This window comes from Silurus aristotelis, assembly GCF_946808225.1.
Source record: "Silurus aristotelis genome assembly, chromosome: 23".
NCBI lineage: Eukaryota > Metazoa > Chordata > Actinopteri > Siluriformes > Siluridae > Silurus > Silurus aristotelis.
In genome coordinates, this window is record NC_139596.1 from 6,213,892 (window position 1) to 6,285,049 (window position 71,158).

General features: G+C 38.9%; 5 protein-coding genes and 1 long non-coding RNA gene across 12 annotated transcripts in view; 2 read left to right on the plus strand and 4 right to left on the minus strand.

Annotated features, from left to right (window-relative positions):
- npdc1b (neural proliferation, differentiation and control, 1b) overlaps positions 1-15,340 on the plus strand; it is a 28,172-nt gene extending 12,832 nt beyond the window's left edge. For 2 of the 4 annotated variants that reach the window (XM_083527034.1, XM_083527035.1), the window contains exons 3-10: positions 2,429-2,575; positions 6,875-6,967; positions 7,267-7,527; positions 9,108-9,174; positions 9,335-9,419; positions 9,510-9,586; positions 12,100-12,199; positions 12,478-15,340. In XM_083527034.1, coding sequence (XP_083383160.1) covers positions 2,429-2,575; positions 6,875-6,967; positions 7,267-7,527; positions 9,108-9,174; positions 9,335-9,419; positions 9,510-9,586; positions 12,100-12,199; positions 12,478-12,561 — 914 coding nt within the window. In that variant the 3' untranslated portion in view covers positions 12,562-15,340. The remainder of the gene's footprint in view (positions 1-2,428; positions 2,576-6,874; positions 6,968-7,266; positions 7,528-9,107; positions 9,175-9,334; positions 9,420-9,509; positions 9,587-12,099; positions 12,200-12,477) is intronic. The other 2 variants (XM_083527036.1, XM_083527037.1) reach the window with 1 other exon arrangement.
- Positions 15,341-17,923: 2,583 nt separating this feature from the next.
- LOC310718264 (serine protease inhibitor A3L-like) lies at positions 17,924-19,976 on the minus strand. The gene is made up of 4 exons (XM_083527020.1): positions 19,325-19,976; positions 18,977-19,244; positions 18,555-18,699; positions 17,924-18,230 (listed from the first exon to the last, which is right to left on the minus strand). The coding sequence occupies exons 1-4, from the start codon at positions 19,938-19,940 to the stop codon at positions 18,021-18,023; spliced, it is 1,239 nt and encodes a 412-aa protein (XP_083383146.1). The 5' UTR covers positions 19,941-19,976; the 3' UTR covers positions 17,924-18,020.
- Positions 19,977-25,758: 5,782 nt separating this feature from the next.
- Positions 25,759-30,263, minus strand: LOC310718265 (serine protease inhibitor A3L-like). Its single transcript, XM_083527021.1, has 5 exons — positions 30,119-30,263; positions 29,039-29,669; positions 28,642-28,906; positions 26,848-26,992; positions 25,759-26,457 (listed from the first exon to the last, which is right to left on the minus strand). Exons 2-5 carry the CDS (start codon positions 29,652-29,654, stop codon positions 26,254-26,256), a joined length of 1,230 nt encoding a protein of 409 aa, XP_083383147.1. The 5' UTR covers positions 29,655-29,669; positions 30,119-30,263; the 3' UTR covers positions 25,759-26,253.
- Positions 30,264-32,165: 1,902 nt separating this feature from the next.
- trafd1 (TRAF-type zinc finger domain containing 1) lies at positions 32,166-44,955 on the minus strand. Of its 3 annotated transcripts, none has more exons than XM_083526980.1 (12): positions 44,689-44,955; positions 44,039-44,084; positions 42,326-42,371; positions 42,097-42,232; positions 39,977-40,030; positions 39,395-39,809; positions 38,756-39,093; positions 37,657-37,899; positions 37,411-37,546; positions 36,742-36,970; positions 33,261-33,321; positions 32,166-32,954 (listed from the first exon to the last, which is right to left on the minus strand). In XM_083526980.1, exons 3-12 carry the CDS (start codon positions 42,358-42,360, stop codon positions 32,910-32,912), a joined length of 1,692 nt encoding a protein of 563 aa, XP_083383106.1. In that variant the 5' UTR covers positions 42,361-42,371; positions 44,039-44,084; positions 44,689-44,955; the 3' UTR covers positions 32,166-32,909. The 3 variants fall into 3 exon arrangements, with proteins under 3 accessions (XP_083383106.1, XP_083383108.1, XP_083383107.1); XM_083526982.1 differs by having other exon boundaries at positions 42,326-42,366; positions 44,689-44,930; XM_083526981.1 differs by lacking the exon at positions 44,689-44,955 and having other exon boundaries at positions 44,039-44,459.
- Positions 44,956-46,190: 1,235 nt separating this feature from the next.
- traf2a (Tnf receptor-associated factor 2a) lies at positions 46,191-58,936 on the plus strand. 2 transcript variants are annotated; one of them, XM_083526973.1, is made up of 11 exons: positions 46,191-46,330; positions 48,331-48,547; positions 48,959-49,037; positions 51,098-51,196; positions 51,991-52,152; positions 52,260-52,334; positions 52,456-52,530; positions 53,589-54,101; positions 54,182-54,359; positions 54,472-54,620; positions 55,545-58,936. In XM_083526973.1, the coding sequence occupies exons 2-11, from the start codon at positions 48,360-48,362 to the stop codon at positions 55,761-55,763; spliced, it is 1,737 nt and encodes a 578-aa protein (XP_083383099.1). In that variant the 5' UTR covers positions 46,191-46,330; positions 48,331-48,359; the 3' UTR covers positions 55,764-58,936. The 2 variants fall into 2 exon arrangements, with proteins under 2 accessions (XP_083383099.1, XP_083383100.1); XM_083526974.1 differs by having other exon boundaries at positions 46,205-46,330; positions 48,287-48,547.
- LOC310718332 lies at positions 56,390-59,916 on the minus strand. The gene is made up of 2 exons (XR_014531109.1): positions 59,529-59,916; positions 56,390-59,359 (listed from the first exon to the last, which is right to left on the minus strand). It is a non-coding gene; the product is annotated as an uncharacterized lncRNA (long non-coding RNA).
- Positions 59,917-71,158: the final 11,242 nt, after the last annotated feature.

Sequence of the window (71,158 nt, forward strand, 5' to 3'; positions counted from 1 at the left end):
TTATTACTTACAGAGTACATACATTAATACTACATTCAAGTACATTTTATTTATTTTTATTTTTTTATACAGATAATTCATTTGAATGTAGCATGCCGTTTCATTGGAAATTGGGTGTTTGTTGTTCTGTAAATGGCTCTAATATTTTTTTATATTATTGTAATGTATTGTGTGCAGGTGCCACAAAGATAAACTGCCTGGCCCTGAATAGGCCTTTACAATAATGTTTATATTGCATTAATATTTTATTATAAGCAAAAGTAATGACATTATTCACGCCATTATAATCAGAACTGATTGTTTTGGGTAAAAACCTACTAAAATAAACAAAATACAGCCATATGTTGTGTTTTTTGTTTAGACGGAGGCTCAGAAATTTGGTCTTTTCTTCTCTGTTTAATACCAGTCTGTCCCAAAAACATCTGCACCCTCACTACCCTGGTGACTCACACCTGATGATGTCACGCTCTCTCAGTTGCCATGGTAGTCGTTATGGCAACTGCAGCCAAGGCAATGGAGGTGAAAGCCATTCACAGGTGCAAGTCAAGGGTTAATATCGATAGCTCGGCTAATGCTAATTATGCGCCTCGCTCTGCTTACGAGCAGCAGTTTTTACTGCATGTTCAACTTTCACACACTCCTCCACACACCGTGCAGCATCTTGGTAAGATGTTTTGCTCAGGGATGAAGTGTAAGAAAAACACTCCGCTCGTGGCTCGGAGATCACACGCCAGCTGGTTGCAGGCAGATCTCTCCCTCCCACTTTCCCAGCGTGCAGACTCTAGTCCTGTGTTTCTGTTTTTGAGACATGATATTTCATCAGAGGGTGTTTATTCGCACTGGCCTGCTGTGTTATCTGCACTCCCACCTGTTCACACACGGTACATGGTGGCGAGGTGACATCACCGTGACCGCTGTCACAGATCGCTGCTTTGATCGCAAGATTACTCAGTGCGCCTTCAGTGTCCTTCAGAAAGATGTTTCTTGGTGGAAAATGTTACTACTGTTTACTGGCTAGTCCGAGGGAGATTGACAGTCATGTTTCGCTTCTTCCATTTTCTAATGATTGCTCCAACAGTGGACCTTTTTTCACCAAGCTGCTTGGCAATTTCCTCGTAGCCCTTTTCAGCCTTGTGGAGGTGTACAATTTTGTCTCTAGTGTCTTTGGACAGCTCTTTGGTCTTGGCCATGTTAGTAGTTGGATTCTTACTGATTGTATGGGGTGGACAGGTGTCTTTATGCAGCTAACGACCTCAAACAGGTGCATCTAATTTAGGATAATAAATGTAGTGGAGGTGGACATTTTAAAGGCAGACTAACAGGTCTTTGAGGGTCATTTGCAGCTGTATCATACAAATAAATAGTTTAAAGATTTTTTTTTTTAGATTAAGTCTCTCACAGTGGACATGCACCTACAATGACAATTTCAGACCCCTCCATAATTTCTAAGTGGGAGAACTTGTAAAATAGCAGGGTGTTCAAATACTTATTTTCCTCACTGTATATTCATTAAATACAACAGTGTAACTTAAATAAATAGAAAAATAATTTATATTGGCTTTGCACCTTCTTTAATTCTTCTTCAACTGCTTAATCCTGGTTCGGATTCTGCGACTATATACACTCTGGATAGAACACCAGTCTCTCAGGGCTTTATAGACACACATACATAAAGCTGAAATTACCTAAATGTAAATTAGAGCCATCGTTCCAACAACTGTCAGGTTTTTTGGGAGGTAGAAGGAAAATGGAAAACCCAAAAGAAACTTATGCTGCTCATGTAGTAAACACGAGCTCAGGATCAAACTTTAGCTTTAAACATAGTAAAACCTGGCCTGCATTATGAACAAAATCAAACAAACAATTTAAAGAGCATATGTTCTAAACAGTTAGTGGAAACAACTTTAATTATTGATGCGCTACACAGCGCACAGCTGGCTTGTGTTCGGGTTTCCGTCTGTTCCTGAATTGTGTTGAATTTACAATGAGAACTTTCCTTAACGTAACAGCTGCTCTGCATTATACGTGCTTGTTCTGATGTAAATGTCTGTTTGTGTGTGCGCTCGTGTGCTGCATCATGCATTGGTTCCCTTGGTACTTTCTGTATTTATTGATCATAGTGACTTGGTCATTTACAGGCATAGCAGTGTACAGTCATTGTTTATTTGCCCCCTGATTTACAAGAATGATGTACGTTCGAGGAAGCTGCGAACACTGTTGCGTCACAGAGCAAATGTAGTAAACTTACAGCTACTCAATAATGCTAATTGATTTTCCTTGTCTCCTTTTATTGCGTAATAAATAGACCATATAATCTTCGCCCACTTAAAGTACTAAGCAGTTTGGTCCATTGTTTTTTTGCTACAATGACTGACAGCTAAAGCTGTACTTATATGGATCTGTTTGTGTTTGTGTCTGTGTGTCTCAGTAGTGGGCCAGTGTCCCCGCAGCCTGGACTGTGCACGTGAAGGACGTAATTTTTGCCAGCCTGGCTCGTCCCAGTGCGGCCCCTGTCTGGCTCCGCTCATCGAGAACAAGAAAGGGAAGTGTGTGGTCAGGAGACGGAATCACATCAGTGAGTAACTGTGGAAGCACTTTATGAATGTTTTTTACTCATACAGGAATAACTCCCTGGAAAAAGTGCACTACTACAACTACGACTGCAACTATTACTACAGCTAGACATGTCAAAGCCATATTTGTATCCAGAATGCTGATGGAGGGGGCGTGTCTAAAAAGAAGAGGCTAACAATGTACACATTTAGGGCTATTGACTATCTTAAAGGACCATCTGTCCAAAGGTTAATAAAAGCATAAATGTCATAATCCTGAAGTACATTCAGATGACATAAGTAATGAAAAAATCCTAAGCAACCACACAGCCAGATGTTTCAGTCATTCACTCGGAAGTTGCTTCTTTTCCAAAATACATTTAGCACATCAAATTTTCAAAATGAACTTTCATTCAATACTGAACATGTAGAACATCCACATAACTTACTTATGGTTTAGCAGCTATAAATCTTTTCTTTATTTCTACTTAATTATAATGCAGTTTGTTTGCAAATAATTGTTGGCGCTAGAGACTCTTTTCAAAAACTGCTCAATAAATGTTTCTAACAGAAACATCACCATTTTAATGATTACAATTCAGACTTTAAAAAAATACTTACTATACTATTTACTATAGTAAATCTTTTACTATAACATGTTGCCATGCAAATCGTTCAACAGTTGCTGTTGTTATTCACATGATAACACATCACCACATTTAGTCTTTTTTTGCTGGTATAATAATCTCCACTCTACTGGGAAGATGTTCCACTATATTTTGGAGTGTGATTTTGAAGATTTGTGCTCACTCAGCCAGAAGGGCATTAGTAAAGTCAGGGGCTGATGTAGGGTAAGAAGGATTGGGGTGCAGGCAGCGTTCCAATTCATCGAAAAAGTGTTCATTAGGGATGAGGTCAGAGCTCTATAGCAGCCTGCTCATGATCTTCCACTCCAACCTATATAGTCCATATGTTCATGCAGTTTACTTTGGTGTACAAGGGCATTGCCATGCTGGATCAGGTTGGATGTAGGAAAAGGAGGATTAGGGTGCATTCAGTGTTCCAATTGGTCCAAAAGGTATTCAATAGGATAATATTCAATAGCATGTAAACCATATCTTCACCTGTATACATTTCTGACTTTAATTGTGAAAGTCAGTTGTCCCAATATCCATATAGTGTAGCTGCTGTTACCAGTCAGAATCAAGAAGTCAACAGTCTCCTAATAATATGCATATAATAGGAATGTTGATATGTGTTTGTAATTTATCAATTCCAACTTTTACAGACTTTTTCCCTGTAATAAATATGCATGAGTTTGTCATCACCATCATCATCTTCTTGGTTACCATCATCTTCCTGATGAGCCACGACTCAGTCATGTCCAGTGGTCACTGTCATGCTTGTTACCACATGCTTTTAGCTCTGACTCATTTTTTCCTGTGGCTTAAAAGCTGTATTGAGAGAAGCAGCTGCGTAGACATCCGAGCCTCCACTTTAGGTAAAATTGGGATGTCTCACTAACACCGATTTAATGTCATGAACAGTCTGTGTGTTTGCATGTCTGAAGTACACGGTGGTATTAGGAGTAATTTAGCTGTGTATCCGGGATTTTGGAGAGAGTACAATGACGATCGTTTGAGTCAGACAGGAGATGATGGTTGTGGGGGATGGGGGGTGCGGGCAATGCGGTCAGTTATTTGCTCTCTGTATTTCGAGTAGAGAATCGGCATTGAATCCCACTTTAGTCAAGACCGCCCAGTCGTCATCAGCGTTCCAACATAGCAGCGTGTTCAACATTTTTCCTTGCTTTCTCAAGTCTTCCTCGCCCTTGCCTCGCCTCGCCTTGCATCGCTTCCTACTTCTCTCTCACCCACGCAGCATTCACGATGCAACAGGAGACGTGAGGGGGAGAGAGAGAGGAGGAATAAATCAAACACGGCTCGGTGCTGCAGTGCTGAGCGATTCGAAAGGAAATTACTTTCATCAAACACTGGCTGGTAGTAAACCCTAGCTCTCTTTCCTCATAGGTCTGTAAATAGAAAACAAACTACTAGAGGAAGTAAATAAATAAAACACAGCTCTCTACTATAATCAAGCTTCTTTATATCGGTTGGAAAAGAAGTTTGGGCTGTCCTTGTGAATTGTAGCAGGAATGATCGTGACCATATTGTGATCGATACGATGTAAGCAGGCAGAGCTAATAAACCCTGCTGCAGTAAAGATTCAGCAATCCGTCCATTTCCACCGATCAGCCCGTCTATTATTCTCTCCTTCTTGTGCTTTCAGTGAAAATACTCTCACTTTAAAATCGCGTTAGGATTAACGGCATGAAACATCCTCTTATCGTTCTGGCACATCAATCGCCCTGACAGCCGGAGTTCCACGCTTTTGCGAAAGACATTGTGAGTTTAATTACAATGCTCAGGTGTGCAACAGCGCATGTTTGTGAGAATGCTGAGGAAGAAATTCAACGTTTTCATGTCAAATGGCGCTCCAGTTTTCCATGCTAACTTCTCACTACACTTTCATTCTTGCTAACAGCCAAGAGAGAAGTTCTTGGGAATTTCGTGGGATTAATTCACCAGTTCAGTACTGCTCCCTTGTGATTGATCTATACAAAGCTTCCTCATTCCAAACCATTTTAAAAAAATACAGTCATTAAACATAATTGGGAAATAAGTTAATAAATGAGTCAATAAAGATTGTGAAAAGAATGAAGACAGAACCTTGAAATTGCAATTAAATAAAGTATTTTTTCGAATTGTTTGTAATTATGAACTATTATAATTAATTATTATAAGTATAATTATAATGATAATAAAAATTTAATTATCATGTAACCTGCTGATATTTTAAGTATGTCCTTTTATAACTTATATTTGTGTTTCATCACAGTTGAGCAAATCTACACACGAGCAAAACTAAAACATAGCATGCTCCTACACTGTGGCAGGCAAATCCTACAGTAAATCTATTAGCTAGCACACCGCAAGTAAAAGCTCTAATGTGCTGCCCGGTGTCTCCGGGTTTTGTTTGCCCAGGGACATAATTGGCTTGGCTTAGTAGTCACTAACATAATTGTAATGAAGTACGAAGAGCCAGTTAGCTAGTTTGTGCATTAAGACAAACAACAACAAACATACAAATACTATTACTACATACAGGACAGCTCAGTCAGCGAGTTTCCTGTCTGAGAAAACCAGTAGTGAGCAGGGTTTCTTTCAGGCTGTTTAACAAGAGAAGACAGAAATGCTGGTGGTTACTAGAATACAAATCCAAGAGGCAACTATGAATCAATGAAAAACAAACAAAAAAATAACCTGGATGTGCAACAATTTTTGTTAATGTTGATTTGTGCAGGCTTGTTAAAGTGCAACAATCCTGTACATTTAGCAGAGTTGAACTACATCCAAATATTGAGATCAACACTAATTTGCTTTGCCTTGATAGGACATGAAAATGTATCCATGAAACTTAAAGATTTTATTAGTCACAAACCCAGTTACATACAGAATACAACTCGCAGTGAAATGCAAACGTGATCGGCTGCTCGTAAAAACTGGGAACTATAAATATGAAATGGGAGAAAATGTATTAGATAATGATAAAGAAGTGGTAGTAGGTAATAGTCTGAATATATTTAAATGTACGTTCCAGTCAAAACTGCGACTGTCAGCCGTTTCAGTATGTGTATATTTATTCCCCCTGTCCATCAGTTGCCATGGTGATGGTTTTCATTTATGACTTTGATGAGGCTCCACCCTCAATACCCAACTCTTATCCCCCCCCACACACTGAGCATATATCAGCGACCCCCCCCCCCCACACACACACACACACACACAAACTCTCACTCATTCGCACAAACACGCCCACGCACAATTTGCAGCATTTTCATTTATCACCTTTTGATCTCAAAGCTCTTTACATTGTAAATCTAGTTATATTTTATTGTTTTAATAGAAGTAATGCACTTCAGCTCATATATATATATATATATATATACAATTTACCTCACATCAGTGCCCTCACGACTTATACACATGACCAGCTTTGTCCCCATTACATTTTTTAAATTGTAGTTTGTTAAAAATCTATGATAATATTTAAATCAGTATCCTGTGATTTCTAAACATATACATTTTTGTTCTAAATAACCAATATCGGCATACAATCCTGATACTTAGGATGTGTCAAAATAAAAGATAAATGTATATGTGTAGGTAGGATTGTAAAGTGGAAATTACATATAATATTGAAAAATATGGTGAATATTTATGCTTAAAAAAAAAAAAAAAACCTTTATTTCTGATGTACAGAAGAAGCGGATTTGCGTCCCGAGCTAGATGAAGAGATCGACTTCCTCTCTTCAATCATAACCAAACACAGAGAATCTGAGATGAAACATACATGTAAGACATTGCATTATTTTCAAACCGTTATTTATTGTCTTTTTATTATTTATTGGTGAAAATGCTTCAACAGTTTGCAAACTCCTCCAGTCGTACACTTTTTCACTCGTACACTGGCTTTATATGGCTGGTATTTGCATGTACAAGAACACACGTTCTCAGCATGTTCAGTACAAGTGTTCCCACCAGTGTAACAAAATATAACACTGACAGACACTGGAGTTTAAAAACTAGTTTGATTTGATTATATTTGTATCAGTTATTTTAATTTGCCATAACATTTTTGTATTGCCCTCTAGCACCGTCTCAGCCTGTCTCTCAAATCAAAGATGACTCCTCATGGCCAAGGGGTCACAACAGAGTGGAATCCTCTTCCAGCTACAATGCAGCGAGGCACCCTGTAACACACACTCTGACCACATTGTCTACTACCACCAGCTCCACTGCTACCACCTCCAGTGCCACCAGCTTCAGTCCCAACACTATCAATCCTCTGATATCTGCCATGCAGAGCGCCCCACTCATTGTGCCCTACCCATCTGAGGACCATTTTAATATCGGTATGCCTTATTTGTTAACTCTTTTCTGTGGTGGTGCGATGCTGTGAGTACACCCCTTACATTTCAACAACCATTTTAGCATATCTTTTCAAGCGACAATACTGTAGAAACGAAACTGATATATTATAGAGTAGTCAGTGTGCAGCTTGTATAGCAGTATAGATTTACTGTCCTCTAAAAATAACGAAATATACAGCCATTAACATCAAAAAGCTGGAAACAAAAGTAAATACACCCTAAGCTGTATGTTGCTTAACCATGCAAAACCACATGTCCTACTCATCATGTTCCTGTTTTTGTCTGCTTGACTGGACTATACAAATGTGTGTATCTTGTATTAAAGCAGTTAAAATCTGGAACTTTAAGTACAATTCTCTTATACTGACCGCCAGCATGGTGGTGGTAGCATTATGGTCTGGGGCTGCATAAGTGCTGCTGGTACTGGGGAGCTACGGTTCATTGAGGGAAACATGGATTGCAACATGTACTGTGACATTCTGAAGCAGAACATAGTGCTCTCCCTTCAGAAACTGGGCCGAACGGCAGATTTATAACATAATAACGACCCCAAACACGCCGCCAAGATGAAGATGATGGAGTGAACCCTATTGAGCACCTGTGGCGCATTGTCAAGTGGAAGGCGGAGAAGCTCCATGTGTCTAACATCCAGCAGCTCCATGATGTCATGAATTCCATATCCAGGAGGATTAAGGCAGTGCTACTGTAAATAACAGTGGTACTCACACACAAATTGACACTTGGGACACAGTTTTAACATGTTGACTTAGGGTGTAGTCACTTTTGTTGCTAGCAATTTGACAATAATGGCTGTATGTTGAGTTATTTTCAGAGGACAGTAAATCTGTACTGCTGTACAAGCTGCATATTGACTACTCTAAAATATATCCAAGTTCTTATATTATTGTCTGTTGAGAAGAAAAAAACTTTTGTGACATACTGTGCATTTATAATACATTTGCTTCAGCTGATATAATGCATGTTGCATGCTTTAGATAGATTTAACTATTCTTTCATGCGCATTTCATTTTTAAGTTCTTTCCAGATTTGTGGGGCTTCTAATAAGAATATTTGTATTTCTATATCTTTAATAGGCTCTTGGAAAACTGTAGTCTTCAAAATGTAGTATTACGTCTGTGTATTGAGTATGTGAAGTTAAAGTTGGCTGTCATTCACATACAGTATGAAACGTAAATTAGTAGGTGGGACCTAGTGGGTTACACTGATTGTATACTGTATTATAATTTAATGAATCACATACAGACCTTCATACATTATTTTGTACCGTCATATATATGCAATGATATTCTGTCATTAATCATTTGCTAATTGTTATATATGGATGTCTTTGCATATAATTAACCAGTTGGCTATTTCTGTCTATTCCCTCTCTCTCTCTCTCTTTCTCTCTCTCTCTCTCTCTCTCTCTCTCTCTCTCTCTCTCTCTCTCTCTCTCTCTCTCTCTCTTTCTCTCTCTCTCTCTCTCTCTCTCTCTCTCTCTTTCTCTCTTTCTCTTTCTCTCTTTCTCTTTCTCTTTCTCTTGTGCTTTTTGTTTCCCTCAGTTACAGCAGGAGTGTGTCTTATGGTGGCGTCAGTGGCTTTGGTCTTGTTTGGAGTGTGCTGGGTGAGGTAAGACCTCAGTCCTGACTCGCAGTTTTCAAGAACAAATTTGAAAACCAAGAAAACCATTGTTTGTTTTTGGAGCCAAGTGTCACTGATTAGATCAGTTGGAGCCCTAATTGAACAAGTCTAACTGAATGAGCTGCTCACGTTGTGTTTCCTGTGACAGGATGCAGAAAGGAACTCGTCTGGCACAGAAAGTGGACTACCCAGCCTTCGGGGTAATGAGCCCCCACTCTTACGACAGCGCAGCTGTGAGTTGAACAGAAATCACATACACACGCATATGCACGTTAGGCAAATTTTGAACGTTTGTTGTTTTCATACTGTCATTTCTGTTTTAGTCTGGAGATAAAAACCTGGCTCAGAGTGCTCAGATGTACCATTATCAGCACCAGAAACAGCAGATGTTGTCACTCAAGTGAGTAGATCTACATCACCAGCCCAGCTGCACTACCTCATATTTCATTTTATTCTGAATCATATTCATCTAATCATATCCATAATGGTATTTTTGGCTTCTTCTATTCTATTCTGTGCTTGACGAATCCTTCACTGTTCCCATATATGGATAAATACACGAGGAATAACAAGTTATTTCTATTGGTCATGCTGTTATATGAATAGAGGTGGTGTAATGTAAAGCAGGTGCCTGTTACACTGTTAGGGTTTATTATTTTCCTATAATAGCTGGTCCAAACATGGATCATTAATCATTAATGAACTACATACTGCTCTATTTAATGATTTATAGAACACAACATCCATAAAATGTTATTTTCTGTCCTCTTTACATTATAACAATGGTGAAACATTAGTCCTACCCCTAAGGCATCTCGTTTTCTCTCTTTTAAAATCAGAATCAGAATACTATAGAGAATTTAGCCTCACTTCCTTTGCTGGCTTTGTTGTCAGATTTGTTGGGATATTACATGGAAGTTAACTACATTAAGGAGGCAAAGTTTTTAGGACTGCAGACTCTCTGTTATTCCATATAGTAAACTCTTAAAGATTATAAGACTTAAATATACGACTGTCAACCGATTAAAATTTTAAATTGTGATTAATCGCAACTTAATAAATACCTTAAATGAAGTTTAATAATACTCTAAATGAACTTTTTAATACTCTAATCAACATAGGCATTAACAAATATGGAAATGTATGCAAATGTATGTTTATTATTAGTGAAACCAAACTTAACATGAAGGATTTGAAGGATGTTGGATTATTTTATTTATTTTTTTTTTTTATGAGTAAAGAATGGAATAAATGTGTGTTGCGTTGAAGGTTTTAATTTCTCCTCTTATATATTTATTTATATATATGTGTTTTTATAAAAATGCTCAAACTGAAATGTGCGCTGCATCAATTGCCCGTTAATAAAAATCTTGGCTTTAAAATGTTTTTGCGTTAACATGTTATTAATGCGTTACTTTTCACAGCCCTAATTAAATACGAATTAAATAATAATAATAATGAAATGTAATAATTTTTCAAAGATTTTAGATACTTCTAAAAGTGATGACAAACAAATAGGGTACAGACTGTACATTACTACTGCACCAATACTGGATACTAATCCAATCCTGATTGGATTATAGGAGTATAGTCTATGGTTCTGCCAGACAATCTTACATAGAAATAAACACTCGGCACCATCAAGGACAACGACCAAAAACATTGTGCTCTCGATGCAAGGCAAGAGAGTGTGGGATCAAGTTACAGAAAAAACACACAATTCTCTTACACACACCTGAAGACACACAGCTCTATATGCACACACTTTACTCAGTGAGCGTTAATGAAAGCGTTTTTATTTTTGCAGTGATTCATCTCAATATGCAACAACATGCTTACAATTAGGGCTGCACGATTTGGGAAAAATCTCATGTTATTGAGTTCGAAATTGCGATTGCAATGTAATAAATGGTATCATGAGTAAACATTATTTTTCTTTTAGGTACAGCGAAATGAAATGAAATAATAATATAAAAATCACAAAAATACGATATTTGAAACATTTTGCCCAAACGAACAGGGAATGCCCTGCTGCTGCACATTTCAATGATTGAACTGTTTTTCTGCTGAAGTTTAAGATACAGTATTATATTTTTACATACTTAAATACAGGAAATTTTGCAATCATTAATATTAAATGTATTGAAACTTTTTTTTATAGATGATTGCTAATGATTTGTATGATTTGTGGTGGGAGGGAAGAGCTATAGGGGGGTGACAGTAGGATTCCGCGTTACCGCGAGTGTGTGTGTGTGTGTCCCGGTGTGAGTACGAGGAAAATTAAAGCGGCGGAGCAAAAGTGAATTAAAAGTAAACCATCTGTTGAACCATAGAATGTCGTCTCTTTCTTCCAACCCAGAAACAGAAAACATTTGTTACAGATTTGTCATATTGCCAAGTGAGGTAACATCTTTAATTTAGCAAATCTTGTACAGTTCAGTGTCGGGCTGCTCGGCATCCACCTTCACCTTCAAACAGAGACTATCTGGTGGTTTTTTTTTGTTTTGCACGGAAAATCTGCAAAACTGTGAAAGTGTGTGTCCACACGTGCAGTTATTTATTTCATTGAATCGCAACGTTTTTACCGTCATATAATCGCACAAGCCGACATCGCAATACAATCAATCGGGCAGAACTACTAACAATATTAAATCCTTGCCTTTAAGTTGCCAAATGTACAGAGACAAGGCTCAAACTATCACAGGTTTTACTCTAACATTACGAAACAAAAAACTGTGGGGAAAAACAGGAAGCAAGCAGCTTCTTCAGCAGCCAAACACCCAAAATCTGAGAGTTGCACATTCACTGTTGACACTTTTAAATCTTAGCGCCTAAAAAAAGAATAATATATATAGGAAATATAGAATAACAGTTTGGTGTCCATCGTTAATCATTATTGTTCTTTGTATTCAGACAAAGAGATGAATCTAAGATCCCTGAATCTGCAGCTACCTCGGATGAGGAGAATGAAGATGGGGATTTTACTGTGTACGAATGCCCTGGACTCGCCCCGGTAAGCAGGAGTTCTGTGTGTGAGTGTGTGTGAGTAAAGATATCTCTCACTCAGGGTGTTCTGACACAGGGCACTTCCCTGCAGGTCAGAATCAAGGGTATTATGTACCACCTACATGAATACATCCAGTGTTAATCAGGGTTGATTTTGTGATGTTTGGTGTTTAAATCTCACCTCCCTCTCTCTCTCTCTCTCTCTCTCTCTCTCTCTCTCTCTCTCTCTCTCTCTCTCTCTCTCTCTCTCTCTCTCTCTCTCTCTCTCTCTCTCTCTCTCTCTAGACTGGTGAGATGGAGGTGAAAAACCCGCTGTTTGATGACTCCACTCTTCATCTTCATCTTGACCTCCAAAAAAGCTACAACTGAAAATGGACTGCACGATCACGTTGAAACCACATCCACAATCTTGCACCAATGTCAAATCCCATCTGCGATCCCACGCCAAGATGCCATGAGGAAATGGAAGGCAGCTAGGAAATGGAAGGAGGGAAAAAAATAAAGAGAATTGGATTCGGACTGTGTGGATCCGACGTCACGTAGTCAATGAGGGTGTTCCTAGTCGCTTTTCATTTTCAAACCTTCCTCTACATCCATTGTCCATTGATTGACTGTTAAGTTGTGTGTGTAGAAACTGGAAGCCAGTTAACATATCTGCCTAAACAAAAGATTTGCCTTTAAAACATACAGAAACAGCTACGGTCCTGTACACACGTGTACATTCTACACTACTGCATGGATTGAGCATTTCATCCAATACTCGCAAGCTACCTTTTTGGAGGAACGATACGCTGACAACGATTTGTGGTTGTTTTATTTATTTATTTAAATATTTTTTTTTTTCCTTTTATTTCCAATCATAATGATGCATCTCAAATTTAAAGAAATTTGCACACAATTGTCTGCTATACAAAGCCTTGATGAAACTCTCCACTTTCAGAAGTCACCATTGCCCTCACAGTATATGCACGCGACAGTATAAAACATGGGGTGCATGTCAGGTTCTGTTTTTTTACACTGCTTTCTCTCTTTCTCTCTCGCTCTTTTTTTTCTCGCTTTTACTTACATAGCAAAATCATTTGGTCCTAGTGTCCGATTTTTGCACGTTCATGATTTATCTGTGTTCTCCAACAACTATGTGGAGGTATTGGAACAAGCGCTGGGCTCATATCTTAATTTTCTCTAGTTTCTCATCAGTTATGCAAAAAAACATTTGGGCAGCTTAGTGAAGGAGTAAGTAGCATTGAAACGGCATGGTCCCTGATTCAATCCTGAGCTCTGGTTCAAATGTTTACCTTGTGATTTTCTCCCAACCGTCCCAACCCAGTTGGCGGTTTTGCTACAATAAATTACACGTATGTGTGAATGTGTATGTTTGATGCACTACAATTTCCTGATTTCCCATTCAGGATGTATTTGCACCAAATTTAGATCCACCACTACTCTAACCAGAATAAAGCATGTACTCTAGATAAATAAATGATAAGAAATATTCCAATTATGTGGATAATTTAAATAATCACCACTTAATTGTCATGGCTCTGGAATACTGAACAGATTGTTGGTTTCAAGTTGCTTTAAACAAAATGTGTCCTCCAAATGTAAATGTTAAACTACAAGTAAAAACAATAATGGGTTCCTGTGTGGTGGAACAGAAAAGCACTGAGGGATCATGAGTTCAAATTCGAATTGGGAGCAAACCTGGCTGTGATCTCTTTCTATCCGATCTGTCAATCACAGAAACACTAAGCAATCATAGGTATGTGGAAGATAACAGTTAAAGCTTCCCTACAAATGGCCTACACATCCCTTTGACACAACATGAAAATCGCAGTCTTGGAGGAAGCACAGAAAATACATTAGAAATGAACCTGATCAGGACTGGAGATTCTTCATGCATATGATCCCAGGGCTCAGGTCCAATATCAGGTCACTGCACAGCCTTCGGATCTGCCTGTTTGTTTGTATGATATTGTGAATACAGTGTGCGATAGGAACTGAACTTGTGGACTTAATGCTTAAAACATATCAAACATTACATTGGATCTCGAAAAGCTAGATCGTTGAATACAACCTGGCTGTTCACTCACACTACAAGTGATTTGATGTACCGAAAAAGCCACCCTATATGATTTCTAGAGCTCATGAGGTTCCTTTCTACCAAAGTAGAATGTAAGTGGTATTTTCTAAAACTCTATTTGTGGTTTTACTATTTTCATAATTGTGCACATACTGTATGAATACGCCTAAATGATATAATGTAGCCTTTGTATAGTCTGTATTGGTCTTACTATGCATGAGCCAAAGCTATGGAATGATAAAGGGGAGTCTGTATGCATTTTCAGCACTGCTTCATGACCCTGAGCAGACTCACGTGGTCTGCGGATATGTACCATTTGAGTTGTGGTCCAAACAAATTCGAGAAACCTGGCACAGCAACTGTGAAAATTGGCAATCGTGCATTGAATGCGAGCCGAACGCTGCTCGTCCTTACGGTCTGTGATTGTGCTCTGTTGTATATAACTGCAGCTGCGTATAGAGAAGACTTAAGGCCTGCCTGCTCAGTTTGCTGTATTTGTACAATCCCCCTGTCATCTCTGCAGTAGTTCTCGCGTCGCGCCTGGGGATTTGACGGTGTGCTCGGTTGAAGTATTCGTTCTTTGCTGCTGGTTCTCAGGAAAACTGCCAACAGTAGCAAGACCTTCATTAATCCGTTATCTCCTTCCTGTCTCTACTTGTAAAATAAGCCCCATGACGGTCTTGGAGTGGATTTCTCTCAAACTGGCTTCACGCTTCAGTATGCTGACTTTTGTTTTTAATCCTGCAGATGAAGGAAGGTGAAGTGATCTGCCCTTCATTTAAAGTACCCTTTTTAAACATGTCATCTTTAGGTCTCTGTAGAAGCCCTTTCACAATGTTCTCAGTGATTTTCCACTTTAAATAAAAAATACAGAATAGCCCCAGACATGGAAAAAAAAAACAGCCTGCCCTGCGTTACATAAATTCCTACCCATACACGTGTTCACTGTGTATGTCGGTCTTAAATATTACAACTCTTTTTTTTTCCACCTAATGAAATTGTTTATCATGCATGTAAAGATAGGATATTAAATAAAGAGAAATAAATAAATATTTATATTATATCAAACTCATATTGCCATATTGTTCATTTTTTCTGCTACATGTTGGTGCCTGGAACACATATTCACACAGATGTGTGCAATCATTATTCTGATGTGTTGAAAAAATAATGGTTCGCTTTTATTAAGTTGATAGAAATGATTCTTTTTAGTGTTCCACAACCACGTTTACTAGGAATACAAGATCGTGCATTTAGAAAAAAAAAAAGAGTCACTACTGAAGCTTTACATTGACCAATATACACTCGTGCAGCTTTACATAAATAATAAACTGATGTAATGATTGAAAAAAAAAAGTGTGAACATACTGCCATCTGCTGGTGAAAAAGAGCAGCCTCCCGCCTTCCTGCGTAGAGCCAGGAAATATTAAACCATTAAACCTCAATTTTGAGTAAGTGACATTTCAAACACATTACGGCAAAACCATTTGTTTAAAGATGAGGCACCAATTTATTGAATTCATACAAATTCAATCACTCTTTATCTCTTTCACTCTAAAGTCGCTATTTATTAATATTGATAACACCATCAACATCCACATGCACATTATCAACTTGTGCTGTTAATATCATGAACAGCAGCTACGCTAATTCCTCTCCACTGCTTCTCTTTCTCTCCCCATCCCGAGCCATCCTGAGGTTGCTCCAGCTCCAGTCACGTCCCACCTCATGAAGATTATAGACCTTTGAAGAAGTAGATGCCGAACTCGCAAACATCCCGAACCATCTAGGGACGTACCAGTGCCAACTGGATCCCACTATATGTGTGGAGTTTTGACACTGGACCTCCTGAAGTGGAACTCCTGGAGTATTTTTTTAACCATAAAGACTGTATAAGACTGTAGAAAGAACATCACTTATAATCTAATACTCCAGTAATCATGTTAGTTCTCACTCTCCAGTGTTCTGTATTGTTGAAAGATTTATGATCAAACTCTTGATGTCACACAAATGAGGATGGGTTTCCCTTTTGAGTCTGGTTCCTCTCAAGGTTTCTTCCTCATAACATCTAAGGGAGTTTTTCCTTATCACAGTCGCCACGGCTGCTCATCAGGGACAAATTCACACCATTCACCTTCACTGTTGATTTGTGTAAAGCTGCTTTGAGACAATGTCTGTTGTGAAAAGCGCTATACAAATAAACTTGACTTGACTTGACTTGATTTAAACACTGACCCTTCCTTTTGTCTAAAAGGAACTCATAAGGGTAATAAAATCTAAATGAAAATCTACCCCATAAATACTTTAACCATTTGTTTTATTTTTGCTAAATTTCTTTACAATGAATCTGCTGTTAAGGCCATTAAAAGCTTTTTTTTTCGTCGTGGAGCATTGTGCTTACTACCACAGGTGAGTGCAAGTGATGACATGATTTATGATTTATTTTCTGCACTGATCAACTCATTTAAACATTTAAATTTTTAGATTGAATGCATTTAAAAATTCTTCCATTGCCACTGGACATGTACCAACATTATTCAAGCTGGCAGTTATCAGACCCCTAATTAAACAGACTGACCTCAACCCCTTTCAGCTCTCCAACTATAGGAAAATATCAAACCTCCCCTTTATCTCTAAGATCCTAGAAAAAGTTAAAGCATAGCAATTATGCTCATATCTGCATAGGAACAACATTAATGAAATGTTTCAGTCAGGATTCAGGCTCATTATAGTACAGGCACAGCGCTGGTTATAGTGGTAAATGACCTGCTACTGGCTTTTGTGTCTCCTTACTTGTGTTGCTTGATCTTAGGGAGTTAAGAAAACGACTCTCTCCTGGCTAGTGTTCCCCAAAACAATAACAACATTTACATTATGGCATAACATTATGACCACCTGCCTAATATTGTCTGTGGCTACTCAGCCCTATGCACAACAAACTGTGTATTCTGGCACCTTGCTATCAGAATTAGTATTAACTTCTTCAGCAGTTTGAGCTCCAGTTGCTCATCTGTTGGATCGGACCACATGGACCAGCCATCACTCCCCACGCGCATCAGTGAGCCTCGGCTGCCCGTGACCCTGTAGACGGTTCACCACTGTTCCTTCCATGGGCCACCTTTGATAGACACTGACCACTGCAGACCAGGAACAGCCCACAAGAGCTGCAGTTTTGGAGATGCTCTGACAATCATCTAGACGTCACAATTTGTCAAACTCGCTCAAATTCATACGCTCGCCCATTTTTCCTGCTTCTAACGCATCAATTTTTAGGACTAAATGTTCACTTGCTGTCTAAAATATCTTACCCATGATGAAGAGTTAATCAGTGTTATAACGTTATGCTTGATCAGTGTATATACATTCAACAGCTAGTCTTTACCCCAATACGGATCAACAATTACGATAACGCCATTCTGCACTTCAGCCTTTCATTCGATTTTCTGTTTAATTAAACGTTTTCTTGAATCTTATAACATACCTGCAACATCTATGGTACATATTATGAAGTGTGTCAATGCACTTTACTATTTTATTGTTGTAACACAGCATGATTATGTAAATGCCTGGTTATCACATATTAAATTACTGTAATATCACATTACATTACTGCAATACATATTATTACTGTACATTACAATGCACAAAATCTTAGTTGCAATAGAGATTTTATTAAACCAATTGTCAACAAATGTTTGTGTTCATGTATATTTTTTTATGAAAACCTAAGGAAGAGATATTTATTTCTTTATTGATCGACCTCAGAAATTGTTGGATTTACAATTTTCCCCATAAAGAGGACATTGTTTGTTTTTTGGTCAACAATAAAGATCATAAATGGCCGATCAAATTTCAGTTCATTGGGAAATCTGGCAGAAAAGAGCATGATGCCAATTCCAGTCACTGCTGTTGCTTCGGTTCCGGTTTCATCCACATCTAGAGTGGCTTTATGTACAGCCTGATGAAAAAGGACAAATTGACAGTTAATTGCATATCTATCTATCTATCTATCTATCTATCTATCTATCTATCTATCTATCTATCTATCTATCTATCTATCTATCTATCTATCTATCTATCTATCTATCTATCTATCTATCTATCTATCTATCTATCTATCTCATATCATTATATAATCTCTCTGCATGTGGTGTAGTGAGTCTATTCTTTCTACATTTCATGCAATAGTTTTAAATTGTTAGTGACGCACCAAACTACCTACCATCATGTTGACTTTCTTGTAACGTGAAAATCCAACACAAGCACTATTTTTTTATCTTACCTCAGAAACTAGCAGCTTTTCATCCGAAATCCCAGAGAAGTCAGCTTTTGGTGTGAACATATCCCTAAATCCCATTTCAGGCAGAATCTTGTTCAGAGTATATTTAGTTTTGAGGGACAGTTTAGGGAGGTAGACGTTTATATCACTAAGGAAAGTGAAATGTAGTTAATAAATGAATTCTGTATTTTGCAAGGTTAGATAAATAATCATTTGTCTCATTAATTGGCTTCTTTAGATTGTTAAAATCAATAAACCAAGCTAGCATAGAAGCGTAGATGTTACGTATACAGACAAAATGTAAGGAAATGTTTGTAAAATCCATTATAGCTTTAATTTTAAATAGTTTTTCACAAAATGTATTTAATAAATTATAAGATGTTTGACTAAATGAGTACGGTAAAATGCTACAAAATCAGAATTACCTTTCAGTCATCCATTTTTGCCACTTGGCTATATGGTGTGGATGCACAGCCTCTTCCAATTGGGTAACATTTTCATCAGGCAAAGCCAGAATCATGGAGAATGTATCCTTGTAATCCAAACGAAGGACTCTGGCAGACAATTCATGATCACGGTAGCTGAAAAACGTATCTTTCACAAACATCATTTGAACTGGGACGGTCGTCTCTTTATCCACATGAAACTGTCTCTCTATAGTCCTTTTGGGGTTAAATGGGACAGACCATTTGCCTTAAAAAAAAAAAATGCTCTATGGTTATTGAAAACATAAGCAAAGCCCATGGAAAGTCCATAAACACAAATCAGCTTACCTTTAAAATATACATAGCTGAGCAGATACATGATAGTATTTGGATCCAGGTTTTCAATAAACTTGCTAATTTTGCCATGCGTCTTTCCACTGACGTATTCATTTATCTGATTAGAGGTCTCAGTGCTCTTCGTGAAGTCAACAGAGAAGCCATCAGACAGATAGAAACGCTTCAGTTTCTCTAGAAATTCTGGATTAGGTTTGAAGTTTTCATGGACATAGACAGCAGTGCCCACACTCAGATCTACTTCTTTCCTTTGATTGAGGTTTTGAAGAAGATCTAGGAAAGCTTGGTGCATTTCCTCATCAGTGAGGACCGAGCTGTTGAATCCTAGGCCACTGAGAAGCTGTTGATGAGTCTCACCTCCTGCTCCTAATGACAGTGCCGCTAGTGCTATGGACACGCTCAGGGGAGAGAAGAAAACGTTCTGGGACTGAGCACCAGACACAACACTTTTGTAGAGTTGGAAAGCAAAGTCATTGTTCATATTGTTCAGGGCTTGTATTTTGTTTTCATTGTCATCAGAGTCCGCATGTACTTCTGGATTTCCGTGTGCACTGGTATAAATTAGCGCCAAGGAAACGCAACACCACAAAAAGGAGACACTGCGTTCCATGACGCTTCGAAGAAAATGAAAAAAATTAAAAATATTAATAAAACATAGGAAATTAAATATTAGGATACATTAGAAATAAAGCAATTGAGCTTCCTAGTGTTTTTAGGGAGGATTTTCTATGGCAGGAGTCTTCAAATTCACAGACAACTTCATTCATGTTGTTCATATAAATGACAGGTAGAATTTTATTTCCGAATAGCCAGAGAATACTGTAGTCTGTTTTGAGTGAAATGTGCTTAACCTGGTTACGATTTGGATTACCATATGATTGTTTTATTGATCTTAATCATTTTAACACCCAATTTTATAATTTCTTTAAAACACAGAACATTCCTAACCATAGTGTTTATTTGACAGATGGCATTTGTTAAAAGTGTAATCAATAATGAAAGTATAGCTAATATTTTTTAAATGGCAAATTCAAGTCACATTATACGTGATCTTTTGGTTTATATGCAACAGACTACGTACATGGAAAAAAACACAATCACAATCGGACAGTGAATGATTGGAATAACGTTCTGAGTCCAGAACTTTGTCTTTAAAAGAAGAATTTATGAAAAAAGGAAAACAGGAGGGAAGTTAGACATGACGTCTGCCCTACATCCACAGTTAAACAAGGAGGTGGAAGCTTAATTTAAGGATTTGTTTTAGAGCAGGTAATGTTGGAGGATTATTTTGGGTAAAAGCAATACTGAACCAACACGGCCACCATTCCTACTTTAACCCTGTGCGATTCTGTCTGGACTGTGGAACCAACGTCACCATACAAGACAATAACCTGAAGCATGCGCCCACGCTCTGTAGGCGTTATTTAGAGAGCAAACAGTCAGCTGCAGTGTTATCTATCATGAAATGGCCTTCCCAGACACTGGATTTAAATCCTATTGAACTGCCCTGGGTTTAACTGGATTGCAAGATCAGAAATAAATATCCCACTAGTGTAATTAATATCCACTTCACAAACTAGCAAAGAACCGCTTTGGCCAATTTTACAAGAGTCATTGAAGCAAAATGCTTTAAAATTAACTGTCCTTATGCCAAAAGTGTGTAAAGCTATAATTCATCCTAAGGGAGGACTTCTCTTTAAAAAATAAAGTTAAGCATCTGTGCATTTATATATTTGTTCAACATAAACCTTCATACTGTTAAATTACCTAGATCGTAACATAGAAACAAAAGGAACAGGCATTTGTCTCTCAAAACAATAAATGACTAGATGTTTCCAGACTTCTGACAAGCACTGTACATACACTACCAGTCAAAGGTTTAGACACACCTTCTTATTCAATGGTGCTTCTTTATTTTTATAGTTTTCAACATTGTATATTAATAATAAAAGACATTAAAAGAAATTATGACAGAACCAATGTGGAATTGTGTAGTCAAGAAAAACTTGAATAAACCCCAGAATGTTTTATATTCTTCAAAGGAGCCATCTTTGGCTTTGATGACAGCGTTGCACACGCTTCACATTCTCCCTATCAGCCTCATGAGATAGTCACCTAAAATGCTTTTCTATGAGTCTTTAGGAGTTCCCAGAGGTGTTAAGTACTTGTTGGCTGCTTTTCATTCACTCCCTAGCTCACTCTCCAGTTCAACTCTTTTAGATCAGGTGAATGTGGAGGAGAGGCAGTAGAAGGAGGTGTGTTTGAGTTTATTGGAAAACAAATGATGGCACCACTAAGTATTAAACAGATGTTGCAGCCAAATTGTGTGGTAGCAATGCTGGTTAAGTGTGCCATCAATTATCTGTTTCTTTGCCCAAACAAGTCTATTTTTTAATGTTGTCTTTTCTAAAAATAATGGTCTCTTTGCTGAAATTCGACCAGGAATGCATGACCCATGCAGTTTCCTTTGAACAGTGGGTGGTGAAATATGTCTTCATGAGAGTTTCATCATAGTATTTGATGGTTTTGGTGACTGCACTTGGGGATACATTTAAACATCCTTGAGTTTTGTTGTCTTTATCAGTCTTATGGGAATAGACGTTTATTTCTTAATGAACTGATGAACTGTCCTTTCTCTTTACTTAATATGGATTTGTACAGTAGTTCTAGTCACACTAATAGGGCTATTGACTTTGTACCCACACTTTCTATGCACAAGACAACTGATAGTCTAAAGTAAATTAAGATGGAAAGAAAAGTCAAAACTCTTGGCAAAAACAAGGCACAATTGTGAACTTCTGTCAGAAGTCTGGAAACATCTACGCACTTTCATAGTTTAGATGTCTTCAGTATTAATGTACAATGTTGAAAATAATACAAAGAAAGAAAGTACCACAGAAGGAGAAGGTGTGTCCAAATTAATATAAATTCAAACTTATGCAATACATTTTGTACACACACATGGGAAATTGGGCAGATTTGAATAAAGTCTCATGCTCTCATTTTCATGCTGTTTATATAACAATTTATATAAAAAAGAATGAACCTCACCCAGCTGTGACCGCCTTCTGCAAAGTTGCTTGGCTTTGTCAAAGATGTGGTGCGTTAGTTTCCATTAAATGTACTCATACACCAACCTTTACCCTGTTTTTTTTTTTTTTTTCACATTTATCCTAATCATTAACTGCTTCTAAACAGACACAAGGCACATCACATGGCCACATATTGATTTATTTGAAGGTTGTGTTCACAAAAGTGCTTCCAATTTTAAATTCGGGGTATCATTGCACCATTCAGCTTACCTTGTTTTTTTAACAGGCTGTGAAGGCAAATTTTAAAATCTAGTTTTTATTTTCAACACAGAGTATATGTTTTGGAGACAAGGTGAGGGAGGAGAGATTGAGATGGTTTGGACATGTGCAGAGGAGGGACATGGGGTATATCGGTAGAAGAATGCTGAGGATGGAGCCACCAGGAAGGAGGAAAAGAGGAAGACCAAGGAAGAGGTTTATGGATGTGGTGAGGGAAGACATGCAGGTAGTTGGGTTGAAAGGGGCAGATGTAGAGGACAGGCGGGTATGGAGACGGATGATCCGCTGTGGCGACCCCTAATGGGAGCAGCCGAAAGAAGTAGAAGATTTTCAACACAGAGTATCTATACACCACCCAGCATTTAAGAAATGTAAATATTTATTTAGCTAAAACAATAATTAAAATATTCATAATTGATTTATTAATGGATTTGATGGATTAAATAATGATCCCATCACACTGATCCAGTCCCTTTCTTCTTTCAGGATCTGCCTGATTCATCCTGACATCCTGACAAGGTTCCTCTAGATGAAGCTCTTTTCAATTAGGGACCATTCTCTACTGCTGAAGAATGTTCTACATCAGGGGTCTTCAACTAAAATTGCTTGAGGTCCAGTAAATGAACCCACCAGTTGTCCGCCAGTTGTCGAACTCTGTTCTACATGAACAGTCTAAAGATCCATGAAGTTACTATGGAGGGTTAAACTCAAGAAACATCACCTCAAGGTTCCTTTCAGGGTTTCTTTCCCATACCATATCAGGGAGTTTTTTATTGCCACTGTGGCCAGTGGCTTGTTCATTAGGGATTACCTTACCTGGAGTGATTTATAATTTACACATTTTTATTTGTGATCTATTTACTTCTGTAAAGCTGCTTTGGGACAATGTCCATTGATTAAAAGTGCTATTCAAGTCAAATTTAATTAAACTGAAAACTTTCTTTTATTAGAATATACTTTACTATAATACTATATTACTCTTCTACACAGTTCTAAACATACTTTCCAAGTTTCTGTGCTCTTATCTGATATTATCGTAGTGCACTGATGTCCTATGACTATCCATTGCTGTCCTACAGTCACATGTGTGTTTTAACATTATGACTAAGTTATGACTCATTAAAGAATTGATTCTCATTATTTCATAAATATTTAAGGACACTGTACAGTGTGATCATGGTGTAAGTAGGGACTCTGGCAAGACTAGCTACGACAGCTAACTTTTTTATCCGCTTTAGTTAAAAATATATGCAGTTATAAATGTATATCTCTGTAGTGCTGCTTTAAGACAATGTCCATATTAAAAGTGCTATACAACTAAAAATGTATTGACTTGAATTGAATTTGATTTTAATTGACTGGTTTAATTTTGATGTAACTTGCGCTGAACAATTACCTTCTGGTTAGCGCTGGAAGCGTAATCTCTCAGCATTTAAAAATACATTTCATTTGAACAGTCTTCATTATAATATGGAATTTCTAGATCATTTAGACCTCTGTTAGCTCAGAGGTTTGATTTACAGGCAAAGGCTGCTCCTTTTTGCTTTTAGAAGTCTGTTTTAAACATGTCTAGAAAACATGTTTAGAATTCTACTAATTAGCATTGTTTATTAGCCTTATTCATGCTTCACATTCATGCAACACCCTAAATTTTAATAATCGCTTAATTCTTGCTAAAAGGTTTTCTAAATGGAGTTTAAATGGATTCTGCACTATAGGTAGCTCAGGCTAAGTCAATTCTCAAAGTGTTTGAACAATGACCATGAGGCCAAAAGTATTCGCTCGTCTGCCTTCACATGCAAAAGAACTTGAGTAACATCCGATTCTTAATCCATTATTGGGTTTAATATGATGTTGGCCCTTTGCAGCTATAACAGCTTCAACTCTTTTAAGAAGGCTTTCCACAATGTTTAGAAGTGTGTTAAGGGGAATTTTTGACCATTCTTCCAGAAGCGCATTACTGAGGTCAGACACTGATATTGGACGGGAAGGCCTGGATCTCAGTCTTATTCTCTCAGTCTCTACTTCATCCCAAAGGTGTCTGTTGGGCTGAGGTCAGGACTTTGTGGAGGCCAGTCAAGTTCTTCCACACCAAACGCACTCATCCACGTCTTTATGGATCTTGCATTGTGCTCTGGTGCACAGTCATGCTGGAATGGGCTGTCCCCAAACTGTTCCCACAATGTGGGGAGCATGAAATTGTCCAAAATGTCTTGGTATGCTGAAGTATTAAGAGTTCCTTTCACTGTAACTAAGGGGCCGAAGCCCAACTCCTGAAAAACAACCCTACATCATAATACCCCCTTCACCAAACTTTTTTTTCACTCAGAACAATGCAGACAAGCATCGTTCACCTGGCAACCACCAAACCCAAACTTGTTCATCGGATTGCCAGACAGTGAAGCGTGATTCATCACTCCAGAGTACACGTCTCCACTGCTCTAGAGTCAAGTCAAGTCAAGTTTATTTCTATAGCGCTTTTCACAACAGACATTGTCTCAAAGCAGCTTTACAGAAATCAACAGTCGTCCAGTAGTGGCATGCTTTACACCACTGCATCCAATGCTTTACATTGCACTGGGTGATGTAAGGCTTGGATGCAGCTGCTCGACCTTGGAAACCCATTCCATTAAGCTCTCTACGCACTGTTCTTGAGCTGATCTGAAGCCACATGAAGTTTAGAGGATTGTAGCTATTGACTGCAGAAATTTGGTGACCTCTGTGCACTATGTGTTTCAGCATCCGCTGACCCGCTCTGTGATTTTACGTGGTCTAACACTTTGTGGCTGAGTTGCTGTCGTTCCCAATTGCTTTCACTTAGTTATAATACCACTAACAGTTGACTGTGGAAGATTTTGTAGCGAGGAAATTTCACAACTGAAAGTATTGCACAGGTGGAATACTGTCACGGTACCACGCTGGAATTGACTGAGCTCCTGAGAGCGACCTGTTCTTTCAGAAATGTATCACCTGCATGCCCAGGTGCTTGATTTCATATACCTGTAACCATGGAAGTGTTTGGAACACCTGGATTAATGATTTGGATGGGTGACTGAACACTTTTGCCAATAAACTGTATGTGGAATAGAAAGAAAAAATGTAAACCCAGAAAAATAATTAGTTTCAATATTTTAATATTAATCACAGTGGAGGATGGAGTACACCACTCCTATACTTCAGAACAAAAAGTACAAATATATGGCTTAAATTCTACTCCAGGAAAAGTAATAGTACTCCATATTACACATTTGCTTTTTAGTGTACTTAAGTATGCACATGTTCTGCTGTATAAGTATACTATATTTTAATAATTTATGGAATAAAAAGTGGTTAATTAAAACTGCACATTATACCTTGTTTAGGAGAGTTTTCAATACTTACAGATACACAGTGAGAAAACCCTTAAACCACACCCCCTCTTTCCAGAACCAGAGGGTTACAACTGTGGTCACACGACAAGTCCACATCACTTAACGTTATTTATGTATTTCTTTCAATGTAATGAAAAATTGCATTGTTTTATTACATTTATTTGGATAAATTCCTGATACATAAAAAATTTACTTAAGTACAATAACAAAGTAAAAATGCTTTGTTGCTGTGAACCATTGATTATTCATCTATATTAGAATTTTTGGGATTGACAATTCTCCCCATAAACAAGATGCTCTTTGTTTCCTGGTCAATGATAAATATCATAAATGGCTTATTAAATTTCAGACTGGTCGGTTGAATACGTGCTGCAAAGTGCATTTTCGTCACAGCTGTTGCAGTGGCTCCGACTTCATCCACATCTAACGTGGCTTTATGCACAGCCTGGGGACAAATGTAACATTTCCATGTAATTGAGCGCATGAGTGATGTTTTTATTTCATCAGTGAAACAAAACAACATTAAAAAGAAATGATTGGAGTCACAGTTACTTTCATGCAATAGCATTAGATTATTGCCTACATCATGTTTAGCTAGTGGCATGGTTTGGTCATGTGCAGCAGAGGATGTGTTTATGGATGTGTTGAGGGAAGACATGCAAATGGTTCATTTGAAACCCCATGGTTAGTATGGGGTCAGGTGATCTGTTGTGGCGACTAGGAGCAGCCAAAAGAAGAAGATGAACAAAAACAAAAAGAAGAAAACGAAGAAGAGGAAAGCATGACAAACCTGTATCTCTAATGTGCCATCTGCACTTGTCATTAACCTTCTTACCTCAGAAAGGTATATGTTTTCATCAGTAATCCCAGCGAAGTTAGCTTTATCAGTAAACATATCCTTCATTCCAAGTCCAGTAAGAATGTTGATCAGGGAATATGATGTTTTCAGGGACAGTTTAGGGAGGTGGATCTTGTATTTACTGAGGAAAAAGAAGGCAAGTTTGTTATTGACAATATTTAAATGACACCCACTTCTCTCATTAGTATATAACAGGTTGTAAATACTGCATTTTTCGGATTAAAAGCCGCTACTATTTTCTCACGTTCTGAACCCCGCGGCTTAAACAACGAAGCGGCTAATTTATGAATTTTTCATGGGTTTTTCCCGGTTTCACAAACTTCAAGCCAAAAAACTGAACCCTATAACATTCATTCATTCATTAATTTTCTCCCGCTTATCCATAATTCGGGTCGCGGGGGCAGCAGTCTAAGCAGGCCCCCGCCTTCGACTGCTGCCCAATCCTCACAGCACCGTCCCTTACGGTCCCTCCTGCAGGTGGTGAGCCCACGGGAAGACCCTATAACATTAAACCAATAAAATTTCTGAACGGAAATGAAAAAACACACCTCACCTGTGTTCTGAGCTGCACGGCTTCGGGAGAAAAGCGTTTTTTTTAAATGCACGATGATGCCAAAAGATAAACTCCCGAGAGAAATAGTTGTAAAAGGAAGGAGGAAGACAGTGAACAATGACTTTCTTGGTCGGCTACTGTTTAGATACAAGCCGTTGTAATGCGTTGAGTCTGGGTGAAGGGAGAGCTCGCTTCTGGCATGCTATTCCCAAAATACTGCTATGCTCCTAAAGGAAGCGCAACATATTTTGACCGTTACACCGTGTGTAACGTGTCTTTCGTTAAAGCCTGTGTAAAATTCATCAGTGTAGACATACGGCTGCGGCTTATAGACAGGTGCGGCTTATTTATGTTAAAAATAAAAATATTTGTAAAATTCAGTGGGTGCGGCTTATATATGTCTGGAAATTACGGTATAAATAAAAAAAAAATCTAAAAATTTAAAATATAAATAAATAAATAAATAAATAAACAAACTAACAAAGATAACTTGTTAAATAAAAGAGACCTTAGGCCAACTACATTTATCAAGCTGCTTGAAAAATTAGTGTTTTTTTTGTTTTTTTTTGTTTAATCCGAATGATAAAAATAAATAAATTTTGGGGAAAGAAACAGGCAAAACTGATGATACACTATATGGACAAACGTTTGTGGACACCTGACTGAAAGATTCCTGTGCTTTTTGTACATTTTGTTCCACATTTAATCCCCATTTATTGTTATAATAACCTCCACTCTCCTGGCAAGATGTTCCACTAGATTTTCGAGTGTGGTTGTTTGATTTGTGCTTATTCAGCCACAAGTCAGGAACAAATGCAGAGTATGGAGGCCTGTGGTGAGTTAGAGTTCCACTTCATTCCAAAGGTTTTTAATAGGGTCGAGGTCAGATAGGTCGAGTTCGAGGTAGCAGGCCACTCAAGATCTTCCACTTCAACCCATGTAAACCGTGTCTTTACACAGTTCTCTTTGTGCACAGGTTTGGCTCTCCTAGTTCAAGTGAAAGGAAAATTTCACGCTACCGCATCCAAAGACGTCCTATAAAATTGTGTGCCTCCAATGTTCTGGCAACAGATTGGGAAAAAAGACTGGGAAGGATGTGACTGGAAAACTCAGTTGTCCCAATACTTTTGTCCATATAGTGTTCATTAAAAAAAGACATTTTTAAAAAACATTTCTGAACTATGTTAACATTTAAAATCCCAGACAATCCAAACAACCTTTTAATTGTCTTCTTGGTCCAGTTTTCTATGTGTTGTGGAAGCAAAGCCTCTTGAAGAGCAGTGAGATCCTTGGGTAGAGCGAGTATCATGGAGAATGAGTCATTGTAATCCAGGCGAAGGACAGTGGTAGAGAGTTCTGGATCGGAGTGGATGTAAAAATTATTTATCTCATTCATCATTTGAACTGGAACAGTTGTTTCTGCATCCACATTGAATTTTGCCTTTCTGGTATTTTGGGGGTCAAAGGGGATGGACCATTTTCCTAAAGAAAGAAAATGGAAATTGCTGTTATAGAACACAAAAGCATGTCCAGAAAGAGGTGATGATACAATTAATATTGACATAATAGTTATACATAATAAAAATAATAATAATAATAATTAAAAAAACGTACCCTTAAAATAGATATAGCTGAGTAGATACATGAGGGTACATGAATCCAGTTCTTTAATAACCCTGCGAATTTTTCCTTGTGTCTTTTCACTGACATATTTGTTTATCTGATTAGAGGTTTTTTTGGTTTGGGTGAAATCGACAGAGAAGCCTTCGGAAAGATAGAAATTGGCAATTTTCTCCAAAAATTCCGCGTGAGGCTTGAAAGTTTCATTGACATAGACAGCAGTACCCACGTTCAGATCTACCCCTGTCCTCTGACTGAGGTTGTGGAGAAGATCTAAGTAGGCATCGTGCAATTCCTCAGAGGTCATGACCGTATCGCTGAATCCGAGGCCACTGAGAAGCTGTTCATGAGTCTCACCTTCTGCTCCTAAAGACAGTGCAGACAATGCCATGGAGACACTCAACGGTGAGAAGAACACGTTCTCGGACTGAGCGACAGACACGATGCTTTTGTACAGTCGAAATGCAAAATTATTGTTAATGTCACTTAATGCTTTCATGTGAGTTTTCTGATCATCGTAGTCAGAATGCTGCTGTAGATCTGCGTGTACACTACTGGAAACGAATGCCAAGGCAAAACAGCACCACAAACACACGGCACTCCACGGCATGGCGCTTCTTCTGAGCTAAAATCGAATAAATTCATACCAAACAGGTCAAATGACATCTCATAACAAGAAATAAAATGAATTAAACACTGTTTTTCTATACAGTAAGAATCTATAAATCACAATTGAGCGATTCCAAATTGAGCAACAAATGTCACATGATGGATTTTTTCCCTCTTGTTTTTAACCTATTTACTCCTGTTCTCACATCTTAAGTTTATTGCAGATAACAGACAAGTATACATACACACTGAAAAAAACCAGACCTAAAACTATTCCTGATTGGGTAAGAAGACATAGTAACCAGAGATGTGTGAACTCAGATAAAGATATTTCGTGTACCTTACATACTCTCATCGTAAAGACCCTATAGTGTGTCAGTGTGAGGCCCATCTTAACACTAACAGTGATCAAGTCAACTGTCTGTTGTCCAAGAATGTGCAAAAAGTCATACACAACAAACTCACCAAAATAAAGCAATTCTCCGGAAAATCTTGTAATGCCTTGCTTTGTTCAGTATACTTTTAGCCACAAGACTCTACCCCGTTTTTTTGTTTATCCATAGTCTGAATAATTTCTAATTATTAACAGACCCTCAGCAATGCAAGCAGAGGTCATGAGAGCAAATATATCGATTATTTGAATGTAAAACATTCACAGCATCGAGGAGTTCTGGACCTGGAGTACCATTGCACCACATTACCTGGCTCATACTTGATGCATGAACAAGCTGAATGACGTGTTCAATTCTACAGTTGAAACCTAAATTAAAGTCCACTAGGTATATTTTATGAATAGAAAATAAATGTTGTTTAGGGGGGGAAACCTTAGAATTTGTAACTTTAAAGATATAATTATCTAATCAGGTTTATCAATTAGTGTCGTATGATAAAAGGCGTGCCACACCCTCAGCTGCCTCCTTTACCCGTTAGCTTTAAATACAATCAGATTCAGTTTTATGAATTTAATTTATATATTTTTATGTCTAACACTTTTAACATTTGACATTTGTATCTAGCTTTACTGAGATACAGTGCATCCGGAAAGTATTCACAGCGCTTTACCTTTTCCACAATTCCAAAATTGATTAAATTCATTATTTTCCTTAAATTTGTCTTATTTTTCTACAAACAAAACCTCATAATGACGACATGAAAGAGGTTTGTTCAAAATCTTTGCAAATGTATTTAAAGTAAAAAACACAAAGAAAAAAAAAATCACATGACATTCAGGTGCATCCTGATTCTTAATCCTCCTTGAGCTGTTACACTTGATTGGAGTCCATGATTTGAAAGACACACACAGTGCATATCAGAGCACAAACCAAGCCATGAAGACCTAGGAATTGTCTGTAGACTTCAGAGACAGGATTGTATCGAGGCACAGCTCTGGGGGATTGAACAGAAATAATTCTACATCATTGATGCTACCAATGAGCACAGTGGCCTCCATCATCCGTAAATAGAAGAAGTTTAGAACCACCAGGACTCTTCCTAGAGTGGAGCTGCCCTGGGAGGGAGGTGACCAAAAACCTGATGGCCACTCTGAAAAAGCTCCAACGTTTCTCTGTGGAAAGAGGAGAACCTTCCAAAAAAAAACTTCCAGAATAACAAACATCTCTGCAGCACTCCACCAATCAGGCCAGATGGAAGCCACTCCTTAGATACCGTCTCAAGAATTTTTTGCAGGTGTCTCTAAACAAGTATAGAACATCTGCTTAAAACATTCTCACATGATGAACAAATTACTTTTCATATCGAACTTAACGGAGATTGATGCCAGAATAACTTGATAAATCATCCACTTGTTTCTCACTAAATAAATACTTTACCTGTCAGACAAAACAGTTCTGAATACTAATGACTTTCTTCTGTTTGACTGCAGCTTCTGCCAGCCACAGTGTATCCTGACTCGTTTTGGATGGAGAACGCGTCCAAATGTCCAGGTTTTTGATCACATCCCATGCTACAGGACTGTAAATGATTGTCACAGGACTTTAGCAAAATAATCTATGCATTTTTTTTGTGTATTTCATGATGTTTTTATTCTATATGTATTTTCTGCTACACTACACATGGGAAGAATAAACCACATCATCACAAACATAAAATAAGTTTTATTACTATTATTATTATAAAATAAAATAAATAATGAGGTTAGTGTTTTTTTTCCAGCTATGCTTCAGGGGTCTTGTATGTTCTATTCCCACAATGTATGTAGATCAAAATCAAGAGTATTTACTGCTCTTCTGTTAAAAATTGTTCGAGCACTGCAATAAAACAAATGGCTGGAATTTTCTGGTCCAATTCTTCGTCATGTTGTATGTCAATGTCATGCAATTTCCATTACTTAGAAACACACATTTTTTTAAAAAGGTTTCATTACTATGAACATGTTAATATTTGTTTATTATTATTGTTAGCCAGTACTTCATTAATGAATGAATGAATATTTCATACCAAAAAACTGACTTGGAGCAACCTTATAAATACTGTTTCATAAAAACATGACACATTGGGATTGAGGCTTTTATTATGTCCATAAAGCATTTTTTCCAGAAGAATATGAAAAGTTTACACAAGTTGATTGCCTCAGCTTAGAGTGATCCTGAAACCATCATGTAAATACACAGTATGCAAAATAAGAGACAGAATAAGGCTTAATGTGAATGTACTGTCACATGTATTTTAAAAAAGTTTTTAAGAAAATATAAAAGCTTTAGTGTCTTTTCAGTCCTGAATTGAAATATTAAAAGAGCTGAAAGTAAAAAAAGAACACATACACAGAAAAACAATAACAAAAAGACAATTTAAACATCATGCAACAAAAGCAAGTCGTTTAGAAGAAGAAACAGAGACTTTTTTTTTTTTTTTTTGGACATCAACACACAAATTATGCACATTTTTAATTTCCTAATGGAGACACACACACACACACACACACACACACACACACACACACACACACACACACACACACACACACACACACACACACAGGTATGAGTAGATGATCCCACTCATATCATGGCTATTTGCCAGAATTAAAGATTGTGGTGGAGGTTTGCATTGCAAAACCAACTAAACAAATAAAAAAAAAAAAAAAGGCTAATAGTCCATTATTTTAGATTTACGGGGCCTAGAATTCTGCCCACTCTGCCCACTCTAAATCACACAGTGTGCATTGTGGAGAGAAAGTGTGTGAACTCAACATTGACTAATCTCCCTTTTTTACAATAAGTACAGAAACTGGCACCTCCTATTTTTCTTCTTTTTCTTTGTCAGTGTTCCGCTTCTTGGCCACCTGGAAGTGAAATCAGACAGAAATATATCATTATTTATTATAGTTTATCAACAATACACAAATACATATATATTTTAACTGTAATTAAAGCACAGCCATGTAAAATAATTCTTTATACGACACTTCTAATTTGATTTGCATAACATAGTGAGTGAGGAAATGTTTTTATGGGTAAAGGACAAGGATTCTAAATGAGCACATCACAAATATTTCAGTGTGAACATATTTATAGTGTTTCAGGTTGGACTTTTTCCTTTAACGTTTCTGTTAATTATTTATTTATTATGGCGCAGTTGAAAACAGTACCTTTGACACAGCTGTGTTCTTTTGGCAGTGTCGGCCGTCTGCTCTGTCTCTGGTCTGAGGCCTGTCATGGGGAATACAAGAGGTCTATGATCATTTTTATAGTGTGTGTGTGTGTGTGTGTGTGTGTGTGTTGGGGTGGAAAAATGTGAGTATAAAATTAGGTTAAAGCCCTCAATCGGACCAATAATAACATTAATCTGTCAGTTAATAAGGATTTGGGCAACAAGAAGCAAATTGTGATGTCTAGACGACTGGGTTAGAGCATCTCCAAAACTGCAGCTCTTGTGGGATGTTCCCGGTCTGCAGTGGTCAGTGTGCATCAAAAGTGCTCCAAGGAAGGAACAACTGTGAACCGCCGACCGGCTCAGAGAAAGGTTCATTAATGCATGTGTGGAGTGAAGGCTGGTCCGTGTGGTCCGATCCAACAGACTGTACTGGAGCTCAAAGTGCTGAAGAAGTTAATGGCGTTAATGCTCGCTGGGTCACGACTGTTTTGGCAGCAAAAGGGGACTCAATATTAGGCAGGTGGTCATAACTTTTTGCCTGATTGATGGCAATAGTTATGCCTAGTCGCTGTATATATACACATATATACTTAATACATATATATATATATATATAAATATTCTTTTTTTTTTATTATAGTGCCAACAGTGGTCTCTTTCACACCAAGCTTCTTGCTGATGGTCTTGTAGCCCATTCCAGCCTGGTGCAGGTTTACAATCTTGTCCCTGATGTCCTTTGACAGCTTTGGTTTTGCTCATGTTTATGGAGAGGTTTGAATAGAAGAGGTTGATTCTGTGACGTGTGTCTTTTATACACATAATGAGTTGATATTAGGAGTTCGTTCATAAAGGTACAGGACTAATTTGGGTGTGTGGGAGTCAGAAATCTTGCTGGTTGGTACAGGATCAAATACTTATTTCACTCCAGCAAATACAAATGAATTTATAACCTTTCTTTAATGTTTATTAGGGATTTTTTTTTAATATTCTTTCTCTGTTAAAATAAACCTACCATAAAAATTCTAGACTGTTCATTTCTTTGTAAGGGGTAAATTTACAAAATCAGCAGTGGATCAAATAATTATTTCACCCACCGTATGTATGTAAATTATATGTATGTATTATGTACGTATTATATATATATATACACACACACACACACACACACACACACACACACACACACACACACACACACACACACACACACACACACACACACACACACCGTCTACAGAGACAGCAGGGAAAGGAGAAGTGTAGGAGAGTGGAAGTTCGGGTTGGTACAGTAAATGTTGGTACTATGACTGGTAAAGGGAGAGAGGTAGCTGATATGATGGAGAGGAGAAAGGTAGATATGTTGTGTGTTCAAGAGACCAAGTGGAAAGGGAGTAAGATAGAGGAGAAGGAAAAATTCTAGAGTGAGTTAGATGAAGTGGTAGAAGGTGTAACAGGGAAGGAAAGATTGGTGATTGGGGCAGACTTTAATGGGCATGTAAGTGAAGGGAACTGAGGTGATGAGGAGGTGATGGGTAGGTATGGCTTCAAGGAAAAGAAAAAGAAGGAGGATCCATAGGGTGACGTATAAGAGTGGAGGAAGGTGCACACAGGTGGACTATGTGCTATGCAGGAGATGCAACCTGAAGGAGATTGGAGACTGTAAGGTGTTGACGGGGGACAGTGAAGCTAGACAGCATTGGATGCTAGTCTGTAGGATGGTTTTGGAGGTGGAGAAGAAGAGGAGAAGAGTGAGGACTGTAAGAAGAATAAGATGGTGGAAACTGAAGGAGGAAGACTGTAGTGTAAGGTTCAGGGAAGAGGTCAGACAGGGGCTCAGTGGTGGTAAAAAGGTGCAGGATGATTGGGCAACTACTGCTGAAGTGATGAGGGAGACAGCTAGAAAGGTACTTGGTGTGACATCTGGAAATAGAAAGGAAGACAAAGAGATGTGGTGGTGGAATGAGGAAGTGCAGGAGAGCATAAGGAGAAAGAGGTTGGGGAAACAGAATTGGGATCGGCAGGGTGATGAGAACAGTCGGCAGGAGTACAAGGAGATGCAGCAGCAGGTGAAGAGGGATGTGGCGAAAGCCCAGGAAAAGGCATATGAGGAGCTGTATAAGAAGTTGGACACTAAGGATGGAGAAAAGGATTTGTTCTGATTGGCCAGGCAGAAGGACCGAGCTGGGAAGGATGTGCTGCAAGTTAGAGCAGTAAAGGATGGAGATGGAAATGTGTTGACTAAAATAAGAGAGAGAAGGTTGGATGGTGTGGAAATAGTAAAGCAGGAAGTGGATAGGATTAGTATAGAGAAATGAGAGCAGCGAATAAGAGGATAAAGAGTGGAAAGTCGGTTGGACCAGATGACATGAAGCACGGAGATGTTTAGGAGAGATGGTAGTGGAGTTTTTACCAAGATTGTTTAACAAGGTTTTAGAAGGTGAGAGGAATAAGAACAAGGGAGATGTTCAGACCTGCAGTAACTACAGGGGAATAAATTTGATCAGTCACCCCATGAAGTTATGGGAAAGAGTAGTGGAAGCCAGGCTGAGAGAAGTGGTGACCATCTGTAAGCAACAGTTTGGTTTTATGCAGCAGAAGAGCACCACAGATGCCTAATTTGCTTTTAAAATGTTGACAGAGAAGTCTAGAGAAAGTCAGAAGGAGTTGCATTGTGTGTTTGTAGATTTAGAGAAAGCGTACGACAAGGTGCCGAGAGAGGACATGTATGAGGACAGTGTGACAGCAGTGAAGTGTGCAGTAGGAACAACAGACTGGTTTAAGGTGGAGGTTGGACTGCATTGTGGATCGGATCTGAGCCCTTTCCTGTTTGCAGTAGTGATGGACAGGTTGACAGACAAGGTCAGACAGGAGTCTCCGTGGACTATGATGTTTGCAGATGACATTGTGATTTGTGGTGAGAGTAGGGAGCAGGTTGAGAAGAGCTGGAGGTACATGCTGGAGAGAAGGGGAATGAAAGTCAGTAAGAGTAAGACAGAGTACATGTGTGTGAATGAGAGGGAGGGCAGTGGAGTGGTGCGGGTGCAGGGACAGGAAGTGGAGCTGGAGGTAGCAGAGCTGAAGATGCTGATATTTTCGTTGGGAGTGACGAGGATGGACAAGATTAGAAACGAGCTTATTAGAAGGACCGCACATGTAGAATGTTTTGGAGACAAGGTGAGGGAGGAGAGATTGAGATGGTTTGGACATGTGCAGAGGAGGGACATGGGGTATATCGGGAGAAGAATGCTGAGGATGGAACTGGCAAGAAGGAAAAAAAGAGAAAGACCAAGGAGGAGGTTTATGGATGTGGTGAGGGAAGACATGCAGGTAGTTGGTTTGAAAGAGACAGATGTAGAGGACAGGGGGGTATGGAGACAGATGATCCGCTGTGGCGGCCCCTAATGGGAGAAGCTGAAAGAAGAAGTTGTCTGACTTCTTAATTATCAATATAATGAATTTGACAGGTGTGCACCTACTCAGAAGACCCTGCAGTGCTGGAACTGAAGCATCCACTGAGAGGATCTAAACGGGGTGAGCGGATGTCTGTGACGTTTCCCCACTGACTCCTGCTCTTTCCTTGCTGCTCAGCATTGGTGTTCTTCCCAGAGGAGGAAAGACTTCTAAAGGCGGATGGCTTCCACGGGTCCATAGAAGGCCTGTAGCTCTGCCAGTCATGAACCGTTGCCATGTCCTTAGCAGGATCTTCTGCATGAAACAAAGAGATCGGTGAAATTGGTGCAGAATAGAGAGATTTTACCTTAAACAAACACAGATTAAACATAATTCTGCAAATAACTTGTCCTAAGGAGTTCTGTTAATAAAGTTGAATAAATGATTTGATTCATTAGTGTTTTTTAGATGCAGGTTAAGAGTTTTTGTTGAAGCTGCTCCCTTATATTCAATACATTGAATAATCTATTTAGAGCTTATAAAAATCCTTTCCATATCTTGAAGACATTCTCGTTTCCTTTGCACAACACAACTTGCTCGTGCTATTGACAGACACGTATTGTGACAGTAGCTTTCGAACAAACGCATACTTTTAAGCTTGGATCATACATAGCGTATATTTAAATCAGAGCTGTTCTGAAAACAGCTATGAGACTTGACTAAACATGCTGTACCCTTTGAGCAAATTGGCTCACCCTTTTGTTTCACTATCCTTTGTCTTTCTGGAGAACTCCTCCCACACCTCTCATTGGTTGGGTAGAGAGGTTTCCACGGAGATGGGGATGCTCCATCTGTTTGATAAGCCGTGGCAGGGCGGAAGTCGCACTTATCCTAAATGATGGAGAGAGAATGATAATAAAAAGCCATATCCCTATCTGTTTACACTATGTGTATTTAAAAACACAAACCAATATTGTGAACAATGCACGTGGTGGAAATACCTGATGGTGAAATACGACACTTTCCTCCAAAGTAACTCCACAGAACTCGCAGGGAATGAGCACATCACCCCCTACTGGGCTTAAAGGAGGACTGTAGGAAAGAGGGGAGACCGATTGGGGCAGGTTGGGAGGACTCGGGGTACGAGGAGTGATGATGTCATCGTCAGTGAAAGGCTCTTCATGTTGCAGAGACGGAGGCTGCTTGCTGAAAGAGGCGATGGCAGAGGCAGTGTTGCACCCCGTCTATGGAACAATAACAAACAAGCAACTAAAATCCACGAGTGCATTATATAAAATACCAAGAATACATGCTGGACTATATAACAATCTGAACAACTCAATAATCAGAATTCACAATCAACCTTTTATAAGCCCCTAATGTGCTTAATAGCATTTTTTAAATGCTAATACACAATATGTTGATTGTCTGTTTCTTGTGCAACCTTGTATTTCTATCCCCAGGGAAACAACAAATGTTCCTGGGGACACACAGCAAATGAATAATGAACACTCATAAGAGTGTCGAGAGGTGTCAATAATCTTAACACATTTTTAATAAAAAAATTTTTTATTTTCTATTAAAGAAAAAATACATATTTTATGTATTGATTAAAGTTTTAAAACGCAATTAAAACGCTTTGGTACAGCGATTTTTAGTCTAAATTTGTAACCAGAAAAATCTTTTAAAATATATTTAATTTTATAACATTGAAGTGCGTTTAAGCTTCAGCATGATTCATTACTATGCTTCATTGGCATGATTCACTAAAACAAAAACTTTTCAAACATTAGAGTACATTTTGTACATCTTTTATAGCATCTGATATTAATGACCATTACCATTATTTACCATTAATATGCAGTTGACAGACAGAAAGGTCATTGCTCATTATGTTTATCGCCGTGTTTTCTTTAGTTCGGATCCCGGTACAACATTTTCTCTTCCTTTGACTTTCTAACCTTAATTTAATTGCAAACCTCCTTGAAACTCACAATTTATGAGGATTTCTAATAGACACCAGTGCACACATAAAATGTGTCTTTTATACATTGTGTCCTTGTAAATAAATCCTGAATCTATAATAAGATTGATTCTGACCTGGTGTAAAATTAGGTCCTCTTCTGGAAAGAGCTCTTCGCAGAACTCACAGGGGAGCATGATCTCAGTGGAGGTGTTAGTGCTAGCTGGAGTGTTGTTGTTATTGGGAGATGAGAGTTGAGAGCTGAAGGTGGTTGGGACTGGGGTTCTGCCAAGACGCTGATCCCAGACGTCAGTCCACAAACCCTGCTGAATATCTGGCTCCTCAGTATCTCCATCACTCTGCAGACTTAGGGCCAGCAGGTAGTCCAGGCCAGAGGAGTCGGAATCTGGCAGCTGGCTCAGAGGCCACAGCAGGCTGTTGTTGTTGGTCTCCAGCTCTGTGTCCTGATCTAGCACTGATAATCATGTTCAAATATCAGAAACTGTGCCCAAAATTACTACACCATGATATATAAAGATGATGCACAGATTAATATGTAGTTTAAATACATCGTTTTTTTTATTTATTTTTTTTATTATTATTCAAACGTATTTACTGCCTTTTTAAAAGCATTTCCTTGTAGTTAAAACAATGTAAAATGAAAGAACAGTCAGGATATCACCCAGAAACAGAACTGAGAATTTATTAATGTCTCTGGTATGGAAGACACTACAGTGTAGTCGATTAATATAAACATGACCTTTTCTTGTACTTACAGCGAGTAAACTCGTTTCTCTGCACCATGTTCCTCCTGGCCCCAGTCCCCACTGCTCCTCTAGTGCTGTTGTGAAGTCTGCTCTCTAGTGGCCGTGGTGGACCTCTGCGCTCTGTTGACCCTGCACTACTGTTGTTATTATTACTCCGTTCTTGCCCCCTCAACAGATTGTGGATGGACTGTGTCTCGAACCACGCTCCAGGCGACTGAGTGGCCAGCCTCCTCTCCTGAGGAGGCGTGAGGCTCCCACACAGTGCCGGATGGATGGCTTTCTCCCTCAGCATGATGTTGCACTTGCACACGGGGCAGGGTTCGGTACGGGTCCCGCAGTACTCCTCGTGCTCTATGGCTTTGCTGAAGACCAGCTCCAGCTCGCAGTACTGACATGGAACCAGACGTTGGCTGCATTCGGAACTCTGCAAAAAGCAACTCCGTGTGAATGTCACTGTTACTACAGCGGGGAACAAGTTAAACAAAGCATGTGACCTTCAAGCTAAATTGAATTTTAAGATTACCACTACTAGAAAGTGCAAAATGAACAACATAAGTGGTATGAACAGATGATAAATCAACACTGCAGTACCTGATGGGTCTCCATGTGCCTCTTTTCAATCTTCAGACCACATTTGCATTGTTCCTAGCGGGGAAAAATAGTCAACATGTTCTTTCATAAAAGAAAAGCTCTGTAACATCTGGAACATGCTCTGTAACGAAAAGGTCACTTTGCCTGTGATGCGGATTGCAATTCCAAACAAACACATAACACAATATGTTTTCCCTTTAATATAATGTTTTGACCTGTGGGCAGAGTATAATTCGGAACAGTTCCAACAGAAATATTTTTATTTAGAGAAATGTATTAGGGGGAGTGGTGGCTCCAGCGGTTAAGGCGCTGGGTTGCCGATCGGAAAGTCTGGGGTTCAAGCCCCGGTATCGCCAGGCTGCCACTCTTGGGCCCTTGAGCAAGGCCCTTAACCCTCTATGCTCCGGGGGTCCCTTACGAGGGAAATATCAAGGTCCGTGACGTCGGAGTGACGTGGGGCCGCCTCCCGTGGGCTCACCACCTGCAGGAGGGACCGTATGGGACGGTGCTGTGAGGATTGGGCAGCAGTCGAAGGCGGATGCCTGCTTAGACTGCTGCCCCCGCGACCCGAATTACGGATAAGCGGGAGAAAATGAATGAATGATGAAAATGTATTAGTATATGAACGGTTTATTTGCACTAACACAAAATTACTGTACAGGTCGGTGCTGCACTGTCGCTGTGTCTATTTTCTCGTTGTGTTGCATCATTTATTTTTTAGGTACACGTGCACGTTACGCAGTGTATTTTTGTGTTATTTTGTTTCCTGTTGCGCCTTGGTCCTGGAGGAATCCTTAAGTGAATAACCGAGTAAGATCCACTGCATGGCAACATTACAAAAATTTTAAGGATCATTTTGAAATTATATATACAGATGGTCCCTGACTTACGATTTTTCGATCTTACGATGACGAGAGTGATACGACAAAATTGTCAAAATATTGTACATTTCGTGCAACAGGCAGCAGAGTACGAAGCCTCATTGTGTATTCTTTTTGTTTTAAACAGCAATTTTAGTGATAAAAGCATGTTTTCCAAGGGCCCAAGTATGTCTCCTGCTGGTAGTGAAAAAAAAAGTGGAAAGCCATCAGTTTAGAGCAGAAAAAAAAAAAGATAAATCAGCATGAAGCAGAAAAGACTGTCACAGTCATAGCACCATCTTCTGAACTAAAACTCACACACACACTCAACTGTGTGATTGATCTGTACAACCCGGACTCAACACACAATCGTACTTACTTCACACGTCCATGCCAATATTATATCACTTCATTACTACAAACTGTTTACATGCTGTTTTTGCAAATTTTTTGCACACTATTTTGTTTAATTACAATGTTCACTCCCGTACTAGGTTCTCTTTTACACACCGCACTGTGTAATATACAGCAGGTTTACTGGCTATTTTCTTGTGTTTTGTGTATTTGTCCGACACTGTCTTGTGTTGTCTTGCACTGTTTGCACCAGCACATTATGTGGCGAGGACACGTACAAGTCCTCAAATCTGTGTTTTCTGTTATGTAGCTTTATGTTGTCTATGTAGTAGCAGGGTTCAGGAGGAACGTTGTTTCATTTCACTGTGTACTGCGTCAGCTATATATGGTTGAAATGACAATACAAGCTTCTTGACTTGACTTCATCTTCGAGTTACGATATTTGCGACTTGCAACGGGGTCGTCGTAACGTATCTCCATTGTAAGTAGAGGACGACCTGCATATATGTTTATTACGGGTCAAATTAAATGAATGGCACCTTTACATCACTTTTTGCAGCCTGATTTATGAGGACATGCAAAATATTAAGGAATAATATAAAATGTATTGGAACAATATTCAGTCCAGATATGAATTTTAAAAAATTTATAAAAATGGAATAACCATATAATGATAGAAACCTATTTACCACCATTCAAAACCATCTGCTTGCTTTAACAAAAGCTCAACATAAAAACAATGTGGTGGGAAACCCAAGCATCATTAGATACATGCTTAAAAGGTCAAACAAAAAGTCCTGTTGGTTTTTTTTTTTTTATACCTACAGCATGTGCGTTTCATTACAATTAAGTTGATGATTTCAATCTCCTACTTTCAAAGACACCACAGTGTCATTAAAATGATACCTGTGAATGCTCCTGCTCTGAATGTTTCTGCAGTTCAGCTCGGGGAACAGGCTCCTGGCACACATCACACAGGGCGATGTTGCGTCGACAGTGGATCTCGTGTGTGGTGAAGTTGGCTTCGGGAATGTCATGTTTGCTGCAAAGGTACACACATGAAAATGATAAAAACATGAAGCGTGAACTGTAAACTATTGCTGTGAACTTCTTATATGATGAAGGAAATCCTTACCAGTTAGAGCAAAGGTGAGTGTTTTCGTCGGCCATAACCGGCTGCCCTTTTGATAAAAGAGAGAAGAATACACAAGAAAATCGGCATCAGAACCACAAATGTACACAAATCCCAGTCAGATGTACAAATATGAAACTTCATGATAATATACAAAATTAAGAACATACTTAAGGATAAGCTTAGTGTATTTTATAGAGTGCAGTTCTTCTGCAACATACTGATTTTAAATTCAATGGCACCCCATTCACAAATAAACTGGTTTTAGGTGCCAGATACGTGTCAAATAAAAAATATTCCAGTCTTATTTTATATTATTTTATTTTGTGTGTTTTCAAACATTACTTTCTGGTGGGATTTTTTTTTTAGTTATAGAGTTTGAGAATTATATGTATATTTCATTCTTGCTGCTTTTTAGTGAAAGTGTGGTAATAATTTAGGACCATAAAATTTCAGGAAACAACAAACAAAATAGACAACAATAAAAAAATAAAACAAATAATATAGACTAACCAATCACTAAAATAATGCTTCAACTTCCTGTCTGTCTGCCTGTCTGTCTGTCTGTCTGTCTGTCTGTCTGTCTGTCTGTCTGTCTGTCTATCCATCCATCCAATCATCCATCCATTCATCCTGTCCGTCACTCTATCCATACATCAATTACATGTCCGTCCGTCCGTCCGTCACTCTATCCATACATCAATTACATGTCCGTCCGTCCGTCACTCTATCCATACATCAATTACATGTCCGTCCGTCCGTCACTCTATCCATACATCAATTACATGTCCGTCCGTCCGTCCGTCCGTCACTCTATCCATACATCAATTACATGTCCGTCCGTCCGTCACTCTATCCATACATCAATTACATGTCCGTCCGTCCGTCACTCTATCCATGCATCAATTACATGTCCATCCGTCCGTCACTCTATCCATACATCAATTACATGTCCGTCCGTCCGTCACTCTATCCATACATCAATTACATGTCCGTCCGTCCGTCCGTCCGTCACTCTATCCATACATCAATTACATGTCCGTCCGTCCGTCACTCTATCCATACATCAATTACATGTCCGTCCGTCCGTCACTCTATCCATACATCAATTACATGTCCGTCCGTCCGTCACTCTATCCATACATCAATTACATGTCCGTCCGTCCGTCCGTCCGTCACTCTATCCATACATCAATTACATGTCCGTCCGTCCGTCCGTCCGTCACTCTATCCATACATCAATTACAGACAGGAAGTTGACGGACGGACGGACCTGTCTGTCTGTCTGTCTGTCTGTCTGTCTGTCTATCCATCCATCCAATCATCCATCCATCCATCCTGTCTGTCACTCTATCCATACATCAATTACATGTCCGTCCGTCCGTCCGTCCGTCAACTTCCTGTCTGCCTGTCTGTCTGTCTGTCTATCCATCCATCCAATCATCCATCCATCCATCCTGTCTGTCACTCTATCCATACATCAATTACATGTCCGTCCGTCCGTCCGTCCGTCCATCCATCTATTACATGTCTAGATTGAATACATGTCTCTGTCTGTCTCTTCGATGTCAGTCTATCTGTGTTATTCTGTACAGTCTGTAACAGAAGCCTAACCCAGCCTGTCTCTCTACTGTTGCATTTGTGACTAATGTTCCTAGACGCGTATATCGACTTTCCACCCATTATAAACAATAATCAATACATTTAAAAGCTCACCTTGTTTTTGTTAACAGGAGCTCACTGGAGAAACTGTTTCCTTAACCTTTCAAAAGAAACGAAACAGAAACAGTTGATTCTTTAACCGCTGTGTGTTTTCACGAAAACCCTTCGCTTCCGGTAAAGCAGCTAGCTCGCTTAGCAATCTCCAAGAGTCGGCGGTATTACAAATGCCATCTCAAGAGACACAAAGTGCACTAGCTAGGCTGTACAATCCACTCCCTCACACACTGCGAAGAGCAACGTGGAAGGGAGCGGAACTCTACAGAGAACACAGCCTCAGTTAACAGATACTGTACACAAACATCTATTGTCCAGGTGTCACATTATTAATGTTTGCGAGAAATTTTCAAAGAAAAAAATAAACGAGCAAATAAAACGAGAAACAAGTGTCAATTAGTGAAACAAATCACCAACAGGAAGTATAAAACATAATAATAATAATAATAATAATAGCAATAATAAGAATCATAATAAAAAATATAATAATACATAATAATAATAATAATAATGCCAAAAGATACAACTTTTGACATATGCCGATTTCTGTTTTTATTTTATTTTTTTATTTATTTATTTATTTATTTATTTATTTATTTATTTATTTATTTATTTATTTATTTATTTATTTTTTATCTCTCAGCACCCACCATTCATGACCGGACTAGACCACAGCAAAACAGTTGAAACTTGGCAAAGTAAAAGTATTTTGCTAATTCAGTAATCCGTCTGTTTTCGCGCTGGTACTAAATAATTAAATAAGGAAATAAAACGGGAAAACTGTCCTTTAGTTTATAGGGTTCAACTGAACAATGAAGCTAAAGTATTAAGTTGTGTCTATGTGCCGGAATTGGGAACGCTAATGTCGTCACATGGGCACCGACTTCCGGTCAGATAGGAAAACATTTTTTTTCAACAACAACACAAAAAAAAATGGAAAAATAAACAGCAAAACTATTTATAAATATGGCATCTGAAATCTGATAAATTGTGTTATTTTTTATAATTCTTATTTGCAACCGAGAGGTATCCGTGTTAGGAAAAGACATTTTCTGAATATCGGCTTTTATTATTTAAAAAAATACAACTTAAAGAAGTAAAGACCTTAGGCAGAAGCTTGGCATGTTTACACTCATGATATTAATAATAATGACAAACAACAAATCACAGTTTGTTTGTTTTTTTGTTGTATTGAACTGTTTTTAATTGGTTTTATATTGTATTCTTTTTTTGCCAATCCAGATCAGCAACTAATTTAAAATGAAAAACAAATAACAATAAATCAGTTCAGAGAGCCAAAGTTCTCAAACAAATAATAATAATAAAAAATAATAAAAATAATAATAATAATAATAATGAAATGATAAGTCGTAACATAATACACTGTCATGATATTAATGATGACGACAAACAAGGAATATTAACACATCACTTCTATGGTATTGGACATTTAGTTTATTTGTATGCATAATTGTACCATTTTGTTGGTCATTTTGCCATATAGCAGTCTGATTTCAGCATCCTGATCTCTCGGTATCCAAAGAAATCCCATAAAATTCCCCAATGCAGGCATCTCCCACCAGTACTGGGGATCATTTGGTACTGGGCTACACTGCAAAAAACAGAAACGTTTTAATGCTTATTTTAGTTTTATTGACTTTGTGGTATACAGGGTGGTTTATTGATTTTTTAAACAAAAATTGTGCTCAATTTCGCTGCACTTGTTCTACAGTTTTTTTCCCTGTGCATCTAACAATGAAGCTGCCACTGATTCTGCCTCATGGTAAACTGTATTACATTTTCATTATATACGTAATATTTTGGAGCCGACTCCTTGGTCGAGAGAGAGGAAAAAAAAGATTCGACTCTTTTACGGAACCGACTCCTTGGTCGAGATAGAGAGAGAGAGAGAGAGAGAGAGAGAGAGAGAGAGAGAGAGAGAGAGAAAGAAAGAGAGAGAGAGAGAGAGAGAGAGAGAGAGAAAGAGAGAGAGAGAGAGAGAAAAGACTCGACTCTTTTTCGGAACCGATTCCTTGTTAGAGAGAGAGAGAGAGAGAGAGAGAGAGAGAGAGAGAGAGAGAAGATTCGACTCTTTTTCGGAACCGACTCCTTAGTCGAGAGAGCGCGAAAGAGAGAGAGAGAGATAGAGATAGAGAACATTACGTACTTGTTTATTTCCGAGGCAGGAGATTAGGAAACCAGCTGTATTTGATGAGTTTGAGGGACACTGATGTAGAGATGGTGGTTTGGAAATGCTCAGGCTTCGGAGATAATTTGTTGGATCAGATGACGGTAAGGATTTTTGCTCTACACATGTAAACACAATAATGAGGAAGAAGAGTGTTTTGAGAAAATCGGTAAATGTTCAGTCGATGGTTAGAACAGAAAACGAGGGAAAAAGTACATGTTTAGATGCTGAAGAAGTTTCTGTGTAGGATATTTATTAATCCGGGAATGGTCTGGAGTAACCTCTGGTGACCAGAGACACGGGGCGGTTTGGTCAATGGTTAGTGACCAGGCGGGGGTGTGGGGGTGAGGAATAAACAGGGGGTTTGGGGGAGATAAGGCAGTGGGTAGATGATGAAGCGCTGGGATTGTGGAATAACGGGTTGGGGGTGTTGGGGTAGATGAGACACTGGGGCTGTGGAATAAATGGGGCGTTTGTGGTAGAATAATTGTTGGGGCTGTGGAATAAATCGAGGGTTTTGGGGTAGATGATGTACTTGGACTGTAGAATAAATCTGGGGTTTTGGGGTAGATGAGGTACTTGGACTGTAGAATAAATCTGGGGTTTTGGGGTAGATGAGGTACTTGGACTGTAGAATAGATCTGGGATTTTGGGGTAGATGAGGTACTTGGACTGTAGAATAGATCTGGGATTTTGGGGTAGATGAGGTACTTGGACTGTAGAATAGATCTGGGATTTTGGGGTAGATGAGGTACTTGGACTGTAGAATAGATCTGGGATTTTGGGGTAGATGAGGTACTTGGACTGTAGAATAGATCTGGGATTTTGGGGTAGATGAGGTACTTGGACTGTAGAATAGATCTGGGATTTTGGGGTAGATGAGGTACTTGGACTGTGGAATAAACACAGGTTTTGGGGTAGATGATGTACTTGGACTTTGGAATAAACACAGGTTTTGGGGTAGATGATGTACTTGGACTTTGGAATAAACACGGGTTTTGGGGTAGATGATGTACTTGGACTGTGGAATAAATCGGGGGTTTTGGGGTAGATGAGGTACTTGGACTGTGGAATAAACACAGGTTTTGGGGTAGATGATGTACTTGGACTTTGGAATAAACACGGGTTTTGGGGTAGATGAGGTACTTGGACTGTGGAATAAATCGGGGGTTTTGGGGTAGATGATGTACTTGGACTGTAGAATAAATCTGGGATTTTGGGGTAGATGATGTACTTGGACTTTGGAATAAACACAGGTTTTGGGGTAGATGATGTACTTGGACTTTGGAATAAACACAGGTTTTGGGGTAGATGAGGTACTTGGACTGTGGAATAAATCGGGGGTTTTGGGGTAGATGATGTACTTGGACTGTAGAATAAATCTGGGATTTTGGGGTAGATGATGTACTTGGACTTTGGAATAAACACAGGTTTTGGGGTAGATGATGTACTTGGACTTTGGAATAAACATGGGTTTTGGGGTAGATGAGGTACTTGGACTGTGGAATAAATCGGGGGTTTTGGGGTAGATGAGGTACTTGGACTGTGGAATAAATCGGGGGTTTTGTGGTAGAAAAGGTGTCGGAATTGTGTAAGATGGGGAAGATGGGGAGCTAGGGCTGTTTAATAAATGGGGGTTTTGGGATAGATTAGGTTCTGGGAGTGTTGAAAAAACGGGATTTGGGGTAGATGAAGTGCTTGGGCTGTTGAATAACGGGGTTGGGGTAGATAAGACGTTGAGGCCGTTGAGTAAGGTGGGGTTTGGGGTAGATAAGGCACTGGGGCAGTTGAATAACGGGGTTGGGGTAGATAAGACGTTGAGGCCGTTGAGTAAGGTGGGGTTTGGGGTAGATAAGGCACTGGGGCTGTTGAATAAGAGGAGGGGGGTTTTGGGGTAGATAAGGAGTTGAGGCTGTTGAAAATGGGGAGGGAGTTTTGAGGTAGATGAGGAGCAGGGGCTGTTGAATAGGGGGGGGTAGATGAGGTGCTGGGGCTGTTGAATAGGGGGGGGGTAGATGATGTTGAGGTGTTATTGCTTTGTTTTGGTTTTCTTTTCAAAGCCGATGCTCTGAGCTCGGTTTCATTTCCCGGCTCGGCGTTCCAGGAAGGTCACATGCTCGCTCGGGAATAATAATGGCTGCACAGGAACCGTCCCCTCCGTCTTCTCTGGAAGGCAACAAGCCGGGCTTCCCGAGGAAGATCCTGGCCAACAAGCTGGAGGAGAAGCATGTGTGTAACATCTGCCAGAAGATCTTGCGGAGGCCGTTTCAGGCGCAGTGCGGACACCGATTCTGCTCCTTCTGCTTCAACAAGACAGTGAGGTAGGTGAGCGCGCAGTCCTCCGGAGCAACATGCTAACGACCAGGCACAATCAGCTCACACCTACGAGCTCCAGCCCCCCCAATACACCGAGAATTTCGCCTGACACACACCAAATCACCTCAGTACACACGGCTGGGCCGCTGAGCCGCCGTTTCCCCTCAGGGCAGCGCCGGGAACATGCGCGTTATTGAGGCAAGGCGAACAAAAGAAAGGGCTCGGGGTTAGCTTCGTTAGCTCAACCGCCGTTACTGTTCCGTTCCATTCATTGTGCTGTGCTGTTGTTGCCAGGCACATTAGCTGTGTACTGACACCCGGACTAAGCCTTTATTCAGGCAGAAATGTGAAATAACACCACACTGGGCAGCGTTTCGTGTCTTCGGTAACACGTTTCTCATTGTTTTTCTTTCCAGTTCTGGTCCACAGAAATGCAGTGCCTGTATAAAAGAAGATATTTTTGAGGACCCAACGTCGATTCTGAAGCAGGGCTGTGTGAGTTTCACAACTCCCTCAGAGCTAACCATCATTATTAAACCCCTGCCTTTGAGTAATATTCATTTATTTTTATACACATCTATCTATCTATCTATCTATCTATCTATCTATCTATCTGTCTGTCTGTCTGTCTGTCTGTCTGTCTGTCTGTCTGGTTCATTCTGAAATAATTCTAATAATAATAATGAATATCTCCCCAAAAACTATTAATTACTATTAATATTCTACATAAACAGTCAACAATAAAAAAAAAAAAATATATATATATATATATATGTTGTTTTTTTAAATCAAAAGTTAATATTTTGTTTAGAAAAGTGCAAGAGTGAAGTCTGAATAAATATATATATATTTTTTATTTGAAAAATTATTAATAATTAATAATTACATACGTTTTATTGCACGTTGTAGTTGTTTGTCGATATGTAGAATGGTGGTTTATAATAATAATAATAATAATAATTCTAATAACAATAATCATCATCATTATTATTATTATAATTGGTGCTTGAAATTCACTAATCACAAAATCACCATTTGCTATAATTATTTTTATTATTGTTTTCAGGAAGACCATCAACAATTACTTATTGCCACTTATAAAATCTCAATAGCTGGCTTATTTCAGCCATTTATAATAATTTATAAAGGATATATATTTTATGGTTAAAATGTTTTGAAAGATAAATACATGTGTTTAAAATAATAAAAAAATTTTATAGTAATATTAAAATTTGAATTTTTAGTAGTATTATTGTTATTATACTGAGAACTGATGAACATGAGCTCTCAGCATGCGTGGGAAGAAATTCTTGAAAAAGCCTTGCAGGCGGCTCCCTCGTCACGCTGCTCACGCTGCTAAAATGCCAAGAATATAAACACGACTTGTTTCTTCAGCTTCTTTTTTGGAATTTTATCTCTTATTTGCCATGTTGGTAGTGTGAAACGTGTGTGTCCGTTCTGAGGAATGGAAGAAAAACCTGCTTACCCAAAATGTATTTCAGTGAGAGTCTAACAGCAGCTGATGAGGCAGTTAATGCAAGTGTTCGAGTGAAGGCAACGCAACAGTCCTTTTTGTATTTTTATTTCAAGACAATGCTTATAACGGAGATCCTGGTTTTGACCTGAAAAATATATCTGTTTTAAAGATATTGTCACAGAACATTCAAACAAAATTTCACTGGCACAGTGGTGGGAAGTTTAACGGTTCTTTATGTCTGGTGTTTACATCGGAGTATCCAGTAATCCAGTCATATATAATCATTACTCAGGATCAGATGTGTAGCTGTAATTTGAAGGACACATTAATCCTTAGTCAGAGTTTTTGGAAAATTCAAGTCTAAATCTGTGTGAGTCATCCTTTCTAAGATTTGTATTACTTAAAACAAGTAGTCTGAGAGTTGAGTAAAACAGTAAGAACAGCTTGTACCTGTCTAATCCTTAAAACGTTTTAAGGTACAGTGTGATGAACCATTTTAGCAGATCTTCACAAGATATCTCCTCTACAATACTGGAGAAATGAAACTTGGACATATTTAGACTAGTCAATGTGCAGCTTGTTTATCAGTACAGATTTACTGTCCTCTGAAAATAACTCCACATACGTAAATACACCCTAATTGATAACAGCTGCAACAGTTTGCTGAAGACAACTTGTTCAAGAGCATGAATTACTTGAACTATCTCCTGTGGTCTGATGAGTCTAAGATAAACTTGTTTGGCTCAGTTAGTGTCCAGCATGTGTGGAGATGCCCTGGTGAGGAGAATCAAAATATTGTCTTATCTGCAGTCGAGCATGGTGGTGGTAGCATCATGATCTGGGGCTGCATAAGTGCTGCTGGTACTGGAGAGCTGCAGTTCATTGAGGGAAACATGAATTCCAACAAATATCTATTAATCTAAGTAATAATTATTCTTTTTTTTGGGCTTTGATTTCCATTTATATGGATATACAGCATTAAAAGTATAACTAAACAGTACTACAGGATGAGTGAGGAGGTAAAACTGTAGGGAGTTAATGAGATTTCGCAATAACACGATGTCTGTAATATCCACAGGCTTTTCCGGACAATGCTGCTAAAAGAGAAGTCGAAGCCCTCGAAGCTGTTTGTATTAACGAAGGTTGCAGTTGGACTGGCACCATTAAAGAATATGAGGTGTGTGGAAATCATCCAGTCTATAAGAATTGGGAGATATTCATCAATCCGGTGTGTAAATGTAAACGAGAGAACGAGATGTTTGGGTCTAGCACAGTTTTAGACATTTTAAACTCCATTTGTGATCATGAGCGTGAGTTGCGTGAACACAAAGATATTTGAGATCGTCGTAAGAGTGACTCATCTTCGCAAGCCCTGAAACCCAAGACTTTTGGCAGAAAATGTTGAAACACCATATGCAATCAAAGCCAGACTGAAGAGTTTGGAAACATTCGAAGCATGTAAACATTCGAGTATGATGTAATCAGTTCAAACTGTCAAGCCACAGTGACCTCTGATGGGGTTTTTCCCAGACCCACAGAAATTCATTATTGCTGAATGAAACCTTGTTAAATATTGTAAACAAGAAGAGCTTTCAAAATTGGAATTGCAGTGGTCAGCACTTTTTCCCCAGTGACGTGGTTTGGAGGTCTGCCTTTCAGTAGACTTTCTTTAATACTTTATATAGTATCATTGAACAGATTCTTAAATCTTGACAAAAAAAATATCTTAAATTTAGCTAGAACATTATCCTGGACCATGGTGGTGAACAGTTATCAGTAAACAAGTTGGATTTCTGCTGTTGCTCTTTGGTGCAAGATGTTCTTCACAATGTTTCCATAATGATGCAACATTGTACTTGCTGTCCTTCTGACATCTTGGAAATGAGCTTAACATTTTCACAATAATTGGGTGGAAGGTTCGAATAAAAGTCATCCTCACTGTGTTCTTCTGGTTCTCATTTCTCCCACCAGGCCACACACGAGGGACAGTGTGATTTTATGATCATCCCGTGTCCTTCCTGCAAAGAGCTCTTGAGAGCCAATGAACTCGAGCGTCACAACGAGCGGGAATGCCCAGAGAGGACTCTAAATTGCAAATACTGCAAAGAACCCTTTCATTTTAAAAACATTAAGGTGAACCATCTCGTTTTCTATGGCATAAGTGTGAGCATGATTGCGGCACAAAGCCGAAATGTTGATGTGATGAGGGGAAAGAAAACATGCTGTGCCTTAATGTTTAGGCCCATGACGAGATTTGTCCAAAATACCCAATGATTTGTGAAGGCTGTGCAAAGAAGAAAATTCCCAGAGAGAAGGTGAATAAATATATTTATACAAATATTTATGTATTATGATTTAAATAAGGTTTACCTGCTGAACTGAAGTTCATGCCTTTTTTTCCTGTTTTTTTTTTTTTTTTTTTTTCTTTTGTCTAAGTATGTGGATCACATTAAGCTGTGTACCAAATTCCGCACCCCATGCAGATTTCACGTTGTCGGCTGCGACATGTCTGTGAGTACATTACACACTTTTCTGTCTTAAATTGCACACTGTGCCACACCTATTTGTGGTTAAGAGCAAAATCTGGTTTCTGTTTGGGAGGAGGGATGGCATGATTACTCTCCCCTGTCGAATCACTGTGACACGAATAATTCAAGGCCATCTGTGAGCTCCTGTATGTAAAAGAGGGCAAATAGCCCCCGCTTTCCTCGCTTTATGTGCACTGTGATGTAGAACGAGCTGATATGTTAGACTCGACCCTGGTTAGTTGCTGTATGGTGGCAACTGAATTGTGAAGTGGAAAATTTCCACCAATAGTTTTTTTTATATTAGATACTGGATTAAATAAAAATCACTCCATGTAAATTAAACATAAATGTAATTTCAATGCTCTGGCCTTGTGTAAAGACATGTTTTAAGCATGACTGGATTGATGTGAAATGCTAACGCTTAAACAAAAGATTTATTAACTGTAATTTATTAAATTAATTTTAATTAAACCGTACTTAATGCACTGTGAGCTAACGTGAATGAGACTGCATGCTATACCTCATGGGCCACTAGAGGCCGCTCTCATACTGTATACAAACATCATAGTCCATGGAGACTCCTGTCTGACCTCGTCCGTCAACCTGTCCATCACCACTGCAAACAAAAAAGGGCTCAGAGCCGATCCTTGATGCAGTCCAACCTTCACCTTGAACCAGTCTGTCGTTCCTACTGCACACTTCACTGCTGTCACACTGTCCTCATACATGTCCTGCACCTCCCTCACATACTTCTGACACACCTGACTTCCTCATACAATACCACAACTCCTCTCTCAGCACCCTGTCATACGCTTTCTCTAAATTCACAAACACACAATGCAGCTCCTTCTGACCTTCTCTATACTTCTCCATCAACAAAAAAAAATACCCAATATACTTATTGTGTGTTATTGCAGGCATCAGGTTTCTTTTCTTTTCTTTTTTTTATTTTTTTTTTATATCCTGTATATTTAAGTGTGTTTTTACCAAAGAAATCTTTGTATGAAAGTCCTAATTTGTTTTATTCTCCTTTACTTCCAGGTGGAGAAGGAAAAAATCCATGAGCACGAACGGGCGTGTTCGTACGAGCACCTAAATCTGCTGCTGCACTTTATAATGGGCATCAAGGTAAGCGTGGAAAGCCTGCAGCCACAGGGCCTGGAGATGGCTAGCCACAAGCTCGAGGAGCTGCAGCAGTCTCTGTGTGAGTTGGAAGTCAAGCTGGGCCAGCTGAGCGCTGGGGCTCCCGTGCAGGGGCCCTGCGTGCCGTGTGTGCCCACACCTAATCCTCCACCTCCTGCGCCCACCCTGGCCACCTCGTTTACCCCACTGCCCAGTGCCGTCGGTGCTGCCCTTGAGCTACAGCTGCACAGCGAGAAGACCAAGGTGGCCGAACTGAGCCGGCGCTGCCAAGAGCTCGAGCTGAAGGCCAGCACCTTCGAGAACATCGTGTGCGTGCTGAATCGCGAAATGGAGCGCTCTTCCACCACAATGGAGGCTTACAACCGCCAGCATCGCCTCGACCAGGACAAGATCGAGATCCTTAACAACAAGGTGATAAAACGCTTCGGAAAAAGAATGAACAACGACTGTAAGAGATGGTTTGTTTAATACTCAAAACTGCTCCCATGTAGGTTCGTCAGCTGGAGAGGACGGTGGGGCTGAGGGATCTCTCCATCGTGGAGATGGAGAGCAAGATGAGAGAAATGTCAGCTGCCACATACGAGGGTGTTTTCGTGTGGAAGATCTCAGACTTTGCCAAGAAGAGGCAAGACGCTGTAGCTGGACGGGCCCCAGCCATGTTCTCACCTGGTACGATGCAAGATTTTTATTTATTCATTTATTTTTTATGGTAAAACCTCCATTTAAATCTTAACTGTTCTGGTCAAACTGCCTGTAAAATGCATTGCTTTTTGTTTTGCAGCGTTTTATACAAGCAAGTATGGCTACAAGATGTGTTTGCGCATCTATCTGAACGGGGACGGAACAGGGCGCGGTACTCACTTGTCTCTGTTCTTCGTGGTGATGAGGGGACACAGTGATGCCTTGCTCAAGTGGCCTTTTAACCAGAAGGTATTTCTCATCAAACATTCGTCTGATTTGTGGCACCAATGTGAAAATGTGGGCAGAGTGAAGTTAATATTTGAGTTTTGTTCATGTCATAATGTACACTATATGGACAAATGTATTGGGACACCTGACCTTTCCTGCCACATGTGGTTCTTCCCCAAACGTCTACCACAAAGCTGGAAGCACACAGTTGTATAGGTTGTCTTGGGATGCGGCAAACTAAAAATGCGTTCACTTCACCTGTTCCAGCATGGCAATGCCCCTGTGCACAAAGTGAGCTCTATGAAGATATGGTTTGAAGAGGAAGATCTTAAGTGGCCTGCTATAGACCTCTGATCTCATCCCTACTGGACACCTTTTGGATGAATTGGAATGCTGACTTCACCCCAGGCCTCCTCACCCTACATTAGTACCTGACTTTACTAACACTCCTGCGGGTGATGAACACACATGTCCACAAGTACACTTAAAAATCTAGTGGAACATCTTCCCAGAAGAGTGGAGGAAAAGCGATACTCAAAAAGCACATACCAAACTTATGACTATGTGACTGCAAACTTTTGCCAATATAGTGTATGTTAAACTGCACACCACACACATCTCTTTTATGAATTTCCTGTAACAGCAAACCTCCACGTGGTTTACTCCTCACCGACACGCGACAACCAACTTTCTCTTTTAGTAATTAAGGAATTGCACACATTTTATTAGTTTATATATGGTTTAATGTTGTGTCATTGCTTATAATAGCTGTAAATGTAGCTATTCATTATATGCTTTTCTGCTAATTTCCTTGTCTTTACATTTAATTTATTGCCTGGTTGAATAGGTCTGTTTGATGGATTGCATTCTTTGTAACAAAACATGCACATCTTTGCATTATGTGACTGAAGATCTAAGAAAACTTGTCCACTTGCGTGCCCACAGGTCACCCTAATGCTTCTGGACCAGAATAACCGAGAGCACATCATAGACGCGTTTAGGCCCGACATCTCGTCCTCATCGTTCCAGAGACCCGTCAGCGACATGAACATCGCCAGTGGCTGCCCTCTCTTCTGCCCTCTCGCCAAGCTTGACTCCAAGAACTCCTACATCCGTGACGACACCATCTTCATCAAGGCCATCGTTGACCTCACTGGCCTTTAAGGCTGTAAGGCAGCTCTTTGCACTCCTCCAGCCTGCTGCATTTGGTTTTCAGTGCTGGACCAAGGCCTGAGACCTCTAGCAGATCTCCGACAGGGGCCTATGCACCCCTTGAATGACTCCCATTCCCAGGGCCGTGTTACTTTACATCGCTCTACATTAATGTCGCCAACCCAAATTGTGCCTGGAGTTTGTGCAGTTTTGCTGTAATATAGTCAGAAAGTTCACTCCTTCTTCCCCGTAGCGGGAATAGCTGTCAGCAGTGATTGTAATGTAACTCTTGGTGCCCGTTGTGGCACTTCTGCCTTTTCTAGAGATTAAGAGAGGACTTTAACTCACAGGATAGGAGTCATTTCACCTTCAGAAGCTTTGCTTGTGCTGTGGCCAGTGTTTGGGGCTTGGCTTTCACATTTCGGTGTTTGAACGAATCGCGTGTTTCTTTTGCATAGACAGACGTGGAGTTTTAATAACAATGAATGATGCTAACGAATTCTTTTGCTCCTATATAATTCCTAAATCTCGCTTAATCTAATATCGAAATCTGCTCTGAGTGTATGCATCTCTCCTCTGTGTATGTAGTGGTGAACATTGCTCGAATTCCATGGAGTCCTGAAAGCGCAACATTTGGGTTTTCTTTTTTTTTTTTTTTTTTTTTTCGACCCTGCTTGTGTTTTGAGGTATGTGTATGTGCAGGTCTCCGTTTCCTTCCTTAACCATTTTTGGTGTTCTTTGCTGTATTAGTTTGCATGTTGGATCTGTGGAAGATACATTCAAGTTAGCAAAAGAGCAGGTTTGCACCTAGAACCTGAGAAGCGAAGGCAGTTTCATCGTAACTCCCCGTCAGTGAAAAATAACAACACACTGGTGTTAGTTTAAGCTCTCGAATTTTTTGCCTCTCATGCCTCAGTGTAGCCCACCATTTCACTCTAAGCAGATAGGACCATCATAGCCATGGCATCTGGGATTTACGTGAACAACCAAACTGGCAGCTTTTAGCCTAATCTGAGTGGAGACGTAGACTAGGACAGAAACTCGTGCTTTCTTGTGGCGTGAAAGGGCTGGTGTTGAATTGTACTTTGGTGTTTTCTCGTTCTGAGTGTTCTCTTGATGTTGTGCTGCTTTGGGCAAAAGTGATTAACGGCCCTCCAACTATAACGTACTCTGTTAACTAGAATTAGGCAAAAAGGACTATTCTTTAGTCACTCCTGTTTTGTCGATATACTATAAAGGTTCTTCTTGGGTTTTACACTTTGTGAACGTACTAGAAACGTGGTTGTTCAAGGAGCTACGTGTCGTGTAAGTGGTAATCATAAATTGTTTCAAACGATTGCAAGCATTAAACAAAAAGTCACTAATTTACATTCCTTACCATAGCTCCTGTTGTCCCAGACAACTTTGTGAAATTTGTACAAAAAAAAAAAAAAAGTTTTTTTTTGCTCTAAACTTTGGTTCGTCATTAAACGCAACAGCGCACAAACAGGACGAAAAAAATCGGCTCAAATATTCGCACATTTGTACTGTTTATGACCGGGGGCTAACTCTGGAAATAAAGGACTACTAATTCTAAATCAGTCATTTCCAACTGCTAATCCTACCTGTAGCACCTTTAAGCCATTTTTAGATCGGATAGGTTCCATAAAATATAGCCCGACCTCGTTTTCTACACATGATCACCTCAAGAAAACTGGTAGTGTTTATTTATTTATTATAATTTTTTTTTTTTTTGTAAAGAACCACAGAGAGCATCGCCACACCTATACAGTGCATGACTCTTCCATTCTAAGGGCTTACAGCATACAGTACGTCTTCCATACGAGGTTTCCGCTCTGATCCTTTTTCGTAGAGGGAGTCTGAGATGCTTGTCTTTTTTATTTTTTCCCCCGGGGGGGGACAACAAAAAAAAAAAAAAGATGCCTTCATGCTACCCAAACACCTAAACCCAGCCTATTTTCAAACCAGTTCCGACAGACATTGAAACCTCTCTGTGCATGAGAATGTTTCAATAAAGAAGAAGAAGGAAAAAAAAAAGAAAAACAAACACACATATTGTAAAGTATTGGTTTACTTTGTAGACCAACATTTTATTTGTATTGCTTTCACTTTATTATCTGTTGAAATGCGGTATATGATGGTTATAAATGTGAATGTGTTATATTGCTTATTTAAGTATAAATAGATATACTATTATACGGTGCACACAGTTGTCGGACTGTACGCTGTGCATATAATGAATATTAATCATATATCTAATATAGATTCTATTAAGTAATAATATATGTACTATTTCCTGTTGGGATGGTTTAAAAATGTGTTCGGGCGCTTTTCTTTTTTTTTTTTTTATGGGCTTTAGCAAGTTCTCCACTTTGTGTCATCCTATGAGGAAACAAGTTGTTTTTTGAAGAGATCTGCAATTCTTTTTTTCTCACTGCGATCTTAATTTGGCAGTCTGTGTTTTCTCAAGCTTGCTCGGTCTTTGCCCCAGTGACATTTCAGTGCTTTTTTTTTTTTTAAATAAATTGTAAATAGGTGACGTGCCTCTGTAGTATAGCTCATACGATGCATCCTCTCTCTACACGCCAGCTTAAGCAACCACTGCATGCTGCAGATGTGCTGTATCGTGAATAACGTTAAAGCTTTCCGTTCTTTAAACGAATTGCGTATATTTCACTAAAACACTTTGCCTTTTCAACTGACATTACATTATTAGTTGTAATGCATACATTACAGTTTAGCTTGTGCAATTATACAAGTGACCTTCCTATTGTTTGAGTGAAGTCTAGCAGGCTGGTGGGTTGGAGTTTTTTTTTCCACGCTAGACACTACATTTGCTACATTTGCAGGAGTTCGCCTGCAGCCGTTTAAATGTAAAGAACTCATGCGCTATACTGAAGTGACGGTATTTTCTTATGTTTTTACATTTGAATCAAAGCTGAAGTTGTTTCTTAGATTACTGATCGACTACTTGTAATTTGTGTACACTTAATAAAATTGTGTTGCCAGTTTATATCCTTGTAAGACGTCGGTCTTGCAGTGCCATAACCTTTCTAATGCAGTTTACTTTGGAAAATTTGTGAAGACCTGCGACTAGCAGTGATTTGTAAAGGTCCCGTGATTCTTTTTCCCCCTTTCCTGGTCTTACCCTCTTGACATCTTCAATAAATGCTTTTCTGACCTCACAGTGATGAAAGTGTGCTGCTTTCTTTTTGTCCAGTCTCCACATGATGGCAGTAGTGTGATGTGGGAGGGTGCAAGCTCACCTGGTATCTGTTCTCCACTCCAGTGCTGATGTTGGAGACAGTAACTAACACACACACACACACACACACACACACACACACACACACACACACACACACACACACACACACACACACACACACACACACACACACACACACACACACACACACAGCTTGAAAGAAAACCAAAGGAAGTTCCGTAAAATGGCAAATGCTGGGCTGATGGCTTTCACAGAGTCTACTCAAGCATGCTCAATTTACTTCATCCAGCTCAGCTTTTTTCTTCTCTCAAGGTCCTGCTTGCGATCAAACGGTTGCATATTTTAATCGAAATTGATGCCTAATTTCTCATCAAAGGCTCTGCAAGAGAGTTTAAAAACATTGTCAAAAAATGGATGACTTCATGAGAAAGACTGTCATGTTATAGCATGTCATAACATAGTCATGTTATTCTGTTAAAATCTAATTAATGCACCCGTGTCCACTTAATGACCTAGTGCCTCTTATATACAGTTACTTAAGTTCTCACCTGTATCTCCAGCCATCATGTATGTTAATCATCATCATCTTTCGTCTGCTCCCATTAGGGATCGCAACAGCAGATCATCCGTCTCTAAACTACAACGGTCCTCTACATCTGCCTCTTTTAAATTAACTACCTGCATGTCTTCTCTCACCAAATCCATAAACCTCCTCCTTGGTCTTCCTCATTTCCTCCTTTCTGGCAGCTCCATCCTCAGCATTGTTCTACCTATATACCACATGACCAAAACATCTCAATCTCGCCTTCATCGCCTTGTCTCCAAAATGTCCTACATGCACTGTCCCTCTAATAAACTCATTTCTAATCATGTCCATCGTTGTTACTCCCAATGAAAATCTCAGCATCTTCAGCTCTGCTACCTCCAGCTCCACCTCCTGTCGTTTACTCAATGCCACTGTCTCATTTTTATTTGTATAGCACTTTTAACAATGAACATTGTCTCAAAGCAGCTTTACACAGATAATGTAGTGATACAAATGAATAAGATGTTCTTTGTAAGTGTAAGTTTGTAACTGATGAACGAGCCGGTGGCGTCTGTGGCAAGGAAAAACTCCCCGAGATGGCATAAGAAAGAAACCTTGAGAGGAAACCTATCCTCACCTGGGTTGCACTGAATGTCTATTTATTACAGATAAACGATGTTGCGGGGTTCAGTGATGGTGATCAGAAGCAAACTGTAGTCAATGTAGACTGTTGACATTAACTACAGTCCAAATCCATTCTCAAATCCATTCTCAAAGCTCCAGTTCTTACTCCGGAATATAATGGAACCACCCAAGGCGTTGATGAGAAACCGTCCCAAGCTGCACAGAGTGGCCTCCAATCATAGAGGACACTATCCAGAGGCAGGCCTCGACGAAGTTGGAAGATACACGGAGGGAAGAGGGGCAGAAACAGTGTTCACTGGAACCTTAGGAGCATGTTTAACTCGATCGAGAGAGAGAGCGGTGACAGGAAGAGAAGGATATGTATTATTATTTTCCTTATTGTTGTAAAGTTCAGGAAAGTTCAGGAAACTGCAGTTGGGGACTTTGGCAAGACTCGCTATGGCAGCATAACTAAAAAAGGAGAACCAGAAGGACACACAGACATGAGGGATCTCTGGGATAAGAGACGACCCACCACACCACAAAACCTGAGTGAACGTGTGAATGTGAGGGGACGACAGCATACAAGTATCCCAGTTCACCAAACACTCTATATCCATGTTCCCTCCAGATCTGCTCCTTTACCTAAGAAAAATGTACTGATAAAAGACTAAAATATTTTTTCAGCCTCGACTTGAACATTGAGACTGTGTTTGAGTCCCGAACACTAATTGGAAGGTTGTTCCATAACTGTGGGGAAACATCTGCTGTTGTCTTTATTATTTGAGGTACCAACAAATAGCCTGCACCTTTTCATCTAAGTAAGCATGGAGGATCATACTGATACAGAAGTTCATTTAGATACTGTGGCATGAGACCATTAAGTGCTTTATACGTCAGTAGTAGTATTTTATAATCAATATGAGATTTGATTGGGAGCCAGTGTAGACTGATTAAAACAGGGGTGATGTGAGTATATTTTCTAGATCTAGTAAGGACCCTTGCTGCTGCATTCTGAACTAACTGAAGCTTATTTATGCACTTACTCGCACACCCAGGCAGTAAAGCGTTATAGTAGTCTAATCTAGATGTAACCAAAGCATGAACTAGTTTTTCTGCATCCTGTAACGTCATCATATTTCTTATTTTAGCAATATTTCTAAGGTGAAAGAAGGCGATCGTGGTAATATTATTCACCTGAGCCTCAAAGAAAAGACTAGGGTCAGTAATCACACCAAGGTCTTTGACTGCTGTATACACTGAGATAGAAACACCATCCAGAGATTTTAACCTCATTAATACACCTTAATGTGCAGTTCTCGGATTCTCACCTGACTGCACTCTTGTAAACAGTGTATCATAGGTTTTATAAATAATAATTTTACCCTCTTTCTCATTGTGCTCTTAAAATTGAACATAGGCTTCTTCTTCCAGGCTTAATATTCTTATACATATTGTTGCATAAACTGTCTGCTGTACCATTACAAATTACATTCAGGGTTAATAAAGATCTCTTTGTCTGTCTATCTCTCTGTCTGTCTGTCTAAGTGTCCATACACTCATCCCTTCATCTATCCATTTAAACCATAATAAATCTCATTTAAACATAATTTCAAGGAATTTTAATTCTTCGCCCTCATTGTTTTTTTTTTGCAAATCTTTGTGACTAAACGTCAGTCAAATAATGGTTTTATTATTGCTTCAGTCCACCTATTTATTTTCTCACTGAATTATGCACCACCTCTATTGACATACAGCATTTGGCCGACACACTTATCCAGAGCAACTTACATTTATCTCATTTAAACACCTGAGCAGGTGAGTTTTAAAGGCCTTATTCAAGTAATGGCAGCTTAGTGGTATAGTGTGAGATTTAAAAACAGCATGTTGTTGAGTCAGTTGCTGACTGTCCTTATAATTCAAAAAGCAGTTTTGAGAAAACAAAAAACTTTTTCTTTCTCCAGTCAAGGGAAACATAGAGGTTTTTTTTTTTTATCCGCACACTGGCAGATAAAATCCCTTTGAAAAATTGTAAATTTTAAACTAATTCTTAGATCATTATTATTATTATTATTATTATTATTATTATTATTATTATTATTATATTGTTTTTTTTGGCCAGACCTATTCGTTATTAAAAGCAATCGAGCAACCATGCATGGCACAACTTTAAAGACATTAATTTAGTTAATCGGGTCACCCAATCTGTGAGATCTCCACTCAAGTTTCCATCTGATAAAAAAAATAGATGAATAACCTATTTTCATGAGAGCAGAATAAACAGCAGCTTTCTAAATAGGAAATTCAACATCCACCTTTGCCTACTTTAGTTCCCAAAACATTGGTAACGTGCCTGACATCACCTAAGAGAAAACCGAGACGAAATGTCAGCCAAAGTACAGCAATGATGTAATTTCCCAAAGTACACTTAAAAACTTTTTAAAGACTCATTAATTATACACTAGTTAATTGAAAACCAGATACCACACATGTCTAAAATAAAGCGGGTCTTTGTCTCATTTCAGACATATGCATTTATCCCCTGGGGATACTGCTGAGAGGTTTTAGGAAATGGTGGTACCTTACAAAGTTTGACAAGCTTAGGTAGCAGTTTTAAAAGGTGAGAGGTGAAACTTTACCAGGGCTTCCTCACCCCTCACTTTTTATTGAAATGTTACTTCATTTGTCAGCTTCTAAAAGTCTTTGAATAAGGTTGAATGTATATGAAGGTCGATTTTAGTTAAGTATAATCAGTTTCTGGTGAGACGTAAGATCCATCGAATTTCACCAAAGGCATTGATATAATAAGTGTTGTTTGGAAAGATGCTATTTATATCCAAATTTGGCTTCAAACACAAGCTGTGAGACTGAGTCATATGGTAGATAACCTCCACAGCAGGAGGGCTTTCGTATTCATATGAAGCTGGCTTATGGTGAATGCCTTTTTTTTCCCCCTTTGGGGCAAATTGACAGCGCTGTATCAGAGTGCACAGACAGCGTCTAATCTATTGATTAACATGGGAACAATCCTTCTATCACACTTTCGGTGTGTGTACAACAAAGTGTGTTAGTCGATAATTGGGGCTTATTGATGAAACATGCACTCATTCATTATAAAAGACTTGTGTTTAACCTCCTCTACTGAAGAAAATACTGCTTCATATTTTCGAGAAAATGTTCATATTAATAGCCTCAAAAAGGAAGGATACTATTAAGCATAGAGGCAGTTACTTGTCACATATGCATACATACATACATACATACATACATACATACATACATACACAAAAGTTCTTTCTTTGCATGTCCCAGCTTGTTTGGAAGTTGGGGTCAATGCAGAGGGTCAGCCATGAGACATCCCTGGAGCTGCTCAAGGGTACTGAAGTGGTAGTTTGACAGGGCTTCAAGCCCCAGCCTTCTGATCAGTAACCCAGAGACTTAAACATTGACCTACCACTTCCCTTGAGCTACAAATGCTTAATACAGCAATGGAAACTGTTTATGTCAAGAGAAGAGGCCAGCCTTTAGTCTTCTTTTTAAGACATTAAGGGGAACTTCTAGAGTCTGCATGTCATTACAGAGAAGAGTCTCTTTCTTGCAGATGGTACAGAGAATGGTTTTCTAATTGACATCAGGTAGCTGGTCTGTTTTTTGCCTTTGCATGTGAGCATGAGTGTTTCAATTTTAAACACGGGTAGCTCCAGGAAGCTCCAGGAAGCAACGGGTGACGTGGGAGAGCTAGGTTAGATCGAAAACAAGTCATGCAGCTGCATTCTGTATCAGTTCCATGGGTGGAATGGTACGCGGGGGAGTATGGGATGACCTTCCAGGAAAGAGTTTCTGTGGCCCAGTGTTAAGATGATAAGGGACTAGACAAGCACCTGAGAGGCCTACATGGAGAGAAATGTCCCGAACCTCTTAGCGTCGTAAAGGAGAAGTCAAAATTGCAATATGAGGAATGAAGAATAGAGGGTGTCCAGATATAAACCAAGGTTGCATGCAGTAAAGGACAGTGCAATCCCAGAAACCTCTTGGGATGGACAGACGTGTCTTATGATTGACCATGGTGTAGGCTGCTGAGAGGTCAAGAAAGCAACCAATGATAGATTGGCTGATATAGTGGTCTGAAACTTCTCTGTAACAGTTACAAGGACTGTATCTGTGGAGTGTGTTGCTGGGTTAGGTTTGTGATAGAGGGATGTGATTGCTCAAAAAAAAATCTTAGAAGCTGATGAGAAAATAATAAGATAAAGGAAGAGGGATAAAAAGATAGTTTTATTGAAACTCCATCAGCAGTGAGGAGCTTTTAAAGATTAAATGCAGATCTTTCCAACTTTCTCATATATAAAGATGTGATGGTTTGGAGTTGCATTAGAGCAGAATGTCTGTATAAGTTTTACCAGTTGCTGTTGGTACTGTATGTCGAGAAGCAAAGAGGGAGGGGTAGGGACACTTTCTTGGTCTGAATGATAGAGGGCAGAGTAGGTCAGTGAATGAAGAATGTGAAGAAGGTACTGGAAGTTGATGCTGGTTCTAGAGAGGAAAGGGAATCAGGAAATAGTAGAGTTATTAGGATATTGGAAGCTACAGAGGAAGGAGAGTTGGAATGGGTGCTGCAAAACAAATTCAGATTGTTTCCTCACTTGTGTGTCACAGGAGGGCAGTTGTTGAAAGTCAGGTCAAAAGAATGCAAGAGCAGTAAGAGGCAGGAGCTTGAAGTCCATAAGAAAAGTGAAATGGGTCCTGGCAGAAGACAGGAAGACATTCCGAGTCACCCATAGCTCTAGAATGGCCCAGGCCCCACGGTCAGTAGTTGTTTGTCAATCATTTGGAAGGGGGGCATTTAAAATAACAATGGTAATTGGTAAATGGTAAGTAATACCAAAGCATAGTTTTGCTGAAATAAGCCATATTACCAGTTATCTAGCACTGTATTCCCAACTACATTATGAAAATCAGTTCCATTTAACTTGGTGCATATATATCATAAAAGCATTTATGTAATATGATGACCAACTAAAAAGGAACTTACAAGGAAATATTTTGTTATTATTATTTTCCCATCATCAAATTCAGCCTTTACATACAAAAAAACAGAAATTTGGATCAAATTTGTTTCTACCTTATGTAAAACCATTACTCAACTTTCTTAATATAAAACGTAATACTAACTCATCTCCCACTGAAAATGGACATCCTCACTCCATCTCTACCTCCACTCCCTAGAGAGAAACAGTCATAAAACTCATTTCTCTCCTCATTCTCCTGCAGTCTGATCTCATTTTAGGCCAAGGGTTTCCTGGAGGCTTTCATCCACTCATCATGTTTCCCCATTTCCCATAAGTCCCTCAGCCCTGAGGATGGCTGCTGAACCTCAGCTCTGGTTCTCTGTAAATAAACAACTTTGGATCCCTTGGCAACGCAACACAGTTGATTTATGGTGGTACTTTCCACAGGTGAAGATTTGCTCTGCCTGACTTAAAAAAAAACTCTTTGTCCTCTATGTTTAATTAAACTTAGCATCAGATTGTGTGTGTGTGTGTTTTTGTTTGTCTGAATGTGTGTATGTTTGGGTTTAAAACCTTTCTCCCTCTTGCATCACAGAGGGTGGGCCAAAATCTCTGGCCCAAAATCTCCTTCTGTCTTGCACTTTCTGCTTTATCTAACTCAGTGTTGAGATGCATGTAAAAATGTTTCTCTCCCTTGCGTCATTGTGGCAGGAGCCTGCTGGTAAGTGTGCTTAGTTTATGGCTCCTGGTGAGAGATGTTTGAGCACCGTGTTAGAGGAAGGTGGTTTTAGGCCAAATGGATCTACCTGCTGAGAGCTGGTACTCAAAGCGAAAGGTGTCGTGCTGAGAGAGACTAAACTCTTTATTCCTTGTCTTTTTCCATGCCTTTGATCATAGTTTTTAATGTGTTTGTGACTGGAAGCTCACATGTGCTCGGTGAAAACCTTGCCCATCCTGCCTTTTCTGTTCTTAGTGGCCTATTGGCTAATTTAAAGCCAATGTAACTTCTTAGTCATTTAGACCCATTTAGCCATTACATTATGTTCTAGACCTGATATTTTTGGTATTTGTGTACATCTATTAATAACTGGACTTTCAGTTTTGTTATGTTTATTGCAGTTTTCTCCAAGAAAAAGCACTTAAAAGGGAATCAATCAAAAAAGAAATATGAGGTATAAATAAGAGTACGTTAACATAGCCTTGAGGCACTTTTGTGGGAACATACACTGAACCTGAAATGACATTGTTTACTGCAATGAGAAGCCTGGTCTGCAGCAATTAAGGTAAATTTATAGAGGTATTTATAAAAAATGCTCACTCCACAGGAGAGGTGTAGGATGTTCACTCTATATCTGCTGAGCAATTCGATGTGTTGCACACAAGCTTAATGTCTACACTAAGTGACAGTAATGGCACTGAGCATGCAGAGGTCAGTGGTTCAGCAGTAAATACAAGGTAATAACTCTTGCATGCAGGAGAGCTATGTTTATGTTGTACCAAGCTCTGGCTAACTTTATAAGAGTGACAAAAAAAGGCATAACGCTGCCAGCAACAGGAAATGAACGTATTTTAGAATTGTTGGGGCTAGGGTCGCGCGACAATCATGGGCCTGGGATTTTCTCCATTAATACCACAATTAACTGCATTGACAGGCTTTCAGACCAGATGAAGTCAGTTTTGCAGTCAATTTGTGCAAGAATGTACTGCAAATTCTTGTTTATATGTTTATTATTTTAAGAATTCTAGGCTTTTAAGATGTCGTGTCACCATCTTTATTGCCAACTTTAACTTATAATTGTCAATTGAGGCACTATTTGGATAATAAATATTTGGTAAATTGTTATTTCAACTGTCACAGCTACAGTTAATTGGAGTAAATATGATTTAACAAATACATTTTAATAATGATATAAGTACATATATGTTTTTATTTTCAGTGAGGGTATTTACACACAAATCAGGTTAACAGTGTGGGAATTACAGCACTACATACACAAATCCAAACTGACTCCCTTTCAATGGAAAAGAAAATTGGATTACATTGATTGCAAATTCTTTGCAGTCAATGACTCATTGACATCTGGAACTCATAGACATTACCTAGATGCTGGGTTTTTTTCCTGCTAATGCTCTGCTAGGCCTCTGCAGCTGTCTTCAGCTCATGTCTGTTCTTAGTGCATGTTGTCTTCAGTTCTGGTTTGAAGTGAAACATATATTTCTTATTTAAATGTCACATTCAAAATTCTGTCTCTATCAGTGTCCAAATACTTTTGGAACTGTACGTATACACGCACCATGCAACTGAAAATTATTTGAAATAAATCACCTGATCTTTTTCTAGTCTTCAGTTTTCAGACAATTCTAGTTCCTCTGTGTTCTCTTATCAGCAAGGCATTTCAGTTAAAGGACCATCTGCTCACAGACTTCTTGTTTGTTTGCTTTTCGAACTGTTCTGTGTAAGCTCTAGAAACTGTTGTATGTGAAAATCAGAGGAGAACAGCAGATTATGAATTATTCAAACCAGACAAACTAGTAGCAACAGCTACTGTACTGTATACCATATTCTGTATTCCATATATATATATATATATATATATATATATATATATATATATATATATATATATATATATATATATATATATATATATATATTTATATTATTTTATTTATTTATTTTTTTTTTTATGTAAAATATTAATATCACCTTAAGATCTTGACCTGTATCTCAAAGACTACACTATGAACCTTATGGTTGACTGATGTGAGGTGTATGTGTCTCTATTAGAGAAGGCAGTGTGTGTAAGTCTTCCTCTTCTTCTTCTTCTTCTTCTTCTTCTACTTCTTCTTCTTCTTCTTCTTCTTCTTCTTTCGGCTTCTCCCATTAGGGGTCGCCACCTTCTCCATACCCCCCTGTCCTCTACATCTGCCTCTTTCACACCAACTACCTGCATGTCTTCCTTCACCACATCCATAAACCTCCTCCTTGATCTTCCTCTTTTCCTCCTTCCTAGTGGCTCCATCCTCAGCATTTTTCTACTGATATACCCCATGTCTTTCCTCTGCACATGTCCAAACCATCTCAATCTCGCCTCCCTCACCTCAGAAAGAAATGTATAAATAGTGAAGAACACCTTTGGCACGTTTTATAAGCGGCGTTGCAAAGTATTTCTGCTGAATGTTTGGAGAAACGAACTGTCCGGATGCCAAGAGCGTGTAAAGCTGTTATTCATGCTTAGGGGATATAGTTTAATAAAAATAAAGTAACATCTGTACATTTCTGTAATTGTTTGGTCAATGTGTCTCCCAAAAACCAATGACTAGGTGTTTCCAAACCTTTCACAGGCACAGTATGTTTTGTGCTGATCAGGAGTTTTTCAGATCAACCAAAACGTCATGGCAAATGTCTTACTTCTTACTTTTTCTCTCTAAAACTGTTCTTCGGTTTGGATCTGCATTTTCAAAGTTTTAGAATTGGATTTCTTTTGGTAGATACCCTGTAACATGCATACGTTTGCATTTAGTTGTATTAAATATGTTAAAATAATAAAAATAAATGCAATAGACTAAATGCTGGTCATCTAGCCTGATTGTGCTCAAGGAAAACACATAAGTTACAAGTCATGGTTTCTCAGTTTGTCTTGCATCAGCTTCCATAAAATCTGTAATTAGTGTAGGAGGCTGGCTTTAAAGGAAAAAATACAACTTTTTCATGTGGCATCCCTCAAAATCCATCACATTCCACTGCTCTGATTTCATTTCTATGGTCAGTCACAACCAGGTCCCAAGGCCTCTCTTGTGGTCTATTTGGAGACGTGGTGAGACACAACCCACTGGCATTGATGAAGTGTATTAAACAGCAGCCTCCGCTGAATAATCACACTCGGCAAATCAGTTACATCACGGCTGGCTTTGTGGTGAAACCTCACTGATTAACAGAAGACTTTGTAATCTGGTCACATTATTTATCAAAAGCAAACAAAGCAGTGAGAGTAGACATGCTGAACACTGATGATCAAATATGATTAGATATGACACAACTAGTTTGACACATAGTTACTAGCAAACTAGTATCAGATTAAAGTGAAATTTAAACATGCTCATAATAATAAAGAGATGCAGTAGATTTTTGCATTACTGTATATCATATACACTTATAGTACCGTGAGCGATCATGAGAGATTTGGCTTTTACTGGATTATATTACATCTGTTCCTGTAAGAATCATTAAGAAGCATTGCGTCTTGGATCTTCTGAAAGTAACATTGCCTGCATTTTCTGCTGTCTCATGTGGGCTCACGTTTATAGATCCACATGTTCCATTAAACCAAGCTCCCACAGAATGAGCCTAACTGGAAAAGGGTGGAAAAAATGTTAAACATAGGAACTAACAGCATGGTTTGAACTTTTAAGTGAGTCACACAAGCCTAACGAGTGGAATGTCTCTACTTTTGACTACAGCTTGGCTTTGCTACGAATGTCGTTTTGTGAAAGGTTATAGTGAAAAAATATATTTCTACCAATGGGATTGAGTTCAAATCCCAGCACCACCAAGCTGCCACTGCTTGGCCCTTGAGCAAGGCCCTTAACCCTCAATTGCTCCGCTGTATAACTAAAAAAATTGTAAGTCAACCTGGATAAGAGCATCTGCCAAATGCCATTAATGTAAATGTAAATCTTAAACATGGTTACATAATTCCTTACTAATATACAAATCCCAGGACAATACAAAGGTTTGCTTTAGCAACTATGACAAAACATGGGATGCATAAGCATGTCGTAATTTTCAAAAATCACTGCAACAATCTAAATGAATAAATGGAAAACTCGAAAAAGATTTATTTAATGGACATAATACAAATAATACAAATGCAAGGCTAATTGTATAAATGTGTTCAATAATATTTTTTGGCACCATAAAACTTTTTTTATTGCTGAAATTTCCACTGAGGAACTTGGGGCACAGAGGTTTGGATAAGACAAATTTAATTTACGAATTATAAGAACTAAATATTAAATATAATAACTTATATTATATTATATTATATAATAATGGTAGGCTGTGGTTTCACCAATATAGCTAAACAAACCCACTTCTTAATGGCTCCTTTGGCTATGCCTTATGGAACAAACTGAAGAACCTTCATGAGCCTTCTACAGCATGCAATAAATGTGATAAATTAGAAGTTAGCTGCATTTCTGTAGCACAGTTCAAAAAGGTCAGAGAAAAATTACCTTACATATAAATTGGTACTAAATTAGAAACATGAGGTGAGGTGGGAGAACTCACCCCACATGGAACACCAGTCTATTGCAGGAAACTGGCAAACTTGAAGAAAATAGGGAACCCACATAGAGAGTTGGAGAACTCTTTACAGACTGTAACCCATGCTCTGGATCTCAGGATTAAACCTTAGACCCTCAGGCTGTAAGGCAGCAACGCTACCTGCTGTGCCACACTGCCACTTATTAATAAAACATCTGGCTTCTTCCAGTGTGTGACCAGACCTCACTGACACCGGTGATTTGATTACACTTCAAAGCACGCAGAACTGTTTTTTTATATTTCCATGGTTTTGAGTCAGACAGCACTGACTTTATGACTCATTACACAAAAGAAAGAGATACCTAGCTTCTTCCAGGAAGGAACATTTATCTAAACTAGTCTAGAATAGTGCTAAGTACAAAATCTGCATGTGTTTATAGTAATTCCATCAAATGGAATGGAAAAGATCATTTTTGACATTTACTCCCATCTGATGTTACCTCCAGTGGGATGAGCCAAACACTACAATAAATTACATGTAATATGCACAAGGAAAGGCATAATTTGAGAGGGGAAAAAAAACATAGCATGGTTACATGGTGAAAAGTCAAATAGGACAGTGGTGTATTTGAAGCCGTCGTTAAGGATGTGTGGCTTGGACAGTTGCAAGAAAATTATCTAGGGGTCTTGCCTCTGTGAAAGAATCTTAGACAGTGCATTTGTGAAGTAGATTTCACTTCTTTATATGCAATA

What these genes read in the sequence shown, in the direction of transcription:
- LOC310718264 (XM_083527020.1), bottom strand. Translation starts at nt 19,940, where the DNA reads ATGGAACGCAGTGTCTCCTTTTTGTGGTGTTGCGTTTCCTTGGCGCTA. An exon ending in CAGCTATGTATATTTTAAAG is followed by an intron (nt 19,245 to 19,324) that starts GTAAGCTGATTT and finishes TTTTTTTTTAAG; the next exon opens with GCAAATGGTCTGTCCCATTT. An exon ending in CAAAAATGGATGACTGAAAG is followed by an intron (nt 18,700 to 18,976) that starts GTAATTCTGATT and finishes CACTTTCCTTAG; the next exon opens with TGATATAAACGTCTACCTCC.
- LOC310718265 (XM_083527021.1), bottom strand. Translation starts at nt 29,654, where the DNA reads ATGCCGTGGAGTGCCGTGTGTTTGTGGTGCTGTTTTGCCTTGGCATTC. An exon ending in CAGCTATATCTATTTTAAGG is followed by an intron (nt 28,907 to 29,038) that starts GTACGTTTTTTT and finishes TTCTTTCTTTAG; the next exon opens with GAAAATGGTCCATCCCCTTT. An exon ending in AAAACATATACCTTTCTGAG is followed by an intron (nt 26,458 to 26,847) that starts GTAAGAAGGTTA and finishes ATTTGTCCCCAG; the next exon opens with GCTGTGCATAAAGCCACGTT.
- trafd1 (XM_083526980.1), bottom strand. Translation starts at nt 42,360, where the DNA reads ATGGCCGACGAAAACACTCACCTTTGCTCTAACTG. An exon ending in GAGAAACGAGTTTACTCGCT is followed by an intron (nt 39,094 to 39,394) that starts GTAAGTACAAGA and finishes CATGATTATCAG; the next exon opens with TGCTAGATCAGGACACAGAG. An exon ending in AGGACCTAATTTTACACCAG is followed by an intron (nt 37,900 to 38,755) that starts GTCAGAATCAAT and finishes ATTGTTCCATAG; the next exon opens with ACGGGGTGCAACACTGCCTC.
- traf2a (XM_083526973.1), top strand. Translation starts at nt 48,360, where the DNA reads ATGGCTGCACAGGAACCGTCCCCTCCGTCTTCTCTGGAAGGCAACAAG. An exon ending in CGATTCTGAAGCAGGGCTGT is followed by an intron (nt 49,038 to 51,097) that starts GTGAGTTTCACA and finishes TAATATCCACAG; the next exon opens with GCTTTTCCGGACAATGCTGC. An exon ending in TTCATTTTAAAAACATTAAG is followed by an intron (nt 52,153 to 52,259) that starts GTGAACCATCTC and finishes CTTAATGTTTAG; the next exon opens with GCCCATGACGAGATTTGTCC.